The sequence below is a fragment of the Acomys russatus genome, chromosome 13 (genome assembly GCF_903995435.1).
Source record: "Acomys russatus chromosome 13, mAcoRus1.1, whole genome shotgun sequence".
NCBI lineage: Eukaryota > Metazoa > Chordata > Mammalia > Rodentia > Muridae > Acomys > Acomys russatus.
The window spans coordinates 56,255,825-56,327,913 of NC_067149.1; the positions used below are offsets into that span (position 1 = coordinate 56,255,825).

The 72,089-nt window shown below is 36.9% G+C and overlaps 4 protein-coding genes across 4 annotated transcripts; 1 reads left to right on the top strand and 3 right to left on the bottom strand.

Moving 5' to 3' along the window:
* Positions 1-8,791: 8,791 nt before the first annotated feature.
* On the bottom strand, positions 8,792-9,785 carry LOC127196907 (taste receptor type 2 member 136-like). The gene is given in 2 exon segments (XM_051154639.1): positions 8,792-9,727; positions 9,729-9,785. Coding segments are annotated over 2 exon segments (993 nt in total).
* A 12,141-nt stretch (positions 9,786-21,926) lies between these two features.
* LOC127196882 (taste receptor type 2 member 109-like) lies at positions 21,927-22,886 on the top strand. The gene has a single exon (XM_051154621.1). The coding sequence runs from the start codon at positions 21,927-21,929 to the stop codon at positions 22,884-22,886; it is 960 nt and encodes a 319-aa protein (XP_051010578.1).
* Positions 22,887-28,648: 5,762 nt separating this feature from the next.
* Positions 28,649-29,581, bottom strand: LOC127196883 (taste receptor type 2 member 125-like). The gene has a single exon (XM_051154622.1). The coding sequence runs from the start codon at positions 29,579-29,581 to the stop codon at positions 28,649-28,651; it is 933 nt and encodes a 310-aa protein (XP_051010579.1).
* A 35,491-nt stretch (positions 29,582-65,072) lies between these two features.
* LOC127197717 (taste receptor type 2 member 116-like) lies at positions 65,073-66,041 on the bottom strand. The gene has a single exon (XM_051155680.1). It carries the CDS (start codon positions 66,039-66,041, stop codon positions 65,073-65,075), a length of 969 nt encoding a protein of 322 aa, XP_051011637.1.
* Positions 66,042-72,089: the final 6,048 nt, after the last annotated feature.

The following is a 72,089-nucleotide window of genomic DNA, read 5'->3' on the forward strand; positions in this document are numbered from 1 at the left end:
ATATTCCCTATAATTTTGCTAATTATATACAGTGAATAATTGGCTTGCAATATATAGATATATATATAGATACAGATACAGATATAGATATAGATGTGACATTTCATTGACTTCTTACTGAAAGCCAATAATTATATATGTATGTGTGTATGTGTTTGTAAAAATAACAAATAAAGATTATGATGTGAAGTGGAACAATGGGGGTTTGAGAGATGTAGAATGGAGAAAAGAGAATGGAGAAGCAATTACATTTTGATTTTAAATATTAAAAAACATGTCACTAGTATCATTTCTATACTATTTCTCCAATAGACAATGGATTAAACATTACCTCTCATTAATAATGATATTCCTCATAGCAAAATAAGATATTTTGTAAATATTATTAACAGACCCTTTTATGAAATAAAGGTCTCCTTATTATCATTCTTACATTTTTTGATACACTCCTAGTTGTTTCAAATCTTAATAATATTCATTCACTAAATAGAATTTTTAGTGTTGAGATAAATCCATCTTGACTATGATATATAACCCTTTATTGCATTTCTGGTTTCACTATGCTTATATTGAATCTTGGTTATATAAGTTTGTTTATAAGGAATATAGACAGTTAAATTTTTTGAGACAAGGTTTGCTATGTATCTCACACAGCATATATCTCACTATGTTGTCCAGATGTTTCTTTAAATCTGTTTGTCTTGGGTTTTCAAATGCTGACTTTTATAATTTATAGGAGTGTAACAACAGGCCTAGTTCCTTTTAATAATCTCTTCTTGTTCATCAGGAATTGATATTAAGAGTCTATTAACCTTTTTGTAAGATCACTGATGTAAATTCTTGATCCACTGAATGGAATTTGATGCTTGGTATTGTAATCTTAGTAAAAAATATTCTGTATTTGAAAGGTTATATTTCTAAGGTAGAACCAACTATTTTGAAAGACGGTCATACTGTCAAATTGTCTTCAGAGTGTTTAAATTTATATCTATATACCTGGGGTACTCTCATCCTTACTCAGAGAAGTGTCTTTTTACAATGGGCAGCATTTAATGAGGGGAAGTATAAATGATTGAAGTGCTAATAGGAGATTTATCTGAACTGAACGGAACTTTCCAGATCAATGCTTAAGGTACAGCCTGGAAGAAAAAGTACAAAGAATGTAAGAGCTGGAGGATATGGAAAAGTGCTCTGTAGTACTGTCTTTTGGGGATGACATGGCTGTTGTACTCCTTTATATGTATATACAGGTATATTCCTAAGTATAAACTACAAAGTTCATACAATGTTACCTGAGTGTATGTTTACAGGATGGCCCTTTGTCATAGGACAACCATTTGGTGGGCTGTTCTCTGGGAAGGACTATCTATTCTGCTCCCAGGTTTCCTGGAGTTACTTGGATAGGATTGAAGCCTCATGGGAATTTGCTCATTTGCCTGGTGCATTGTGTTGTTCTTACTAAGCTTATGTTTGAAAAATCATATAAGTAATGATGGCCACAGGTTCTGACATTACCAGGCAACACAGTCTCACAACCAACTCTCTGAGATTCTGGCTCTTACAATCTTTCTTTCCCCTCTTCTGAAATGTCTCCTGTGCCATAGATGTTGTAGTCTTCTGTAAATATATCCATTAGGACAGCAGACATAACAACAGCTTCTATACCTAAGATGTGATACAAACAAGAAGCTACCCACCTAAAGTGGACTTGCACACCAGCCTCAAGCTAAGAAGCTTCTTTTAGAGACCTCAATTCTATGATTCACAAAACTGAGCTTCCTAAAATGGAATGAAATCTGTAATAAAGGTCTTTCTAGAATTCCAGCTCCTCAGTGTGAGAAAAGCTGCTTACAGAAGGATGACTAGGAGGAGATGATTATGTAATTCCAGTTGAAGACTTAAGCAGATACTGGCAGCCTAGTGCTGGGGTCCAGCATACTCCTCAAGAGCCTGGTATAGAGAAGCTGCCATGAAGCCTATCTAAACACTAAAACTTTTTGATCTATCTGATCTATTTTCAGTTGAAAATAAGTGCTTACATAATTTTTATTTTTAGCATAGATTATGAAAACAAGTGCTTATGTATTATTATTTTTTAGCATAGATTGTATATTTATAATATTTACTATGTCGTTTTCTTGGTTTTTGATTTTCACATAGAATCCCTTGATATTTTTTAACTTTACCCACATCAATCTCTCTCTCTCTCTCTCTCTTTCTCTCTCTCTCTCTCTCTCTCTCTCTCTCTCTCTCTCTCTCTCTCTCTCTCTCCCTCTCTCTCCCCATGTGGGGTGTGTGTGTGTGTGTGTGTGTGTGTGTGTGTGTGTGTGTGTGTCAGAAGTCTATGTCATTAATTCCTTCTTTTGTAATCATAGTGAGTTGGCTCTGAGTATCTATGGCCTCCATGCCTGCTGATTCAAGCAACAGAAGACTGAAGTTAATAGGTAAAAATTGAATTATTACTACAAAAAATTACAACTCTGCCCATTTTTCAGCAGAATTCTGACTGTGGCAGAAATGGGGGCATTTTGTCTAGTGGCTAGTTTGACACATTTAAAGCCATCTCCACAAGGAGGCTCTTTGATGCTCATCTTCTTCTTTGAGGTAGGTAGGGTGTTGCCAGGAGTTAACTTGTCTTATTGTCAAAGAATCTTTAAAATAATAAAAATACTCTTTAAATGCCATATTCTGTAGGTCTCTCAGGATTTTGAAGATCTAATCTATTTTACATTATCTATCTATACAATCATATCTATCTGTTAAACCTAGGATGTATATTCTTTTGATTAAAAATAAACTAGAAATTGACATAACCGTGATTTTGATTAACAATTAACTTGTATTACTTAATTATCTTAAGCAGCCTAAAATAGCACTTTGAAGGTATTGGAAGTAAGCCTTGTATTATAGTTGAGTTATATGGGTACAATACTTCATATTAGAGTAGAAATATATGTAATGTGTATGAAGAATAATCTTAAATTTGAATTCTGTACCAATTTATCAAAATTAAACTTATTTTGCAAGCTTGGATGCAGGCAGTGTTGAAGGACAAACTCTGCCAACACAGGAACTGTTCCTCAATAGTTCCTGTCTTACAAATATGTCTGTGAGATATAATAGGCCAGAAGGCTGGAGAAGATGCTCCAACATTACAGAGAATTATGGGTAACTGCTGAGGTAGCAAACTGTCTCTGCCATCTTCACATTTCAGATTCTGCTAACCTGAACCCCCTATATACTCATGCAATTAATTTTATTTCTTCTCAAGTCTCTGATGGGGTCAAAGACCAGATAGTTTGGCTTTACAGTTAAGCTTAGTTGTTTTGGGGTTAAGATGTTTTTAGTTCTAGATAGATGTTTTAAGTTGATAGAGATGAAATATGATACATATTGATTTATATTCAGAATTTTAGATGCTTCTACCATTTTCATAACATCAGACTTAAGATCATTTCCGTGTATTTCAGATGTGTTAGGATATCTAAGTCACACTGAATAGGATAGTTGAGTAATGGAGGTACCATATGACCCTAGTTTTTGTTGCTTGTGTTTTTACTCTGACTTTAACCATCTGCTTGACCTTTAGTGTTAGTAAGTCTGTTGGGTTCTGATGGTAGTAAGCCTCTAGGATTCTAAGCAGAGCTGGTGGTCCCCAATGGTAACAGACCCCTGTTTTTCCTGGGTAGTAGTAGGCCTCCAGAGATACAGGGAGGACTGCTAATCTCTTATGGCCACTGGTTTCTGAGATTGCAGGTGGAGATAGCATCTAGGAAACAGACTGTCCAATCGAGCTGTTGGCCTCTGATGGTTGTCTGTCTCTGCTGCCCCCTGACGTTGGTGTTGTTGCCTTATGGCTACTGGTCTCTGGGACTGTCACTCACTGATGGCTGCCTGCCTTTGGGACTTTTAACTGACTTAAACAATGATAAGCTAGGAAACATGAAGATCTTCTAATGCTGAATTCATAGAATTCTTCATAAGTTTCTTTGACTTTCTCAGACAGTTAGCTACTTTTCATGGTTAAGGGATGCTCTGCCCAAAGCAGTCTGAAATCTCACAGATGACTAATGCTGGAGGAAACACTGAGTTTTCATGTGGCAACATGCATGAAGCCAATTTTCATGGCTTAGGTTGTTTTTCTTTTATATTCTGATCAGAGCCTCCCCTGCCCCATCTTTTTCTTTTTTTTTTTCCTTTTTTTTTTATTAATTTATTATTGTTACATCTCAATGTTTATCCCATCCAAGGCCCATCTTTTTCTCATGTCTTTCTTTTGTCTTAAATACACATGTCATTCTGACAAAATAAGGTCTGGGCAGCTAAATACAATAAAATTCTAATGCACCTACAAAAAAACAATAGCAAAAATCTTCCTAATCAACAAAGAGGGTTTCATAAAACTATTCCAAAGTAGATATGCAGGTGCTATCAAACCTTCTCAATAAGGTCAAAGTTGTCATATAGAAATGTCTCTTGGATATCTCAATTCAAATCACATCTTTCAGTTCAGAAAGCATCAAATTTAATTCTGAGCCAAAGATTAGTAGGCATGGCCCAGGAATGCAGATTTCCATGGCATCAGATAGCAATTTAACATGGAAGTGGTTTCATGAACTTTTTCTAGTTACAAAAAAACCAAACACCCGTAACTCAAGGCTCATCTACATGTACTACAGTGGAATGGACAGCATCTGAGTGCATTACAACAACTTTTTGGGTATGATCTGATTATATGCTTAGCTTTGGAGTTTGGAAGCATCTGGTCTGTTACTACATTACAAAAAGTTTTACTCATAACTTAAAGGAAATGCTATCAGATGCACAGTGGTCAGTAGATTGCTACTAAGAAGACTAAAAATTGACAAAGATAATTTGTTCCTGGGTTTATAACATTCCAACTCCCTACAATCACAAAGTTCTAGTCAATAAATCAGTCTTATAGGGTCTTCAAGACAGACATTAATAGCATCAATACTTCTACAAATGGACACTGAATTTAATATTTACTTATCATTTTACTTTGTGCTGAGATATGTTTATATGCATACAGAGGCCTATACATAAACTTATTAAACCCATTCTATTTTTTCATTTCTTTGGTAAGCCAGGATTTCCCTTTTGTAAACACTTATTGAGGCCATTCTTAGAGACTGTCTTAGGGTGCTTCTTAACTAGTAATCATTGGCATAAAGCACTTGCCAGGTATGGTTATCATGATTGCTGTGATGAATTACAGGGTGTTTGGTGTCATCGTCACACAATACATTCATCAAAATAATAAAATAATGCTAGGTACACAATACTTGTAACAGGCTTCTTTACTATTCTCAGCATAAGAAGATGAGGATAAAATTACGAGATTCTCATTTGTGAGTCAATCCATTATTCCCTTCTGCCTCTCAGCTCCTTATGTTCCTGGATAAGATATGGGAACATGCAAGGGATGGAACGTAACTGAAGACTTATATAACACATATCTCAGACACAATCACCCAGTACAGAGTAAGATGTTTTTATATGCAAATACCTTTAATTGAAACACAGTTACATTATTTCCCCCTTTCATATTCTTCCTTCAGCACTTCCCAGGTACTCTCTATTCAAACCCTTCCACGACTTTCAATTCTAAAGCCTCTTCTTCTTTGATTGTTATTGCTACATATACACATGTACATATACATGTATCTGTATGCACAGATATATAAACACAGCGTGCTGTGTCTATTTCTTGTGGAATGGGTGTATATACTTCAGAGATGACCTCTCTGCGTTAGAGAATCAAGAGAGTTCAGACCTAGAAGAAGCTACTTCTCCCGCAGTGTTTAGCTCCTTATCTAGGTATGGCATATCACACACAACTTTCCTGTTTCTGCATTACTCATCATGGCCCTGGAGAGGTCAGAGAGGAAAGGAAGGAAAGACAAGGGGTTTCCTAGGACAGAGTCTCAACAATTTATAAAGATGATGGCAGATCTTCAAAAATGTTTATGTTTAGGTTAATCATTAGTATGCAATGTCAACTTGCTCAAACGTTTCTCACCATGGGCCTTATTTGGAGAAACATCTCAAGTACTGAGGGACATGCAAGACTCTCTTGATAGTATATGCTACATGAAAACAGAAAATCTCTGTTGAAGGAGATGAGTGATAAATATAATCAGCTGTGTATCTTTTTGTGAGCTTCTCGATAGCAGTGCTAAATTTCTTCAATGTCAAATTTAGTAGAGTTACATATAATTTAGCTGTTGTATAGGTTTGTGTATTTACTTCTTGCAACTGAAGTTTCTTCAATGATTATATCAATATAATCTCACTCAGTTCCACATTCAAATAAGAGACTACAAGGTCCGTGCAAAAATCTCTGATTATTGCCTATGTACCATGTATAACTTAATTCATTTTCACAGCTGCAGAGAGATCCATGTATTTAAAAAACTAAGTATGTATTTATCTTTGTCATAGTGTGAATGTATTTTATGTTTTATATAATAAATTTCAAATGATTTTTTTAAAATAATGAACCTGAAGAAGCAACTGTCAGTTTAGAAACCAGGTGTAGATTGGTAAAATCCTGAAATATTTTAAAATTTCATTTCAACTTCAATACTGATATTTACAGTTCCCAAAAGTACAATAAATGGTTTCCTTGTTGCATGTGGAAAAATTCATCAGCACTGACATCAAGCCATAGTCACTAGTTCAGTATTTCTAAACTCACTACACTGGGTGCTCTATCTGAAACACATCTGCACTTCTTATAGTAATAATATGCTAAATTTGTTATAAGTCAGTGTGTGCATCAATACATTGTGTGCATGTTTCTAATATCAATTCTGTTTATTCTTAGAATAAACAGGAATATTCAGGAAAATGAATTCCTGAACAATTAGAATCTACCTTAAACAAATATTCGATAAATTTAACTTTGAATTTATTTGATATCATCCAAAAGAGGTGGTGATTCATTGCTGAAAAAAAAATATAAATATGCTGAATTTTCCTTACACATTTCTCTTAGCCCTCTGCTTCTCCATCCACTCATCTTCTATACGCCTAGATTTTTCTCCTCCCGTATTCCCACTCTCTACTTTCATATTCAGTATGGTATACTAGATAGAAAAGAGCCAAGAATAAGAGGGAGTATAATATATCTTATGAATACTAATGATGTTTTTTGTAACTTCTTCAGAGTGTTAAGGCAGTTTCAGTGAAAAACTGTCATAAAATTGCATTACAGAGCCAGGCACGATGGCTCACACCTTTAATCCCAGTACTCCATGAGGCAGAGGCAAACATATCTCTGTAAGTTCAAGACCAGCCTTGTCTACAAAGTGAGTCCAGGACAGCCAAGGCTACACAGAGAAACCTTGTTTTGAAAAACCAAAAAAGCACACACACAAAAAAAAAACAAAAAACAAAACAAAACAACCACAAAAAAACCCCAACTGCAATAACAAATATATTTACAATACTTAATAACTTTTAATTTTTCATTGATAAAATACTATTAGGTGTTTTCCTAATAAAATGAACTTAAATTTGCCACATTTACATCAAGTGTCCCTGGATAATAAATATGGTTTCTACATCTAAAGTTTTCATTGTTTTTAATAATTTTATGCATGTGTACAGTATTTATATCAATTTCATCCTCCTTCTTCTTCGCTAACTCCTCCTACCACTCCCTCATGAATTCAAGACCTTTTTTGTAACTTTAGTCTCACACACACACACACACACACACACACCAAAAAAAAAAATACTGAGTCCATTTATTTTTGCTTGTACATATACATATTTAGGATTGACCAGCATTGAATAACATGAGAAAACATACATTTGATACAAAAAAAACAAAAACAAACAAACAAAAAAACCCAAAACAATGGAAACAACGATTTCTTGAAACAAGCTAACATCTTAACATAATACATAAAAATAAATCTTAAACTTATTATTATGTAGGGGATAAATAACTGTCCCCGTCCCGCGGGTTTAGTTATTCGGGTTCTCGAAGGGGGTCGCGGCCTGTAAATGAAGAATAGGCGGGAGAGAGACACGACTCTAGAAAGGTTGTCTTATCAAGAGTCATTTACTGAAAGCAGGTGTATGATTTTTAAAGTGTGCTTCAGGAAGGGCAGGGGAAGGAGGGAGAGCAGTGGGAAAGTACAGAATCTTCCGGGGTAGGAACCCCTGGGACAATGTGTGGGGCGGGGGGAGGAGACAGGTGGCCCCGCGGTCCTCTCCCAGAGACCACAGCACGTCAGATGTTCATGTACCGTGACTCCTGTGAAAGGCTACAAAGCCACGGTACACTGAGTGTTCCTTTTCTCAGGGCCAAGTTCCCTCTCCTGGGGCCAAGCACGATGTTTGCGGTTTGTCCGTTGCCAGGCAAAATGTTTGGTAAGTTCTTTCTGTATAGGCTGGCTGGAAAGGGTCAGCTGGAGTTCAACGCAACCAGGGTCTCTCAGCTCAGCCAGGGTCTCTCGGCTCCCAACAAATAACCATTTATGTTAATTGTGCCTGGCATCCTAATTATGAAAAATGTTATTATTTTTTAAATTATTGCATTGGTTTTGCAACAATAATATTAAGTGAACGGTATTGTATATTTTGTACATGTCTACAAACAAAAGTAATCTCCAATTCAATAATCTTAGATAAAACTTTTTACAAATTTCTGTAGAAACAATTAACACATAGTCCATTTTCAAAAGCAATAGGAAACATAAAATGCTACCGACTCTGCTACTAGTCAAATCACAACTCAGATATTGGTTGAAGGACTTTAAGGTCTCTGTGCCACTGGCCAAAGCCTCTCCCTCACCTGTCTCATTGCCATCACAATGGCCTCTTTGATCCTCCTGTTTCCCCATATCAGGATGTAGGAATGGCTTGAGGGATACAAGGTTCCAATAACCTGGCAAACCACATGGACTATATCATCCGGAGACTTTGCAAAATTGTAAACTGATATGAAAAGAGACAGAACGAACATGGAAAATAACAACAGGAAGGAGATCACAGCACGCAAAGCCTTAATGTGTGCCAAACCACTGAGATCTTCGGATCCTTTTCCGTAAAGCTTCATTGTCCTAAGGTGTCTGCACAGAGAGTAGATTAGCAAGAGAAAACAGATCATGGATGTGCTGAAGGGAAGGACATTGTCTAGAGTGAATATCATCATAGCTGTAAGGTTGTTGACATAAGTCAGTTTGGTCATTGCAGTCAAGTTGTCTTTGTGCCCATTCATTTGAATTTCCTCACATATGGGGACTATCTTAAGATTAGGAAAGAAAAGCACCAAACTCCCCAAAAACACAACTAAAACAACACTGTTAATTTTTCTCTTCAGGCGAAGAAAAATAAGATTAGAGAAATTACCTATCTTCAACAAATAAAATATGCTGAGTATAGTTGCCAGCCAGGTATTAAAATGGCTGGTTAGTGCCCAGACAACACAAACACTAAAATTTACTTGTAAAGATAAAGCTGAGTTAAACATAATTAAGCACAAATGACTTAGTATTACCCAAAGGAAGCCAACCCTAAAGATGGCAAGAGCAGTGAGAATTCGATCAGCTAAGCAGATTTTTCTTCCCTTGATGCAGTCAGTACAGTTCACCAGAACAATGAAAACATTGGCAAAGCTTCCAAGAGCAATTTCTGCCAGTAGTATGATGGCTGCAATGCTTAGAAAAAAACTCATCATGTCTGAACAAATAATTTTTTAAAAGAATAAAAACAGAATGTAATTCTTCTGTCACTGGTTGTGATTTCATGAACACACATATCTGTGTCTTCATCTATGTTCAGTGAAGAGCATGCTTTGTTTAAATTCCATGGCCGTTGCTCGGGTGGATGAGATGGATGTTGTTTTTATAGAAACAAGAAAGTTCACAAACCAGTTAAAGTGGATTTTTATTCATACACCCTACTAAGAACTGGTGTATTCCAGAGCTGATGTTAGAACAAAACATATGACCTTATTTGCAAGCATGCAAATAAACAAATATACAGGTTTATAGTTCAAAAGATTTTCTTCCTGCTCATGACCCTCATAATTTTTATTTTTACATGTGACTGATTTGCTATTAAAAACTTAAAACTCAGTACACAGAATATGCAATGAGTTTGTAAGTAATTTGCTCTGTGTTGGTTATATATAGAATTATTATCAATATGGATTTATTGTTAATTGCCAGATTTGTGTGTAAAAGAATCCCAAAACTTCCTAATTCAATTGTTAAGACTTTTGCATGGGACATGAGGAAGCGTAACACCTCAAAAAAGTATGATAACTGATGAAAACACCTATGCATACTATTTTCTTTAAAAGTTGAAAGGACAAAAAGTACACCATGAATGCATATGCTTACACATGTGCCCATTTCTCAAATATCTCTCATAGAGAGAATAATCATTGTCCTGTAGTCTCCTAAACTGATGACTATTTTCAAGTCTATTAAGTAGGTTTAAATAGCCATTAGTTGTACTTTAATCCATTTGGCCCATTATAACTTTTTTCAAATATATATATATATATATATCATAGTTGGAGATTAATATAGTTATATCTTGGGTATAATTAATATTTAAATATAATTGCATTCAAATATTTAATAGTTTTAAAAATATTTCTTCTAAAACATTAAAATATTATTTTATGTGTGTTAGTGGTTTTAATGCATAATTTACTATTTACCCTATGTATATCTGGTACCTAAGGAGGTGGGATCCTCCATGTGAGTGCTAACAATCAAGATTGGGATTTATAACATATAAAAATAAGAACTATAAATAGACTTATAGCACAATTAACTAATATTGACCATTATATTTTAACAATGCATTTTACTTTGATATGTAACAAGTGCTCTTAACCACTAAACCAACTCTCCAGTTCCAGTGCTAACAGTTTTCCAAATATTTCTCAAAAGAATATGTGTTTGTTACTGTGGAGTTAAGGCTTCATATACAAATATTCAGTTTTTATGTAATATTTATGACTTTACTTTAAGAGTAATAAGAATCAATATTATAAATTCATCCAATAATTATTTTCCCAATAGATTAAGAAGATTTAATGTATTTGCTTTAAAGATACAGTTTCTTTTTGGATGGCATGTTTTCATTTATAAGAATTGTTAGAGCTAACTTAAATTTCAAAGGCTTCTTATACTGACTTACCATTAATAGGCCAAGAGTAAAATATACATAAAACATACAAATGTAAATGTATTTGCTCAAATGTGTTTCCACATAAAATATACAATGTAAGCGTATTTGCTCAAGTAAACCAAATAAGAATTTTGAAATGTCTTCAATTCCTGTTGGATGTGATAGCACATGCCTGTATCCGAATACAAACAGAGATGAGGGGTAACTACAAGTTCAAGTCCAAGTTAGCTAGTCAATGACTCCTATACCAATCAAGGTTACTTAGACAGACCCTGCCTTAACACAAACCAAAAAAATCATATATAGAGTCATAATTTCCGTGGGATATTATCTTAAATTAATTTATACACCCTCACTTAAGACCTTACACTAATGCTAAAGAGCAAATAAACCATGCTTGACAATATCAGGTAAAATGAAATGTTAAAATATAGTTGCCAAGATTAGTTAATTGAGCTATGAGGCTATAAGGCTATATAGTTCTTACTTTTATATGTTATGCAATGGCTATTTGCTGACACCTGCAAACTTACTGGCCTGAAGGAACTGAGAAGAGGATCAAAGACTCTATTACCTGTTCTTCTCTGCTTTGCTTTCTAAAAAGCACTGGATACCCTCTACTTATATTCCCTATCAACTATAGCAAGCTTTTATGTAAAGCATTTTCACATTTGATCTAGAACTTATAGACAATATCTCTGGCAGAGATAGGTTCTCTTTGAGCCATATGAAAGTTAGTATAAATTAAATAAATTGCACATCTTTCTTCTGTTTTGTAGTTTCTTCTTTATAGCAGTTGCTTTTTCATGTAGCATTGATTTGTGGTGATTATTTTTATACTCTTGTCTATGGTGTGAATATGATGAAGGAATAATGATATAATTAAGAGAAGAATTATGATTGGTAAAGAATAATGGATTTAGGCACCTGTGCTCACATGAACGTACCACACCAATTATTAAAGATAAAATCAGTATCTTAGAAATGGAATAGGAATTTGTAAAATAGTAATTTCTTTTTGTCCCCAAACTAATTTTTCATTTCTGAAATTGATAGCTTGACATTTTACATAAGTGGGCGGAGTGTAATCCACCTGTCTTGAACATTTACTTTCATAATTAGTATAGTATCAGTAAGTAACATTTATAAAAGGATCTTATGTGACATCCCAGGAGACACAGTCAGCCTAATAAAACACTGAAGACAGACCAAAGAAATGATTTTACCCACACACATGGCTTAGTGAAGCAATGAGTTTATTTTGGCTAATTAAGAGAGGACTGGTAAGGAATTATTTACAGGGACATGGGTTTTTCAAGATAGCTCCATCCATGAGGAGCCTATCCCAGCTCTGGTCAAGACTTGAGAAAGAAAGATGCATGACTTGCAGGTAGCTTAGAAGTAAAGACGTCTCCGTTTCCAGTGGCTGTCCGGTGCCCCATATTTGGTGGGGAGGCCTGGTGGCACTTAGAGCAGGGATAAGCAGACTTGATGACCTGTGACTGTATGGTGGGAGAGGAGGTCCCCTTTGGTCACAGACCTATGGGAGGGAAATAGAGTGAAAGCTGGAGGGAGGAAGGAAGAAATAGAAAGATACATGTGAGAGGAAAACAACTGAGATGTACTCTGAATAAATTAATTAAATTTAAAAAATCCTGGGAAAGAAGAATTGAGCCTCCTGCATTTCAGGGGCTTCCTTGTAAAGTCTTTCTTTTTAATAATATTCATTTCCATTTTTTACTTATATATACATATGTATAAAAAACTACATAGGGCAAGAAGAACTGTGAAACAATCAGAGTTATATTAATGTTACATTCATAGTGTTTTGGCTTTTTATATTTGGCAACCTTGAAGAAAACATTTTCCTATCTTGGTGAGTCTAAAATTTGAATGTAAATCAATATGTATCATATCTCATCTATGTCAACTTAAAATATCTATTTAGACCTAGAAAAATCTTAATCTCTAAACAACTAAGATTAATTATGAAATTAACCTATTTGGTCTTCAACCCCATCAGAGACTTGAGAAGGAATAAAATTAATTACCTAAGTAAACAGTAAGTGCACGTTAGCAGCTTCCAATTTGAAAAAAAAAAAAAAAAGACAGAGACAGTTTGCTACCTGAACAGTCACCCAAAACTCTATAACACTGAGCATCATCTTCAGTCTTCTGGTCCAACATATATCTGACAGACATATTTGTGAGGCAGGAGCTATTGAGAACTTGCTCACTCTGTCTTGGCAGAGATTGACGGTTGACTCTGCCTGCATCCAAGCTTGTCTGTTTTTAGGCAGAATTCTGTCAGTGGTCGAAATGAGGACATTTGAAGCCTTCTCCATAAGGAGGTTCTTTGATATTCATCATCTTCTAGGTAGGCTGGGTGTTGTCAGGTGTTTACCTGTCTTATTATCAAATAATCCTTAAAACAATAAAACATCTTGAAATGCCATATTCTATAGGACTCAGGTTTTTGAAGACCATATCTATTTTACATTATTTGCCTATAGAGTCATATCTATCTGTTTCCTGGGACCATGAGCTTTTATTATCCCTTCAAGAGGGGCTAATTTGCACGATGTTTAAACTGAATTCTTACACTAGTCTCAACAAAGCAAAAAGGAGTTACACATGCTGTAATTCCATCCATGACACCCAAAAAGAGCTGTTAAAAAGAGTCTGAAAGCAGATAGAAGATGCAGGAGCAAGGAAATGGCAGACTGAGAGAGAGAGAGAGAGGAGAGAGAGAGAGAGAGAGAGAGAGAGAGAGAGAGAGAGAGAGAGAGAGAGAGAATGAATCAGAAATCCACCCAACTAGCCAGTTTTCATAAATATGATTTTAAAAGAAAAAGTCTCTCAACTTTTACTTTTGAAAATAATTATTTGAAATGATCAATTTTTGTTCTCCTTAGTTTCTCATTTCTATTTATGAACTCTTCTTTTCCTTAACTATATTCTGTCTCTAAAGGTAACAGCAATTCCCATAGCATCAGAATCATGTATCATTTGCCAGAATGAAGAATCTGTAAAAATTTGCAAGTAAGAACAAATAAAATCCTTTAATTTGTCATAATATTATCTCCATGTCATGGAACTTAGATGAGGTAGAATCAGTGTTAGGTTGGGGAACTTGAATTCTTTTTTATTTTATTTTATTTATTTATTTATTTATATTATTAATTCATTCATTTTACATCTCAACAGTTTTCCCATCCCTTGTATCCTCCCATTCCTCCCTCCCTCATGCTTTTCCCCTACTCCCCTCCCCTGTGACTGTGACTAAGGGGGACCTCCTCCCCTTGTATATGCTCATAGGGTATCAAGTCTCTTCTTGGTAGCCTGCTCTCCTTCCTCTGAGTGCCACTAGGCCTCCCAATCCAGGGGACGTGGTTAAACATGGGGCACCAGGGTTTCTGTGAAATTCAGTCTCCACTCTCAGCTCACCTGTGGAGAATGTCCTGACCTTGGCTAGATCTGGGTTGGAGTTCGATGTTTACTGCATGTATATTCCTTGGCTGGTATCATAGTTTGAGCAGGACCCCTGGGACCACATCCACCTGTCATAATGTTCTTCTTGTAGGTTTCTAGAAGCCTCTGGATCCTTCTATTTCCCCATTCTCCCACACTTCTCTCACCTAAAGTCCCAATAGAATGTCCTCCCCTCTGTCTCACTTTCCTGGTAAGTGAAGACTTTCATGGGACATGCCTCTTGGGCTAGTGTCCAGATATAAGTGAGTATATACCATTTGACTCTTTCTGCTTCTGGATTAATTCACTCATTATGATCATTTCTAGTTCAATCCATTTGTTCAGAAATTCCTTGTTTTTAATAGCTGAGTAGCATTCCATAGTGTAAATGTACCACAATTTCTTTATCCATTCTTCTTTTGAGGGACACTTAGACTGTTTCCATGTTCTGGCTATTAAGAATAAGGCCACTATGAACATGGTAGAGCATATGTCCCTGTTGTGTACTGGAGCTTCTTCTGGGTATATTCCAAGGAGTGGAATAGCTGGGTCTTGAGGGAGCCCTATTCCCATTTTTCTGAGATACCACTAGATGATTTCCAAAGTGGTTGTTCTAGTTTGCATTCCCACCAGCAATGAAGGAGTGTTCCTGCCAGCATGTGGTGTCCCTTGAGTTTCTTATCTTAGCCATTCTGATGTAAGATGGAATCTCAGAGTCGTTTTGATTTGCTTTTCTCTGATGACTAAAGACGTTGAGCATTTCTTTTAGGTACTTGAATTCTTATCACATCTGTTTCTAGGTCTCTGAGTCACAGTCTTGGGGAGAAATATAGAATATAGATAAACAGAGCTGATTCAAGGACCCTTTACTTTGCCAGCTCTCGCTGCTCTCAGAGGAAGAAAACCTTACACACAGAAACTGCAAAAGGTGATTGTATTTCTGGCTATTAGTGAAAACCCATTATGATTTCAATGCAAAAATATGCCTAACAGAACAGGGATAATTTCTTTGTTATATGAAAGGTTTTTGTTTTTGTGGGTTTTTTGTTTGTTTTTGGTTTTGGTTTTGGTTTTAATTTTGGTTTTTCGAGACAAGGTTTCTCTCTGTAGCCTTGGCTGTCCTAGAACTCACTCTGTAGACCAGGCTGTCCTTGAACTCAGAGATCCACCTATCTTTACCTTTGTTTCTGCCTCCCAAGTGCTGTGTATAAAGACATGTGCCACCACTGCCCAGTGCTTTTTCTGTTTCTTATTTTAACTAGAAGGTAAAAATAAATTTCTGAGAACTGAATAAATCAGCCAAGTCACACAATTTCAAGTACTAGTAATTGAACTATGATTTCAGAAGCTAAGTGGATATTGAAGGAGGTTGCTCCAATGCTATGTTTTTATTCTAATTACTATCTTCCAAGACCTTGTTGCTGCCCTGAACCTTGCCACCCTGAATGACTGAAAGAAAGGGCTACACTTGGACAAAGAGAAGGAAGGGGCAGAATAAAAGTTCATGCGCTTTGGGCAGAGAGAATCTTGGGAGAGAGAAGCAGATGGTCAGAGGATGAAGGAAGGGGAGAACCACCATACGATAGAAAAGAGCCATGTGGACCCGAAGGAGGAACGCTGAAGGCACACATGAAAGAAATGGCCCAAATAAACAACCTTAGTGTGTGTTTTGAGATTGTGGATGGAAGATAAGTCAAATAAAAATTATTAGAAGCAGATGATGTGGGATAGAAGCTGGGATATAAATGAAAATATCTTGGGAGGTAATATCTGCCTTGCTTCAGGTGAAAATAGGCTATTCTAAAATAAATCAAGTGTCTGTGTCTTTATTGGTTATAAATTTGGGTTGGGTAATATCACCGTTATAATTACCATTAAATTAACAGCAACAGGAGGTACTTTCCCTACCTGTCCTGAGGTTATGGAAATTACTGAGGTAGCTTTCTTCTAAGTCAGCTACCGAAATTTTGTCCTCACTTGTTTAAGACAAAATAAGTATACAAGTTTTCCCTTAAGACTGTGGGATCCAGCTAACAGCATTGGATTGGTTTGCCTATATTATTTTTTCATATTAATCATGCTGCTCACATTTAAATACATTAGAGAGTCTTGTAAAAGTTGCTGAGACCATAACCAAATTACTTACATAAATTTCCTACAAGGAAAATGATTGGTTTTGTGTCTATAATTTTTTGTATCTATTATTGGAGATTTACTGATAAGCACACATTAGAGGTTTCCCTTCTAATGTATTTATTATTTATAGCTTTAAAACAAAACACTCCCACAACTTGGTTACTTTTTGGGACAAGACTGAGGTACATCTTAACTAAATACAACTGCCTCTAATCTTTCACAAGGTCATAATCTCATTGGGATTACTGAGGGCACGGAATGGAGACTAACCCACTTTCAAGCTCACTTTGGTATTAGCAGGCTTCGGAGCGTCACTGTGCGTTGGTCAGAAAAGCTATGTTTTGACATATATCCCATTTTTCTTCACAGTGGCTGAATAGAAATATGACAATATTGAAAGAATCTGAAATTTATATAAATTTGATGAGTGCACACCGTTCAGCCTACAAGAAGCACCTAAAACAAGCACAGTCTGGAGTGAAATCCCTATATATTTGCCCTATTATCTTTTTAGAAGTGAAAGATAAGGTGAGATAGACAATGTCTTCAAAAACCTCAAAGACATACAGAATATGGCATTTAAAATTTTTTTATTTAAAAAATTCTTTGACGATCAGACAGGTTAACTCTTGGTAGCATCCAGCCTACCTCAAAGAGGATGATGAACATCAAAGACTTCCTTATGGAGATGGCTTCAAATGTGACAAACAAGCCACAGGGCAAAACATCCTTATTTCTACCACAAACAGAATTATGCCTAAAGAAAGGTAAGCTTGGATGTAGGCAGAGTCAACAGCCAAACTCTGCCAAGACATGGTAAGCAAGTCCTCAATAGTTCCTGCCTCACAAATATGTCTGTCAGATATATTGGGCCAGAAGGCGGAAAATCATGCTCCAATACTATAGAGTTTTGGGTGACTGGTCAGTAGCAAACTGTCTCTGTCATCTTCTCATTTGGAAAGCTACTAACTAACTTGCACTCCCAGCATACTCAGGTAAATCAATTTTATTCCTTCTCAAGTCTCTGACGGGGTTGAAGACCAGATAGTTTAGTTTTATAATTAAGCTTAGTTGTTTAGGCCTTAAGATATTTTTGGGTCTAGAAAGATGTTTTAAGCTGATAATGATGAAATATGGTAGATATTGATTTACTTCAGAATTTTAGACTCACCAAGATAGGAAAGATATTTTCTTCAAGACTGCCAAATACAAATAGCCAAAACACTAAGAATGTAACATTTATATAATTCCTGATTATTTCATGGTTTTTCTTGCTGTAGGTAGTTTATTGTATATATGTATAACAATATAAATATATATGTAAAAAGTAAAAAATTAATTAAAAAAGCATTAACAAGCAAACAAAAAAGTGAACTAAGTAAAGCTAATACTCAGGGAGGTGACTTACGCAAAGCCAAGAGGCACGTTCATTGCATATCCTCTACTACACTCACTGAGAGCAAAAAAAATCCACATCTTTCAGAGGTTGATTTTCAGGTCTTTTTCACCATTGTGTATGGAGCTATGTCTCTGGTTTCTGTCAAACAGAAGTTAAGAAACAGTGAGATAGAATGTATGCAGATTCTTGTTTGGCGAAGTATTGCCAGTCACCCTGGTGACACCAGGATCTTCCTTCTCACCTCATAATTCTGTCATTTGTTTACTAAACTTATGTTAAACTTATTTTCCTTAATTCTTTGACTAGCATCGAACAGAAACAGACAACACTGTAAAAAAGCATGATTTCAATGGTTGTTTATTATGCCTAAAAGAGACCAAATAAACATGTATTCATGAAGTTCCGGCTTCACTGTCTGTGTTTTTAACAGTTGATGTTTCAGTGGAAGCTGAAAGAAGCGTACTGCTTGCGTTGTGCTGCTGCGTTTTTGCCCACAAAAGTATAATTTTTTAGATTAATCATGACAGCTGGCAAAAATTTGAATTTCAATACATAGGCCACAAGAGAAAAATTTAACTTTTCAGGAGGATCATGGTAATCTGAGCATTGCCTGAAGGACTCATTATAACTGAGAATCCATGTTTTAAAACTATTCTATAATTTTTTTGAGAATTTCATAAAATAATTTGATCTTATTTATCCCTTTCTACTAAGTCCTCTCAGATGCACTCCTTTTGAAACCTATTTAACTTGGTGCCATCATTTTTCCTTAAGCCTATCAAACCCATAGTGTGTTGCCCATATATGCTTGTGTGTAACCAACTACTTTTAGATTGGATTTAAATCCTTTTATGTGACTTTATTACTGAGAGGATGTGAACAAACATATACTCACCCATATATAGTGGGTTACTATTTCTTTAAAAAAGGGTCACATAAGCACGTATTCATGAATTTCCTGTTTCGTTCTCCTCAGCTTTCAAGGATGATGTTTCAGTGAAAGCTAAAGTCTCATTTACTAGGATGCAAAAGGAGCGCACTGGCGTGCATTGTCCTGATGCGCTTTGCAAATATATGCATAGTTTTGGGGTGTATCATGTCACCTAGTAAAATTTTGGTGACAAAGTATTAAATTCCAACTTGGTAAACCAAGGAGTTTTATTGGGATTACTAATGGGAATATAGATGAGAAATTATTTATAAGAACTTAAGTGACTCAAAAAAGAGCAACCTCACCAAAAGCTCAGCCCAGCATTGGTGACAGTTCGTGAGAGGCAGAACCCTGAAATGCATTGTATAACCTGCAGGAAATTCCAACTTGGTAAACCAAGGAGTTTTATTGGGATTACTAATGGGAATATAGATGAGAAATTATTTATAAGAACTTAAGTGACTCAAAAAAGAGCAACCTCACCAAAAGCTCAGCCCAGCATTGGTGACAGTTCGTGAGAGGCAGAACCCTGAAATGCATTGTATAACCTGCAGGAAACTCAACAAGTCGGTGGGTATTCTTTCCAGGTGGCTCAGTTGGCCTAAGCCCACTGTCAACAGCTCATGTTGTCAGCGAGTCTTCTAATGTCTTTAACTAAATATTGATAGAAATATATACCTGAAACTATCACTGTAGGCAGACTTACTTTAGCGTAGATGAAGAAATAAGATTGTTGTTGATTAAACCTCTTTGTGAAAACTTGAATTTGGTATAATCTATGTATAGAGAACTCTATAAATGAAAATTAAAATAAAATGTAATATATTTGAGATGAAAGAGGCACATAACATTGACTTTGTAATGGCTAAGGGCACCTCTAATTTCTAAGGCACTTATTTTTAAAGAACGTACTGGTTTGTTGATGGATGGTTGACAAACAGTAAAATGTGTCCTTTCCAACACACAGTTTTCTAGGTTTAGAATTTTCTTTTGCAGATGAAATGTGAGACCATTGCTACATGTGATTCTCTCCTTGTCTAGAAAGAGTCTACCCAGAAACTGTCCGTCAGGCTGAATTTATAATGATTCCAATTCAGAATGAAAGTTATCCAGAAGATCTGCTTGCAGGTGAGTTTACTCCTTGCTTGGGACTCCAGTTCTGACTCTTTTCTACAGGCCCATGAAAGCCTCACGATCAGCACACACTGCACACAGCCCTGCCCCCAGAGCCTGGTTCTATTTGCTTCTCTGCATGCTTGAGCTCATTTATTTACCTGGAAGGAGACAGGGCACAGGGAACTTCCTGCTTCTATACTGGAGGTATGTGTATTTTTCCATGCTTAGATGTTTCCCTCGTCTGTCGCGCACTGGCCTGTTTCTGCCTTCTCCCATGTACCTTATGACCAAATGATGAATAATTATGAGTCTTAAAATGAATGTTTCCTTTCTTTGCTCAGTATTCCTTCAGGGTTTAAAAATGCTCTAAGTCTTTGACAGCAAACCACAACATGCTGCTCTCTACCATCTGTACTGTATTTGGCAACCATTCCTGCATTTCTTTATGTCCTGTACTGCTCTCTATCTACTGAATCATGGCTGTATAATAATTCTCACCATTCATTTCTCCCAGATATTCTTCTTCTACTTTGGTGACTGTCAATCATGCTTATAAAGTAGGTACTGGAGGCAGTTTGACGGGAGGTTGATACAGTCTGATTGTGGCTTTTGCTAATGGAACAATCAGCTCTCCCAGTCAAAGCAGAGGCTGGGAATGAGGAAATGTCTTGCTGTGTGCATGATCTGACACTCCCCATTTCCTGGTCATAGCACGAGAAGAGTCTCCCACCTTATGTGCATGGATAGAGTGAACCTAATGCATCAGTAAAAATGAAAAGTGTATCATAAGCATGGCATGACCAACTTGTACAATACTAAGCATGATCTAGATACACAATATAATATTGACCTATGTGGATCTATCATTAAAAAGTTAAAAGCTACTTAAATCTCAATAAACATGTACTTAGGGGTGAGCATTTGTACAGATGTACCTATGCATTTGGGAAAATAAGGAAATATTATTTTATTACTTAATATTTGAAAATTAAAGATCATCATGACACTATTACACAGATCAGAATGTGATAAATATGGACATCATATGGCCAAACTTGGCCCAAATGGACAGTTTTGAAGTGTCTAAAAATTGAGCTAGGAGATTACAGTAGGGATGTAATGTGAATTAATAATAATAATAATAATAATAATAATAATAATAATAATAATAGAAGAAGAAAAAATAAAATATCTAGAAAGAGAGAAACAGGTTTTTTTTAAAGTCTTATAGCTGAGAAAGATTCATATAGGTTTACATTTTGTCAGCTTTTTTATCCTTGGGAATTTCTTAAAGTACCTTGCACAGAACACAAATAATCATATAAAATATATAGATTGAGGTAAAGATTTAGATATGAGAATAATGTGTTTATTTTCACATGAACATCTGTGTTTCCAACCTTCCCTTTATCGTTGACTAGAAAATACTACAGGAGCTGTGTGTGAGCAAAGCCATTCTGATCTGACCTGCTTGAACTCTGTGAGGAGACACATTTTCATGGAAGGAACTTCAGACCCCATCATTAGCAAGCCTCCATGTTTGTACCTCTGTTAATGTGTGTAGCAGAATTAATAGTAAGTATGTTATGAGAGTCAATCTGAAATTCTCAAAAATTTTCAAAACAACATTTTAAAAGTTAGCGTTTCAAATTAAGGTATTAGCAAATCTTCATAACTGATGTAAAAAAAATGGAACAGTTTTTGAAGACAATATATGTTATCTTTGAGAATATACTTTTAATCATTTTAATCATGGAATTAATAATTGGAAATTTAGGAAATGGATTCATGGCACTGGTAAACTCCATAGACTGGGTTAAGAGAAAAAAGATCTCATTAGTTAATCAAATCCTCATGGCTTTGGCAACCTCCAGAATTTTTCTGCTCTGGTTATTGTTCACGAGTTTACTAATCTCTTCCCTGTATCCAGATTCAACAAAGTCTTCAAGTATGATAAAAGGCCTTAATAATGCATGGATTATAGCCAACCATTTCAGCATCTGGCTTGCTACATGCCTCAGTCTCTTTTATTTTCTCAAGATATCCAATTTTTCTAACTCTCTTTTCCTTTATTTAAAGTGGAGACTCAAAAAATCAATTTCAGTGACAATGGTGGGGTCTTTGGTCCTCTTGTTTTTAAATATTTTACTGTTCAACTTAGAAATTAATGTGTGTATAGATAAATATGAAAGAAACATATCCTACAGCTTTGGTTCTCATTACCATGCCAAGTGCAAGAGATATGTGTTAGGCCTTCACGCTATCTTCCTGTCTGTCCCTTTTGCTGTGACCCTGTCAGCTTTTCACCTACTCATTTTCTCCCTGTGGACACATCACAAGAAAATGCAGCAGCATGTCCAAGGATGCAGAGATACTGGCACCACAGCCCACATCAAAGCCTTGCAATCCGTGACCGCCTTTATCCTGCTATTCACAATTTTTATCCTGTGTCTGTTAGTCCAACTTTGGAATTATGAGTTACTGGAAAAAAGTCTTTTCATTTTATTTTTTGAGGTTGTATATGTCGCTTTTCCTTCATTTCATTCATGTATCCTGATTCTGGGAGATATGAAACTGAGACAGGCGTCTCTTTCTCTGCTATTGTGGCTGAAATGCAGGTGTAATTATATGGCAACTTTATATTTCTAAAACAGTAGAGATTGTGTTGTATATTTTAGATAAAATTACACTTAATTTTTTTCTGTATTAGCCCTTTTCATATTTTAAATATTCTTTGACATTGACTGCATGAATTTTACGGTTTGTTTAAAATAAGCACTACATAAAACTATTAATAATTTAGCAAGTTGTTTAGAAGGTTATTTCTTAATATGCATATACTAAAAAGGACATGACTATAATCTACAAAAACATATCAAAATTATATAATTTTTTAACCACTGATAGTCTGAGTTATTATATTATATATTTTTGTATCCATAAGAAACTGTAACAAAAATATGTTACAGAAACCATATAAATATAATATAGAATATATAGATAAAACTTTAGAAAAGAAATGTAGAGTATCCACTTATAACTAGACACTAGCCCAAGGGACATGTCCCATGAAAGTCTTCACATACCAGGAAAGTGGGATAGATGTGAGGATATCCTTTTGGGACTCTAGGTGAGAGAAGTATGGGAGAATGGGGAAATAGAAGGATCCAGATGGTCCTAGAAACCTATAAGTAGAATATTATGATGGGCAGATCTGGTCCCAGGGGTCTTGCACAAACTATGGCACCAATCAAGGACAATACGTGCAGTAAACATTGAATCCCTACCCAGATCTAGCCAATGGACAGGACATTCTCTACAGATGAGTGAAGAGTGGGGTCTGACTTTCACATGAACTCTGGTGCCCCATATTTGACCACATCCCCTTGATGGGGAGGCTTGTGGTACTCAGTGGAAGATAACAGGCTACCAAGTAGAGACTTTATACCCTTTGATCGTATACAGGGGGAGGAGGTCCCCCTCAGTCACAGTCATAGGGGAGGGGAATAGGGTGAAAGTGAGAAGGAGGGAAGAATAGGAGGATAGAAGGGATGGGATAACAATTGAGATGTAATATGAATAAACAAATAAATAAATTTTTAAAAATGTAGAGTATCATATAGACTTATAAAACAGCAGTAATAAGTGATAGATGCTTATTTTCAATGGGAGTTGGTTATAAATTATTATTGGTCCTATTTAGAAAGAAAACAAGGTTGGTCTCAGAGATTTCTCTCCTTTCTTTTATCTTCCATTCTCAGATTTGAGATAGGTAGGAGTTGAAAATAAAGAATAGGGAATATAGAAAACTTAAGGGATGATAGGACAAAAAGTAGATGAATGAATCTACTCCACAACTTAATGCCTTAATTGTTACTCACAAGGTTATTTTTAATTCACTGGTGTAGAATTTTGTACATAGATGCAAGACAAGTTTGATTTTAGATAAAGTGGTATAGAACTCAAATTTAAGATTATTCTTATACAAATTATATATATTTCTACTCTAATATGTGGTATTGTACCCATACAACTCAATTATAATGCAAGTTTTACTTCCAATACTTTGAAAGTGGTATTGCAGAATGTCTAGGATAAGTAAGTTATACAAGTTAACTGTTAGTTCATCAAGGCATGTTCATATCAATTACTAGTTTATTTTTATCACAAGAATATACATCCTAGGTGTAACAGATAGATATTGTTTGTAGAAATATAAGGTAAAACAGTTAGATAAGGTCTTCAAAAACCTCAGAGACACACAAAATGTTTTTATTATTTCAAAGATAGATTTACAATGAGACAGGTTAACTCCTAGTAGCACTCAGTCTGCCTCATAGAAGTTAATGAGCATCAAAGAACCTCTTTATGGAGATGGCTTCAAATGTGGTAAACAGGCCACTGGGCAAAATGTCCTCATTTCTCCAACAAACAGAATTCTGATTAAAAATGGGCAAGCTTGGATGCAGGCAGAGTTGATGGCTGAACTCTCCCAAGACAGGGTAAGCAAGTCCTCAATATTTCCCGCCTCACAAATATATCTGACAGATATATTGGGCCAGAAGGTTGAAAATAATGCTTCAATGTTGTAGAGAGTTTTAGGTGACTTTTTAGGCAGCAAACTGTCTCTGTCATCTTCTCACTTGGGAAGCTGCTAACCTACAGTCCCTGTATACTCAGGTAATCAATTTTATTTCTTCTCAAGTCTCTGATGAAGTTGAAGACCAGATAGTTTAGTTTTGATATTAAACTTAGTTGTTTAGGGGTTAAGATATTTTTGGGTCTAGAAAGATGTTTTAAGCTGATAATGATGAAATATGGTAGATATTGATTTACATTCAGAATTTTAGACTCACCAAGATAGGAAAGATGTTTTCTTTAAGGCTGCCAAATACAAATAGCCAAAATACTGTGTGTGTGTGTGTGTGTGTGTGTGTGTGTGTGTGTGTGTGTGTGTGTGTATTGCTGATTGTTTCCTGCTTTTTTGCTATAGGTAGTTTATTGTATATATGTGTAATAATATATATGCCTATGTAAAAATTATTTAATAAAAAGAATACAGATATAAAATATTTTTAAAGAACATTCTTCAACCCATAGAATTATGGAATAAGTCCCATTACCTTTTTTATTGTTATATGTGTATCTATATACATGTAATTTCTTAGTATAACTTGTTCAACCTGTATAATGTTGTGTGTATGTATGTTTTCAGTTCTAACCATTTGTTATTGGATAACGAACAGGTGTGCTCTTCCCTGGGGAGGATTATTTCTACTGCTGTTAGCATTCCTTAGCTGCCTGTAGTTCTATGTTTAGGGCTGAGACCTCCTGAGCCTCCTCTCTCAGTAAGATTTTATTTTCTTTTTCTCATTAATTAGTTAATTTATTTGCTTTATATCCTGATCTCAGACTCCTTTCCCTCCTCCCCTCCCCCAACACACACTCTTGGTCTCCCTTTCCTGCTTCCTGCCTCATTTCTCCCTCCTCTTCTCCTCAGATGGAAGCACCCCCCCTCCCACAAATACGAACATATCAGGTCACGGCAGGACCAGGACTAAATGCAGCCTCTTCTGTTGCGGCCAAATTGGATCTCACCTAGGAGAAAATTATATCAAAGTAAAAATAAAAACGATCAAATTTGTGGCTAGAAAGATGGCTCAGTGAATAGGAACAGTTGCTGCCCTAGCAGACAACCTGGCTTTGAAATCCTGCACCCATATGGTGGTCCTTGACATCTGCTTACTCCATTATCCAATTTACAAATAAAGAAGTTAGGACTCAAAAAAAAAAAAAAAAAAAAAAAAAAAAAAAAAAAAACACCCAGTGGTAATAAGGATATTTTATTAAATACTGAGCTCAGTTTAAAATTATTTTTGCCAATTCTTTGGAATCATAAGACTGCTACATTTGAATTAGTGAATATCTATTAATAGTTTCATCATCCACTATTATAAAATAATTTCATGATTATTAGAACTATATAATTTACATTTCCAGGTACCCTATATTTTTCTGTTTTATTTTAGGGAACATGGTGTAATCTAATTTTAGCTTAATGGATAATTATAAGAAATGAAAATTTATAAGAAATAAATAATATTTCTAAAATCAATACTTTGAAATTGTTGTCTTTGATATTTTGTACTATTATTTATCCATCGATGACTCAAACGCAATCAATTGCAGACCCTTTTATATGTCTATTCTTAATATTTATTATGCTGTAGAATTGAAATACCTATAAAACTAAATGAGTTCATGAAATAATTTCAAATAGTTACTTGTCCAATATGATAATTAGCCAGTGTGGCTTGGTGAGATGCTCAGTATTTTATGTAGTTAAATCTACAGTATGATATTATTCTGAATTGTATTAGAGTTGAAGAATTCTTTCTTCAAGCATATATTGAAAAACAAATGCTTTTAAATGTCTCAGTCAAATTTATATTATACTTTTCCATACTCTCACAAAATGTTGTATCATTCATTGAAAAAAAGTATGTGGTTATCATCTGTTCATTGTACCATTTCAATAAATTTTAATGAGAAGCAAAAGCTCTGAAATAGCAAGTGAACATTTCTTACAAGCAGTTCCAAAGATGAGAACCTTTATATTTCCCAGCCTTGGGGATTAAAACTGTGGCCTTATATGTGGTAGTCAAGTGCTTCCCTACTGAGGTGCATCCCCAACATTAAGCCTAAGTGTCTACGCCTTTAATCCATCTGGTTTCTCATACATGAGTAATGCTATTTTTCACATGACTGCACCAGCATACAGCAGGACATGAGGATCCACTAGAAAGTGAGAGTAACAACTTTCAATATTGGGCACACTCAAACAAATTCAGAAAACACTAAAAAGACATTCTTAGTCACAGTTGCTGACAGAAAAAGATTGCATAGACTGTAATTTTGGTGCATAGAGTAAATATTCTCTTTTTTCTCTATAATGTTTGATACCTAATTAATGTGCCTACCAAACGTAAAACATGTCCAAGACTATGAAGCCCGATATTCCTATAAATGTCAATGTGTGTGCAATGTACCTACCAATGCCATTCAATGAAGAATATGGGTATAAATTCCTCTTTAACATCTTCAGGGAAGAATAACATTTAAGAGCCTACCCTGTATTCTTAATAAAATATAGGTTATCAAGAAGAGACTCGATACCCTATGAGCATATATAGGGGGAGGAGGTCCCCCTCAGTCACAGACATAGGGGAGGGGAGTAGGGGGGAAAAGGGAGGGAGGGAGGAATGGGAGGATAAAAGGGATGGGCTAATAGTTGAGATGTAATATGAATAAATTAATAAAATTAAAATTTAAAATATGACTTGAGCTATATTCCAGAGGGAATATAAGAATCTTGTCAACTAAATTTTGTGTGTGTCCATTTGTGAACTGTAGACCTCAGAAATAGACATATCTATGATAGAGCCTTCCCTGTATTCCTAATAAAATATGACTTAGACTATACACCAGCAGGAGTATAAAAATCTTGTCACCTGAATTTTGTGTGTGTCCATTTGTGAACTGTAGATCTTAGAAATAGACACATCTATGATAAACTTCCTTCAAGGCCAAGGGACTGACAGAGGCCAATTTGACAGATGACTTCATGACAGAGGAGAGTTGGCATTATAAGCCCAGAGCTAAATTAGCTCAATCTCCTTTAGCAGCCATTCAATCCAGTCCCTTTGTTCCTGATCTGATATTATTATGATTATCAGAAAAAATCTTTTTGAACTTATTAATAAAACATAGCACCACATATGTATGTAAACATATGTATTTACGATGGTATTTAGGGCAACTTTGTATTTGTGATAATGGCCTTATTGTACAAGGGTTTGTATTATCTATATTCTTACTGTAATAAAACATTATGATCATATTATGGAAAAAGAGTAATGATGGAGGAGGCAAGATAGCTGGCAGAGGGAATAGAAAACTAAAAAAAAATAAATAAATAAAATCTGCTGCAATCATGAAGCAAAGAAAGTAAACTGGAAGAGATGTGAAGCTGTGCTTGTGATGTACCCCTTCAGTGAGCCCACGCCCCATCCCCCACATTGTATTGACCCAGGCCACCAGTTCAACTACCAGAGCCTATGGGGGAAATTTCTTATTTAAACTATCATATTCCACTCTTTGTATCTGATCCAAACATATCATAATGCAAAATTCAGTTAATCAAATTACCCCCAAACTTCTTTCACATCTAACATTTTCACTGCTGCTTAAAAGCCTAAAATACTTTCTGAGATTCAAAGTAGAGCATTGAAACTAAACATAACTAATAAACAAAGTAACATGGGATAGATAAACTTGAAAATAGACATTGTTAGTAAACAAGAATTTTTTTTAACTAAACAATCTTCTTCATTATTGGAAATATCGTTTTATCAGGGAACCAAAGTCTGCACATCTTTTAACCTACACTTCAGCCACCACAGTGTCAAAAGAGAGGCATGCCTGAGCTTACTATTTCTTAGTATCAGGACACATGAATGGATTGAAGGAAAACTGATAATAATAGTGGCAAAAAACAATTTGTTTTTCTCTTGAAAGTCAGAAGTCCCAAGTTGCATGGTAAGAGCCAGAAAGAAAGCTGTGTAGAAGAGGAGGAAAGTGACCACCATTTGCAGGGCATGTATGTGGGCCACTGTGCTGTGATCTCTGGAGCCTTTGTAATTGTGCTGCATATTCTTCATGTGTTTGCACAGGGAGAAGATGAGCAGGAGAAAAGCCACCAGGGAGACAGTGAAGGGGATGAGTGTGAACGTTGTGTTGATTAACAAAGCAAATCTATAAAATTGTGTGTAATTCTTTAATCTGTAACTGTGAGAGACGTTTCTTTTGGATTCATCACTCCAGATATCAATATGTATGTTCATCACTAAAATATTTACAAACAGGAAGACCAGAGACAGCAGTAATGTCACTGAAACCACCTTTTTAAATCTCCACTTTAGCATGAGAAAAATAGGGTTAGGAAAATTGGATATCTTGAGAAAATAAAGGATGCTGAGACATGTGGAAAGCCAGATGCTGAAATGATTTGCAACGATCCAGGTGTTAATCTGTATTCTTTCAATTCTCATGACCAGTTTTAGATCTGGATACAGTGAAGATATTAGTATAATTATGAATGTCGAGCACAGCAGATCTATCCTGGAGATGGCCAGTGCAGTGAGGATCTTATCCACTAAACAGATCTTTCTTCTCTTGACCCAGTCTATGATGTTCACCACTGCTATGAATCCATTTGCAAAATTCCCAATTATGAATTCCACAATGATAGTAACTGAATACATGATACTTATGAAAATACTCATTGTTCATAAAAGGATGTCCTGTTTTCTGTAGTCACCGAAGAATATTTATTAATGTGTTCAATTTGGATGCTCTTCTAGAAATTTATAACATCCTTCGAAAACTTCCAAAACAGCAACAAACTGAAAAACATCAAGATTTATCAATGTAGGTGATTGAGCTGTAATTTTGAAAGTATTGTTTTCTGTCACAGTTCCCCTGAGTTGCATCCAGATCCTGTGTGTCTATGGCTACTGACAGTGAAGGAAAAGCTGGAATCTCAAATGCTGTAATGTAAATAAAGGCATGTTGATTTGCACTGGTTTTCTAGTCTTTCTTTCTTTACATGTTTTAATTGACAATTTTAATTTTGGGTAATAATTATTCCAAACATTCTAAGATGTGTAGAAAGTAACATGAGTCTCAGTATAGGAGAGTTTCTAAATACATAAGATATTTTACACAGTTCAATGTAAGACTATAGAAGCATAGCACCAAAACTCTTCTACAAACTATCATAATCTAATAACTTTTTGTAGAAAATTATTCCTTGAATACATTATATATAAGAAAAATATTTCTTTACCGTAAATGGCAGAAAATATCTACACGTACTCATTTGTAATTATACACTTATATGGGGTCTAAATCTCCATTTTCTATTACTTCACTAATACAGAAATTTTTTATTCAACATTAATCATGCCTTGAGCTCAAACTTCCTTGTAACTGGTAAGAAATTGTTTCAAGAGGATCCAAGATGGCGGCGAGCAGTGTGGACCGCGTTTGGAGGCTCCAGTGAACAATTCAGGGAATTGCACAGATTTCTGAGCCAGGAACACCGAGGTCCGAACATCACGGCAGCGGGAGTGATCCACAGTTCGGAGGGACCAGGGTGCGGAGGACCTACATGCCCCTGCACACGGGAGGAGCGTGGTTTTTCTCTGATCGGAGCAGCAGCGGCAGAGGCAGCAGCACCAGCAGCACCAGCAGCGGCGGCTGAGGTTTGCAGCTCATAGCCTTCCGGTGGAGGCGATGGGTGTGGTGGCTGGTGGGAGTTGCTGCGGGAGAGGGGACTCGGGGCAGGATTTGGGTCACGTGGAGCCTTTGGACCCAGACTGGACTCGGCAGACAGTTCGGCCCCAGAGTCCCGGGTACTGGCCCGGCCCAGCAAGCAATTCTGCCTGAGGCACTAACTCAGCTCCGGCCACAGCTCCCCTGCTGTGGCACAGGCTTAGTTGAGCGCACAGCTCCACACTAGGCAGCACCTCAGCTCAGCGGCAGCTCCCCTGCGGTGACACAGTCTGGGCGGAGCACTTGGTTTCACCACAGGCGTTAACTCAGAGCAGCTGCAGTTCTCCTGCTGTGGCGCAGGCCTGGCCTAGCACTCAGTTCCACCCTAGGCGCCAACTCAGCTCAGTGGCAGCTCCCCAGCAGTGACACAGTCTGGGTAGAGCACTTGGTTCCACCATTGGCGCTAACTCAGAGCAGCCGCAGTTCTCCTGCTGTGGCGCAGGCTTGGTGACGTGCTCAGTTCCATCCTAGGCACCACCTCAGCTCAGCGGCAGCTCCCCTGCGGTGACACAGTCTGGGCGGAGCACTTGTTCCACCACTGGCTCTAACTCAGAGCAGCCGCAGTTCTCCTGCTGTGGTGCAGGCTGGACAGAGCTCTCGGTTGCACCAGCTCTAAGACTCTGCTTGGACACAGTGTGCAGTTTGAATCCAGAATTCCTGGCTGAGATTGGTGGTCAGTTCGGGCCCTGAGTCAATAACTGACCACAGCACGCACTTTGGGCCAAAAGGCCCTAGAGGAGCTTGGTGCGTAGTCCCAGCCCAAAAATTCTGGCTGGACCCTGTGTGCATTTTGGGCCCAAAATCCCTAGCTGAGCTTGGCAGATGGTTAAGGCCCTGAGAATCTAGCTGAGTTCAGCCCGTGGTTCGGTCCCAGTGCTCCTGGCTGGACTTGGCAGGGAACACAGAAGGCTGTGGATACCTTGGCCTGACCCAACGCTCATTCAGAGACCCAGATCAATTGCAGGATCCACAGCAGAGGGGGGCTGAGGATCACTGGCTGTGAGAGACCAGAACAACAGGGCTAACCTCCTAACATCTACACCAGTGAAGCTTTGAGCTCCCAGCCTAGGGAAATTGTGAGAAAACAAGTGAATCTATCGTCAGACACCCTCCATTCAACTCTGGAAGCTACCCAACAAAAACAAAGACGGCAAGATGTCTAAAGGACAACGAAAAAGCATACGCAAAAAACCCCAAAACAACATGGCGTCTCCAGTTTCCAGCTATCCCAAAGAAAACAACCCAGAGAACTCAAATACAACGGAAATACAAGAAAATGACCTCAAATCCTTAGTAATGAGGATGATAATGGAGGAAACAAATAAAATTCGTAATCAAATGCAGGAAGACGCAGACAAACAGGTGAGAGACATAAAAGAAGCACATAGACTGGAACTGGAAAAATTGCAGGAAAATGCAAACAACCAGATGAAAGAAATAACTAAAACGGTTCAAGCTCTGAAGACCTATAAAGAGGCAATGGAAGAAACTCAGGAATATACAAAAAATCAGATGAAAGAAATCAAAAAATCAGGTCAATATCTGAAAATGAAAATGGATTCAATGATAAACACACAGACAGAAGAAAAACGAGAACGTGAGACCTCAGAGAAGAAGGCGAGCAACACAGAGGTGAGCTTTTCTAACATAATCCAAGAGATGGAAGAACGAATCTCCGGGCTAGAAGATACAATCACAGATATTGAATCAACCATTAAAGAAAATGCCAAATCTGGAAAACTCCTGACACAAAACATCCAAGAAATTAAGGACACCATGAAAAGAAGAAATTTGCGGATAATAGGCATTGAAGAAAGAGAAGACATCAGACTCCAGGGCCCAGAAACTATTCTCAACAAAATCATAGAAGAAAATTTCCCCAATCTAAAGAAAGAGATGCCTATAAACATACAAGAGGCCTACAGAACACCAAATAGAATTGACCAGAAAAGAAAAACTGCCCGCCACATAATAATCAAAACACAAAACATGCAGAACAAAGAAAAAATATTAAAAGCTGCAAGGGAAAAGGGCCAAATAACATTTAATGGTAAACCTATCAAAATTACACCCGACTTCTCAGCAGAGACCATAAAAGCCAGAAGGGCCTAGACAGAGATCCTGCAAACCCTAAGAGACCACAGATGCCAGGCCAGACTACTTTACCCAGCAAAATTATCAATAACCATTGATGGAGAAAACAAAATATTCCATGACAAAAACAAATTCAAACAGTACCTATCCACAAACCCAGCTTTACAGAAGGTACTAGAAGGAAAACTCCATCCCAAAGGGTCAAGCTACAACCAAAACTACCCAGGAAATAGATAACTATCCCATGGCAAAAACACAACTACACAAACGCTCGACTGGAAACAACATCAAAATTAAGACTCTTAACAGTCACTGGTCATTAATATCTCTCAACATCAATGGCCTCAATTCTCCAATAAAAAGACACAGACTAACTGAATGGGTACATAAACAAGATCCAACATTCTTCTGCATCCAAGAAACACATCTCACCCATAATGAAAGGCATTACCTCAGGGTAAAAGGTTGGAAAAAAATATTCCAATTAAATGGTCACGAGAAGCAAGCAGGCGTAGCCATTTTAGTATCGAACAAAATAGACTTTCAACCAAAATTAATCAAAAGGGATGAGGAAGGACACTTCATACTCATCAAAGGTAAAGTCAACCAAGATGACATCACAATTCTGAACATCTATGCTCCCAATAAAAGGGCACCCACATTTGTAAAAGATCTCCTAAAAAAGCTTAAACCACACATCGATCCCCACACAATAGTAGTGGGAGACTTCAACACCCCACTCTCACTGAAGGATAAGTCATTGAAACAGAAACTAAGCCGAGAAATAACATCATTAACCAATGCCATGGGTCAAATGGATCTAACAGATATCTATAGAACCTTTCACACAAACAAGAAAGAATACACCTTCTTCTCTGCACCCCATGGAACCTTCTCCAAAATTGATCACATCGTAGGTCACAAAGCAAGCCTCAATAGATACAAGAGGATTGAAATAATACCTTGTATCCTATCAGATCACCATGCTCTTAGGCTGCAATTCAACAACAACAGAAATAACAAAAAGCCTACACGTACGTGGAAACTAAACAACTCTCTGCTAAATGACGCCTGGGTCAGGGAAGAAATAAAGAAAGAAATCAAGGAGTTTCTGAAATTCAATGAAAATGAAGAAACAACATACCCAAATTTGTGGGATACATTGAAAGCAGTGCTAAGAGGAAAATTCATAGCACTAAGTGCCTTTAAAAAGAAATTGGAAACATCGCACATAAGCATCTTAACAACGCAACTGGAAGCCCTAGAAAAAAAAAAGAAGCAGAAACACCTAAGAGGAGTAGATGCCTGGAAATAATCAAACTCAGGGCTGAAATTAACAAGTTAGAAACTAAGAAAACAGTCCAAAGAATCAACAAAACCAAAAGCTGGTTCTTTGAGAAAATCAACAAGATAGACAGTCCATTAGCCAAACTAACTAAAAGGCAGAGAGACAGTATTGAAATCAACAAAATCAGAAATGAAAAGGGAGACATAACAACAGACACTGAAGAAATTCAAAGAATCATAAGATCCTACTTTGAAGGCATATACGCCACAAAATTTGAAAATCTAAGGGAAATGGAAGATTTTCTTGAACAATTTCACTTGCCAAAGTTGAATGAAGAACAGATAAACAAGCTAAATAGTCCCATTTCCCCTACAGAAATAGAAGCAATCATCGATGGTCTCCCAACCAAAAAAAGCCCAGGGCCAGATGGTTTCAGTGCAGAATTCTACCAGACCTTTAAAGGCGAGCTAATACTGATACTCTTCAAGCTACTCCAAAAGATAGAAATGGATGGAACATTACCAAATTCATTCTATGAGGCCATAGTCTCATTGATACCTAAACCTCATAAAGACTCAACAAAGAAAGAGAATTTCAGACCAATTTCTCTTATGAACATCAATGCAAAAATACTAAATAAAATACTTGCAAAACAAATACAGGAGCACATCAAAGATATCATTCATCATGACCAAGTAGGCTTCATTCCAGGCATGCAGGGATGGTTTAATATACGGAAATCCATCAATGTAATCCACCATATAAACAAACTGAAAATAAAAAAACCACATGATCATCTCCTTGGATGCAGAGAAAGCATTTGATAAACTTCAACACCCATTCATGTTTAAAGTTTTAGAGAGATCGGGGATACAAGGCACTTTCCTCAACATAATAAAGGCTATATACAGCAAGCCAATAGCCAAAATCAAAGTAAATGGTGAGATACTCAAGGAAATTCCTCTAAAATCAGGAACAAGGCAAGGCTGCCCACTCTCTCCATATCTCTTCAATATAGTACTCGAAGTTCTAGCCAGAGCAATAAGACAACAAAAGGAGATCAAGGATATCCAAATGGGAAAGGAGGAAGTCAAATTATCCCTATTTGCAGATGATATGATAGTGTACATAAGTGACCCTCAAAACTCCACCAGAGAACTCCTAAAGCTGATAAACACCTTCAGCAAATTGGCTGGATACAAAATTAACTCAAAAAAGTCTGTAGCCTTCCTATACACAAATGACAAGCTTGCAGAGGAAGAAATTAGGAAAACCACACCCTTCACATTAGCCACAAGCAATATAAAATATCTAGGAGTTACCCTAACTAAGCAAGTGAAGGACTTGTATGAAAGAAATTTCAAAACTCTGAAGAAAGAGATTGAAGATGACCTGAGAAGATGGCATGATCTTCCTTGCTCATGGATCGGGAGAATTAACATAGTAAAAATGGCCATCCTACCAAAAGCAATCTACAGATTCAATGCAATCCCTATAAAATACCTACACAATTTTTTAAAGACATTGAAAGTTCAATTCTGAACTTCATATGGAAAAACAAAAAACCCAGAATAGCTAAAACAATCTTGTACAATAAAAGGTGCTCCGGAGGAATCTCCATACCTGATCTCAAACTGTACTATAAAGCAATAGTAATTAAAACAGCATGGTACTGGCACAGCCACAGGTGGTTGATCAGTGGAATCGAATCGAAGACCCAGATATGAATCCACACACATATGGTCACTTGATTTTTGACAAAGAAGCCAAATCCATTCAATGGAAAAAGGATAGCATCTTCAACAAATGGTGCTGGTCTAACTGGAGGTCTATGTGTAAAAAAATGAAACTGGACCCATATTTGTCGCCTTGCACAAAACTCAAATCCAAGTGGATTAAAGACCTCAACATAAAACCAGAGACACTAAGCCACTTAGAAGAAAAAGTTGGAAAGAGCCTGGAACATATTGGCACAGGAGACAACTTCCTGAACAGAACACCAACGGCCCAGGCCTTAATGTCAACCATTAATAAATGGGACCTCATGAGGCTGAGAAGCTTCTGTAAGGCAGGAAACACTGTCAAGAGAACAAAGTGACAGCCTACAGACTGGGAAAAAATCTTCACCAACCCTACATCTGACAAAGGTCTAATATCCAAAATATATAAAGAACTCAAGAAATTAAACACCACCAAACTGAATAACCCAATTGAGAAATGGGGCTTGGAACTAAACAGAGAATTCTCAACAGAGGAGTATCAAATGGCTGAGAAACACTTAAAGAAATGCTCAACCTCCTTAGTCATCAGGGAAATGCAAATCAAAACAACTCTGAGATTCCATCTTACACCCATCAGAATGGCTAAGATCAAAAATTCAAGCGACACCACATGCTGGTGAGGATGTGGGAAGAGAGGAACACTCCTTCATTGCTGGTGGGAATGCAAACTAGTACAGCCACTTTGGAAATCTATCTGGTGCTATCTCAGAAAAATGGGAATAGGGCTTCCTCAAGACCCAGCTATTCCACTCCTTGGAATATACCCAGAAGATGCTCCAGCACACAACAAGAAACTTTGTTCAACCATGTTCATAGCAGCCTTATTCATAATAGCCAGAACATGGAAATAGCCTAAGTGTCCCTCAGTAGAAGAGTGGATAAAGAAACTGTGGTACATATACACTATGGAATACTATTCAGCTATTAAAAACAAGGAATTCCCGAAATTTGTGGATAAATGGATTGAGCTAGAAATGATCATAATGAGTGAGTTAACCCAGAAGCAGAAAGAATCAAATGGTATATACACACTTATATCTGCATACTAGCCCAAGGGGCATGTCCCACGAAAGCCTTCACTTACCAGGAAACTGGGACAGAGGGGAAGGCATCCTAATGGGACTCTAAATGAGAGACGCATGGGAGAATAGCAAAATAAAAGGATACAGATGGTCCGAGAAATCTACAAGTAGAACAATATGATAGGCAGATTTGGGCCCAGGGGTCCCGCTTAAACAAAGGCACCAGCCAAGGACAATACAGAAGGTAAACTTTAAACCCCTTCCCAGATCTAGCCAATGGTCAAAATATTCTCCACAGTTGAGTGGAGAGTGTGATAGGACTTTCTCACGTACTCGGGTGCCTTACATTTGACCATGCCCCCTGGAGGGGGAGACCTGGTGGCACTCAGAGGAACGACAACAAGTAGCCAAGAAGAGACTTGATACCCTATGAGAATATATAGGGGGACGTAATCCCCCTCAGGAACAGTCATAGGGGAGGGGAATAATGGGAAAGGGGGGGGGGAGGAATGGGAGGATACAAGGGATGGGATAAACATTGAGATGTAACAAGAATAAATTAATAAAAAAAAAAAAAGAAATTGTTTCAAAGTGCTTCCACACTGAGCTATGTAGTAGTAAATGTGAATATTTGTTAAGCTTTGGATAATGGATTCTTTGTACATGGAAACTAGTAGAAATGTCTTGTTGTTTCCTAAGACAGTCACTGAGGTGAAGCCAATCATTCACCAGATCACATAAAAGGATGAGATACTGAGACTGAGGCACAGCAGCATCCAAGATTGGAGAATCAGCCATTTCCTTTTGTTCTTTGTATAACTTTCAACCTCTATCTCCTCCCTTAGAATAAAAAGACAATATAGCCTTGACAGGAAATCAAGATGAGTGCTGTTACCCTTGTAAGACAACATTAAATTGTTTGAATTTAACTGTGGAACCAATGTCAACTAAAAGACATTTGCCCAATCAGTATCCACAGTTTCCATTCTGCTTAGTTAAGATATTTAGCTTTAGAGCACCTATTTATCTGTGTTTACCACACAGAAAATGTATGTGGTCGCCAGCAAGATTACATTAACTGATTAGCCTCTAAAGCTGAAATCTGATCCTCCTAATGTTTTTTATTTAGAGAGGAGTGAAAATTTATCAGAGACTGAAAAGAAGATTAAGTGCACAAGGAAACATGAAACCTTAATCCATGATATTGAGAGGTAACACGACCCTGAGTTGGCAGCAGAGAGTCATTGATGCTCCTTTAAGAAGTCAGATTTAGCCTGCTATCCTTCCTTTGAGTGCCACCAGCTAAATCTGATAGCAGACTACCAAGAAAAGACTTGATACCCTATGAGCATATCCAGGAGGAGGAGGTCCCCTTCAGTCACAGTCACAGGGGAAGGGAGTAAGGGAAAAATGGGAGGGAGGGAGGAATGGGAGGATACAAGGGATGGGATAACAATTGAGATGTAATATGAAAAAATTATTAAAATATATTTAAAAATGAAAAAAAAGAAGTCAGATTTATTGGAGAAAAGAAGCCAGTTTTATGGTCTTGGTTTATAAGGCAATGTTCAAAGAGGTTTTATTCTGAAAACAAAGCAACCGGGAAAGTTTATGGAACGGAAAAGTTGATTTCTGGTGCTAGCCATTAAGAGAAAAGTCAAAATAATGAGTCTTAATCAAGAACCCTGTTCATGCTTTCTCCTGTTATCAGCAACTTTCCTGGCCTGCTTCCTCTCCCATCAATGGACCAGCTATTAGATCTGTATCCCACATCTCTAATAGGGAATTTACTATTCTTATTTATTTTGTTAAGTAGCACTTACTTGCTACTGTATCTAACAATCCTCTTACTAATTACATCTAAATTGCATTCCTGTCTCTGTTCAACCATAGCACAAGCCTTGATGTGTTTTATATCATTATGAAGCATTTATATCCCAGAGGTGCTGTGCAAATGTTTTAATTTTATTAACAACATTGTCTTTATGTATTTGACATTTATTCACCCTTTTACATTTCTGTCTTCATACTAGTGTGCTGGGAAACTATAAAAACCCACCAATGGGTTTAAACAGTGAACATTTATTTCCTCACAGCTCTGAAGGTTGGAAACCCAAGGTCTTACAGGCTGGTTTTCTGTTGAGGCATCTCTTACTGGCTTGTTGGTAGGTCACCTAATCAGATGGCATTTTCTCTGAGCATGTGCGGTCGTCTGCAGAACACATGCCATTCTGATTTAATTCCTATTCTCTTTATGTCCCTTTTGGACAAGGGGCCTCCTCCTGACAGTTTGTAAACTATGTGTGCTTCTGTCTGTCTCAATCAGAATGTGAGAGAGAATCCATTTCATGTTTTGTTTGTTGGGCTTTGTTGTGTGTGTGTGTGTGTGTGTGTGTGTGTGTGTGTGTGTGTGTGTGTGTTGAGTTCAAACGATGCAGTCCATGACAGATGATTTGAAGCACAATGATTAGAGCATTTACAATGAATTAGTGGTACTGGAAAGTAGTTCCAGCATTTTTTTTTGCAAGTATATTAATTGATTCAATTTTTAATTATATATGTAGCCAAGAATTTAAAATTGTAATTATACTCCCTATTCCATTAGAAGCATGATTCCACTGTCATATAAAATATAATAGAGAATATAGCTTTATTATATTTACCCAATGCTTTACATAATCGATTCAGACATAAAAAAAATCTTTCATTAATTTCTACAGGTTTTAAATTTCACTTTTCTTGTGATGGCTGCAATGTGAAGTATGCAAAGGAAATGTGTGAGAGTGTAGAAACCATAATAGGGGATTATTTTTATTGCTCTTGTTAATTATTTGTTTTATCTTAGCTTCTTTCCCATTGCTGTGATAAAATGCCCCGATAAAAGCAAGTTTAAAGGGCTATAGATAGAGAAGATTTACTTTGGCATACAGTTTAATTGCAGAGAAATAAGGGCAGTGGAAACTTGGAGACTTCACATCAAATCCCTGCCCTCCCCAGGGAGGAAACAGAGTGCAGGGAATGCCCATTGCTTCTCAGCTTCCTTCCTCCATGTATGTTTGGGTGTGGGTAACACAGGGTCCCACCCAGGCTTCCAGAGGGAACCTACTTCCTACTTCAATTAGCATATCCAAGATGATGATCTAGGGGGCTCATTCTATGTGTCTCCTGATGACCCTGCATTTTGTTAAGTTGCTAATTAACACTAAATGTCACAGTGTATGTTGCTTTTTGTTACATTTTTGTTAATAGGTTCTTCTATGCAAGAAACAAACAAGGCAAAGGAATGGACAGTGCGAAATGTGCCATGTTAGCTTGTATAATTATCTTAACTTACATGTAGAGAATCAATGTAAAACCTTCTCAGAAATAAGAGTACATAATAAGTACTTTCAGTGCATTTTATTAGAAAAGGCAAGAAAGATTTTCTGTGGAGATAATTTTATAAACGGTATCCCAAAGCCAGAATTAATATTATGTTTTCTGATGAGACACTAGCGTGCTCTCAATTTACAAATGGCATGCAAGTTTAAACCACAATTACTTAGCATTTTGACTATTCTAAACATTCTTTGTATAAATCAACACACACACACACACACACACACACACACACACATTATTTGGCAGGAAAATGTTGCACTCATTACACTTAGATGCAGATGTTATTATGTTTCATCTTCAAAAGACAAGAAAATGAGTTTAAAACACAAATCCCATGGAAGAGTTACAAAAATCAGCTTACTTCTAATTCACCGAACTAACAAAACAATAGCTGTCTTATGTACAAAAATTAAACTTTAAATATCAGAAAGAAACAGCAGCTAAAAATATACTCAAAAATGCCCATTTTTTTTGCATTTTTACTAGGGATTTCATACATGCCTCCGTGCATAATTTTCCTATTAATATTTCATGGAAACCTTATGTAAAAAACTCTCTGCCAGTGGATAATTGCTGTACTGGTTCATTTCATCTTCACACCCTGCTAAGTAATCCTATTAGAACATTAGGACTTCAGATTCTTCAACACACAAATACCACAGGCACATACACCTGTGAGCACCAGTTACTCTGTATACAAATTAACTTGCCACGGACATTTTACAGTTTTTTTTTTCTCTCTCAGTGTCTATTTCACATATCCACATTCTATTTTAGAGCCCCCACATAGATTTTTAATGTTTCCAAAAGTGATGAAGAGCTATGAAGGGAAGAGAGAAAGAATCCACTGGCACAAAGGATTCTACATAATACAACAGGAAAGCATCAATCAAGAGTGGGAATAAGGCAGTAAAGGGAACACAGAGAGGGTTAACTAACAGTAAATGTGTTTTGGGAAGCAGTCTAATGGAAACCTACTAGTGCGGAAGTTTCCTTAAATATACAGATGCACAAATAAAATAAGAGTCTCTGACCCTCAACCTGTGGGTCAGAGGTCACCTAAGACTATTGGAAAACACAAATATTTACATTAAAATTCATACAGTAGTAAAATTGCAGTTTTGAGTAGCAATAAAAATAATTTTATGGTTGAGGGGTGGGTCACCACAACATGAGGAACTTTATTGTATTAAAGAGCCGAAGCATAGGAAGATTGAGAACTGCAGGTCTAAAGTTGTCCTACAATGAGGCAAGGATGCCTGTACGGGACACAGATAATAAATAAAAATGACAGTGCCAAGATTGGGATAGAACTTTGGAGTTATGGGCAAGGGAGGACTCATAAAAACCCCTCACTCAGGATTACAGGCTCATGCCACTGCTCTTGCTTAACTTCCGGACCTTGGCGGTAAGTGCCTACTTTTAAAAGCACCTCACACTTGAGTTGTAGAAAGTGAAGATACGAAGCTGATATTCGTCTATAAAATGCTTTCGCAATGGCTAGCTTTCATGGTGCTAGCAGGCGCTATGTATACTACAGGAGAAAAGGCAGTGGCCAATCCTGTCCAGCTGTAAACATTGTTCATTATATTCACGTGTAATAATATAAATGTATGTGTTAAAATTAATTTCAAATTTTTTAAAATTAAAAAAAGAAAGTACAGCTATGCCCTCAGATGGAATGAGTGGTAGTTTATTAAGCCAAATATGACTACAGTACAGGAACATGGACTCAGAATGCCTAAGGATGTGTTCTAACACTGAGATTGTGCAAAAGCTCTTTAATTATCACAAAACAAAGGAAAGTCATATGTTTTGTTATTTGACAAATACACTGGTAGTGAACATAGGTAGCTCAGTTAGACTAAACTAGGAAAGAGTCTATGGAGATTTAAAATGATACCTGATGACACTTTTTTAGCTTTTGTTTTGGGAAATGCACCTATTCTGCTAAGAGACTTTAACTGCTACTCTAAAGGATGTTACGTCAGACACAGAGTAATGGCTGCTAAGTGAAGGGAGCATATCACCACACAACTCAAATCTGGTTCAGTAAGACTCCAATCAATTATTATAACATAATAAACAAATACACTTTTAGTACAATCTTGGACATAGGTGAAGTTTTTTTCCCATAGGAACCTCAACTCACATTATTATTATGCTGACAAAATTAATAATATATTTTATAAAGTTTTAATTTTGAAGTAGGCTGTATTCATGTCATTTTCTGTGTGTTTATATATACCTATATGTATAAATGCACTACTAAGACTGTAACATGTTTGGGCAATGCTGATTCCAATTGTGATGCATACACATACATATGTACACATGTATGCATTTATATATGTGTGTGTGTGTATATATATATATATCATTGTAGACAACAGTAGATTGTGAGGGGAAGCAAATTTAAACATGGAAGAATTTCTTAGAAATTGGCTTTCCTTTAGAACATGCATGATCCAAAATCTAGTTAGGGACCAAAGGATCTTGTATCTTTTGGCCTGCACCTCAGCCACCACAGCACAGAAAGAGAAGCCTGTCTCAACTTAGTGTTTCCAAGAATCAGCATACAGGAATGGCATGAAGAAAAAGCCATTCCAGTAAACAGGCTAAATAAAAATATTATATAATTCTCCTTCAATTCAATGTTGCAGACATTTATGACAAGTGAAAGTAAAAAAATGGCATTAAGAGAGATGAAGCCTATCCCAATTTTTAAGGCTTTAATGTGGGCCATGGTGTTGGAGTCTCTGAAAAGCCTGGAACTCTGATGCATCCTCTTCTCATGTCTCCACAAAGAAACAATTAACAGGAGAAAAGCCACCAGCGACACAGCAAAGGGGATGCCGGTAAATACAGAGTTGGTGAATAAAAGATGTTTTAACAATGAAATGGAGTTCCTCGAACTGAAGTTATAAGCCAATTTTCTTGTTTTCACATCAATCCAGACATCAATATGGGTGTTGATAACTATGATGTTTAAAAACAAAAGGGCCAGAGACACCATCAGGGTCATTGAAACTACCTGCCTAACTCTCCTTTTTAGGTAAAGACAGACTGAGTTAGAAAAAATTGCTATCTTCAGAAGGTAAAAAATGCTGAGTTTGGTAGAAAGCCAAAGATTAAAATGATTGGTCACAGCCCAGGCCATGTTAGTCCATCTTACTATGATTTCTGTCATTTTTACTTCATTAATAAGAAAAAGCAATATATTTATTTCTACAAGCCAGAGCTGCACAACTCTGGAGACTGTCAGAGCAGTGATGATTTGATCCACTGGAGAAATCCTTCTTCTCTGAACCCAGTCCAGACAATTCACCAGTGCTATGAATCCATTTAACAGGTTCCCAATGACGAATTCCAAAATAAAAATGGTTGTAACCATGTTCTTTATCATAAGATACATTGCCTGGAAGAGAATCCCACAATGTCTGTTACTCATTCCTAGTCGTCTAAGGTACTATTTCTATTTGATAAATAAAAAATCAGAAAGTCTCTCTTTGAAATATCTGATAGCCAATGTAAAATCAGGAAAATGTTAAGATATTTTAATGGCTAGCTTCATAGTTTTCCTCTGAAAGATCTTGCATTTTCCCACACATCCTAGCTAAGCTTTGTCTAGATAATAGATACCTTATATAAAATAGCCTGGAGTTTTTTTGTTGTTGTTGTTTTGTTTTTGTTTTTCTTTTGCAGATGATGATAAAGTGCTGGATTTTCATGTGCTACTGTGCAAATAAAATATATTGTTTATACTCCTTTACTTTTCCCCCGTGTGTGTGTGTGTGTGTGTGTGTGTGTGTGTGTGTGTGTATTTGGATTTGGTCATTTGCTTTTAGGGACAGCTAACATTACACAATTTAAACAAGCCTAACAAGAACCGTGTTAACAAATGGGATCCCATACAATGTTGCACAACTTAATTTCAGCTCTCAAGAGGTAGTGGCCGATGAGAGTCTGAAGCCACCCTGGTCTACAGCCAGGTCTACATGTTGAGGCACTGCCTCAGAAATGTTATTTTGCACATATAACTTTTCAAACATTTAGGTTTTATGATATCTATGGTCTATACAGAAATATTACCCACATCTCATAAGAAAAAGTACCATCACTGTGCTATAGTCTCCTGGGGATTTCACTCTGATAATAATATGTATGAAGTACTTTGCTTTTTATAAGTACATGCATACATGCACACACACATACACAATGCATTGAGATCCACTTATATTTGTTTTTCTTTCTAATAATTTCTTTCTTTACTAGTTCAGGATTGAGTATTAATTCACCTCATGCTTTGGACCATGACAGGTAAGACAGTGTTTTAAAGATCCTTCAGTTAGTATTACACTGTGAAATGTAAATATTTAATAAACAGTAAAGTATTTCCTGTGCACACAAAAAATATTAGAAATCTGTTTATAGTAACATTAAACAAGACTCACCCTCAGTAGCTGACTCTCCTTTGCCCAGTAGAAATGATAGCTCTATAGGTACCAAAGCTTTTAAAACAAAGCCCTGTGGCTAGAAGCAGAGCTAATTTGGTAAATCAGAGATTCCACGGTTCTGTTTTGCATGAAAGGTAAACAGAATAACCCAACAGCTCTTCTTTAAGAGTCAAGGTCTTGACCAATAATCAAAGAAAGTAAGCTGTCAAATTCAGAGAATTTTTTCTATCAAGTTCACAAATGACAGAGAAAGACATGAATGTCCTAGCTACCAATTCCATTGTCCTAAGCAATCCTGATCAAAGACAGACCATCCCATATATAAACATGCACATAATGCTGTAAGATGGAGAACAATATTTTGATAAAAAATACAGACTATCATGTGCAATATTAATGTACAACTTCTTAAAACTGACAAAAAGTGTAACAATAGGAAGGCAACTCTCTCTAGCTTAGCTCAGTTTAGGTGCCAAAGAACAGTACTGAAGAGAAGACAAATCCAATATACATTGTTACAGGATACGTTCAAGTGGATTGAGTCAGGGGATTAAAACTTCAGTCAGTTCAGAAAGGAGTCAGACAAGGCTCTCTAGAGTAGGGCTACTCTCACTGTGAGATTTACTTTTCTTTGGTACAGTGCTTTTCACTCTAGGTAGGGAACATCTTAGGTTTGAATTCTATTTTTAAAGGATGATTTCTTTTTTCTTTCTTTTTTTATTAATTTAGTTATTCACTTTAGATCCCTGTTGTAGCCCCTCCTCCTCTCCTCTCAGTCCAACCCTTCCTCCCTCATCCTCCTCCCCTATCCCACAGAAAAGGGCAGATCCCTACAATCCACCCCAGTTCATCCAGTCTCCTAAGGACTGAATTTATTCTCTTCCCCTTTAGCCTGGCAAGGCAGCCCCATTAGGGAGAAGTGATCAAAACAGGCAAAAATTTGCATGTAAGAGGCAACTCCTGCTCCCCTTACTAGTGGACCCACAGGAAGCCTGAGCTGACCATTGGATGCGCCTATGTAGAGGACCTAGGTCCAGTCCATTTATGGTCCTTGGCTGGTCTTTCAGACTCTTCAGGCCCACCTTGGCCCTGATCAGTTGGTTCTGTTGGTCTTCTTGTGGAGCTCTTGTCATCTCTATGTCTTTTTATACTTCCTCCAATGTTTTGCTGCTGTGGTTAATTTATAAGTATTGCCTAATATTGTGTATTGTTAACCCTATAATTATTATTAAGATGGAATTCTTTATAACTTGTTAACAATCAATGAAACACAAATGTCTGTTATATTTTAAAATAGCCTTAGTTAACCTGAGTAATATTAATGCCCTAGGGCTGGAGAGATGGCTCAAGGGTTAAGAGCATGGATTGCTCTTCCAGAGATCCTGAGTTCAATCCCCAGGAATCACATGGTGACTTACAACCATCTATAATGTGATCTGGTGCTCTCTTCCGGTGTGCAGGTGTATATACAGACAGAACACTGTATACATAATAAATAAATAAGTATTTTTCAAAAATTAATGCCCTACACTACCTCCCATAATGGGGCAGGTATCCTATACCATGCCCCAATCCTATGCCATCTGCTTCTACTAATTTCTGTCTATCTTCCTCCCATCCATAATCCCAAATACTTGCTAATTATCATCATCTGGGCCAAATATCCATTCTTATGGCCATGTGCTTCTTCCTCCATCTAACTCATGGCACCAGCCTTCTTTCTTTTCCCTTCCTTCTCTGATCTCTCCTCCTATCTCTTCTGGTCTTTCTCCCCAAAGCCCATGAAATTTAACCACACCAATCCCATTTGACCTGTCCAAGGGTGTTGGCTTGTCATTGGTCAAATAGGAAGAACGTTTTAGGCAACATTACAGACATTTTTGGGTACAGGAATCTGCTCATTTGGACAGACCAAATGAAACTCCCACATATATATGACTGTGAGTCTCAGCATCTGTTTTGAACCTCTTTTGGGTGGAGCCTATTAGTGGCAGGGGTCAGATATTCTATAAGGTAGGTTCCTACGAACTAGTTCTGGGCACAAGTAAAATAGAGGAAGTTTTGGTGGTTCTGCAGTAGGGAGACTTAAGAAGGCAGTGAACAGCTGGTTAAGAAAAACCCAGTGTTGGATGAACAACTAGCTAAGGAAGTAGATGTTGAGGAGAGGTAGAGGAAAGGAGTAGAAAAGAAACATTAGCCCAGAAATAAGTTGCAGTAAAAACAGAAAACCCAGGAAAACATAGTTTGTCTTCTACTTTCCTTCCTTATCTGTTACTTGCTTAATTTTCTGTCTCTGTTAGTCCTTGGGCCAACCCCAGTACTTTATTTAAAGTGAAATTCAGGGTTTTTTTCTTTCCATTACAGATTACATTATGATTTTGTCATCTTTTATAATCAAGAGAGCCTTTAAAAATCAACAGAGGCCAAATAATATTGGGGCAATGGTTAAGCAATCTGGGAATAGACTTTGTGGTCCAGTTTCTAAATGTTGATAAAATTCCATACTTAGTAGAAGTCCTTTGTGTAACAGTCTAAAATGCTGGACCAGAAGAAACATAGCTGGACCCCTAGCAGACACTATCCTCACACTGAAGAGTTTCCAAGAGCCCATGCGCTGCACCATTTATTGTGGATTAGGAATATGCTAGGCTTCACTTGAAAGGCAGCTACTAAAAACATACAATCTTTTCCACACACTCGAGACCAGGTCATTCCACAATATTTCATTTTAAAGGAAAACAAAATAATCTCCTGAGAGAATAAATAAGTGAACATTACTTTAACATCTTATTTCTTTAAAAATGTATTTATCCAGCTATTCCACTCCTTGTAATATACCCAGAAGAAGCTCCAGCACACAACAGGGACATATGCTCAACCATGTTCATAGAGGCCTTATTTATAATAGCCAGAACAGGGAAACAGCCTAAGTGTCCCTCAGTAGGAGATTGGATAAAGCAACTCTGGTACATTTACACTATGTAATACTACTCAGCTATTAAAAACAAGGAATTCCCAAAATTTGTGGACAAATGGATTGAACTAGAAATGGTCATAATGGGTGAGTTAACGCAGAAGCAGAAAGACTCACATGGTATATACTCATTTATATCTGGACACTAGCCCAAGGGACATGTCCCATGAAAGTCTTCACTTACCAGAAAAGTGGGTCAGAGGGGAGAACATCCTATTGGGACTTTAGGTGAGAGAAGCATGGGAGAATAGGGAAATAGAAGGATCCAGAGTGTCCTAGAAACCTACAGGAAGAACATTATTATGGGCAGATCTGGGCCCAGGGGTTCTGCTCAAACTATGGCACCCGCCAAGGACAATGCATGCAGTAGACATCGAACCCCGACCCAGATCTAGCCAATGGACAGGACATTCTCCACAGTTGAATCGAGAGTGGGGACTGACTTTCACACAAACTCTGGAGCCTCATATTTGACCACCTCCCCTGGATGGGGAGGCCTGGTGGCACTCAGAGGAAGGATAGCAGGCTACCAAGAAGAGACTTGATACCCTATGAGCATATACAGGGGGAGGAGGTCCACCTCAGTCAGTCATAGGGGAGGGGAATAGGGGGAAAGCATGAGGGAGGGAGGAATGGGAGGATATAAGTGATGGGATAACTATTGAGATGTAATATGAATGAACTAATAAAAAAGGAAAAAATGTATTTAACCCTGCCAGGGGGAAATGATCAAAGTTGGGGGGCCAGAGTCCATGTCTGTCATCTTCTCATTTGGAAAGCAGCTAACCTGCACTTCCTGTTTACTCAGGTAAATGATTTTATTCCTTCTCAAGCCTCCAATGTGGTTCAACACCAGATAGTTTAGCTTTACAATTAAGCCTAGTTGTTTAGGAGATGAGATGTTTTTATACCTAGATAGATGTTTTAAGTTGATAATGATGAGATATAATAGATATTGATTTACATTCAGAAATTTAGAAGCACCAAGATAGGAAACATGTTTTCTTCAAGACTGCCAAATACAAACAGCCAAAACACTAAGAATGTAAGTAGTTTAGTGTATGTATCTGTAATAATATAAATGTATATGTAAAACAATAAAAAAGAAAAAGAAAAAAATGTATTAACATGAGAATTTCATATGTAGTTCTTACATATCACCGGCATACACATATATACATACTTTTATTTTTATCATTATCACGCTTTTTCATCCTATCACAGTGTATTCCCTGTCTTTGAGTACTCATTCCCACAAATTTCCTCCTTCCTAATTTCAAGGATACTTTTTATGACTGATTGTGTTTTATTAGGAATGCCTATCTAAGTGTAGGTGTCCAATTATTTAATGAAGTGTGCATTAATTACCCACTGTTATGCCATAAACATCTTAATCAAGAGCCCCTTCCTTATCCATGACTGTAATGCTGATTGTCACAACATTTTTTTGAGCCTTACTCAGTCTAACTCAGCTGCTGTGAGTACATGAGTGCAGTGACCACGTCATGCCCAGAGGCAACATTTCATAAATAGGCTTCTCTTTCTCCAGTTAAATGACTTCTTCTTTGTTTCAGTGATCCCTTGGCTTTGGAAGAACTGAGACAGATGTCTGGTTTACGAGTGAATATCCAACTGATGCTTATAATCAGTACTTTGACTAGTTATAAGCCTTTTCATTAACTTTTACCTATTGCAAAAAAAACAAAAACAAAAACAAAAACAAAATAAAAAAAAAAAAAACCCACTTTCTCTGACCAAAGTTGAGAACAACTGTAATCTATGAGTATAAACATGTAGATTTAGAAGACATTGGGGCAAGATGTCAATTTAATAAAATAACAATATTCCACCTAGGTCCTATGGCTTCTCTTCAGGGGTTTTGATCAACTTTACAGAAATAGGCCTGTAGAAAGAGCTTACAGTATAATAACAGCAGTCAGTTGGCCTCCTAACAGTCACACTCCTATGGCACAGTTAGGCACATCTTGTCTGGTACATTGGTATAATAGCATAAAGGACCAACTTCTCTGCGATTATTGATGCGTTTTCTCCCCCCGACAGCCTACAAAGCACCTTTTGGGTGCTATGAAAGATTTCCAGAGGGAATAAGCTTCCAGGTCAGTTTCACATAGACTGTTCTCTGCCCAGCAATCAACTCTGTAATGCCTTCAACAATGGGGTCCTATTATATAGTTTTGGTGGGGTTTTGCTTTTAAATCCTGTGGTTTCAGAGAGAAACGTTATTTATAACTCTAGGTAGTGCTTTTGACAATTTTTCTATACCGACTGTACCAATGCCAGCAAATCAAAATAGACTTATTAAACACTGTGCATATACATATATATATATATATATATAATTTGAAATAATGTCCCTCTGATGATTAATTTTATCATTTATATCCTGTTACCTTAAACAGAACTAAGTGAAATCCCTGCTACCAGAAATTAGATTCATCATAGATTCAAGCATCTAAGCAAAAATACATTCTGAAGATGTTTGCTTTTGCCTTGGTTTTTGCTGCTGTTATTTCTAATTGTATCTTTCACATTTGACAACTTTAATTTTAAGTGTGAGACAGATGATCAGTAGGTGGATGCGGTACATAGACAGATACATCCATAGATGGACGGTTCTGCTCTGATTAGCGTGCTTTATTCAGCTCTGTGGGAATTCTTATCTAAGCCCTCAGGAATAAGACACTATGAGACCAATAAATGACCAAATATGTATTTATAAAGTAATTCTTCCTCATGCCACTACAGAAAACAGATCTGTTTGGTTTCCTTTCCAAGAACAAAGCAAACTCTGAGATCCCCAGGGTAGAGATCTATGGCGTCTGGCTTATTAAAGCAATAAACCAGGACCATAAAGAACATGTAGAAATTTCAAAATACAAGTTTAGCTATCAACAAGATAGAAACAACCTTAGTAGTTAGTCTTTAATTTTTAAAATGAAATATAAGGGGGCTGGAGAGATGGTTCAGAGGTTAAGAGCATTGTCTGTTGTTCCAAAGGTCCTGAGTTCAATTCCCAGCCACCACATGGTAGTTCACAACCTTCTGTTATGAAATCTGGTGCCCTCTTCTGGTATGCAGGCACACATTCAGACAGAAGACTGTATAATACATAAATAAATATTTTTAAAAAGAAATATAAGCCTATTGCCATTGTTTGCATTTTTGTGATCTTCACATCAATGTTGTACCACCACTGGGCCTTGGAGATGCAGCGAGGTTTTTACTCTATTTGACACCCTATACCAACATAATCAGAAAAGCATCATACTGTGCTGCAAAATGCCAGTTTTGTAAAATGTATCCATATCCCAACAAATGAAAACAAGCTCAGTCTAAGTGCTTTTAGTCTGCAGGCCTAAATATTCCCAAACCAAATGTTGGAGTGAGTTGAAATTTAATTTGTGAGCATACAAATGAAGTCATATTTTCTTTCACTGTTTATAATCTTTTGCTTTTTTGATCTGTGCATAACTTTGCATCTTCAAATATAGAGGAGAGCCAGTAAAATTTCAAACTTTATATGTGGCATATATGGAAATTTCTTAGTTGGGACAGGTCGTTTGCATATGATCTCATGGTTTGCTGCTAGTGAGGATTATATTAACAAAGCCATTAACATTAACTATCCATATAACAAGATATAAAGAAATCAAGCCCAATGATTTTCATGGTTTTTACTTCAAAATATCTCAATTTGCCTTGACATGATGACGAAAACTAACCCAGTCTAGAATTGAGTGCACAAGTCATAAACATAGAATAATGCATGGAAACACTTCACCCACACATTTTATCTGGTTTCTGAAAACATATGGGCATGCCATACAATTATCTAGTAATCCTCTGAAGATTTATTGAGATATAATTCCTCTTTTTTCGCATTCAGGATTCTTCACTGACATTCATAAATTATGTGTCTTATGCTTAGATTCTTGCAAAGACTCTCTGCCTGGCTTTATTTAAAATATGTCTGTTCATTGTTGAGTTAAAAGACACTAGAATTTTATAGATATTTATTAAGCTCATTATGATTTTAATTGTGATTCTACTAGGCACAGACAAGTTTGGATAGAATAACTATGTTGGGAGATTCATGATATGCACTCAAAAAGAGAGGATGTGGTTGAGGTTTTCTTGTCCAAATAGAGTTCAGCACAACACTGTGGTAGTAGGAACAAGATGTGATAGAGTGAAAAGGAGGAAGTAGAAAGGAAGACAGAAAAAGTGGGAAGTTCAGAGACAAGGGACCCCCCCCCCCCCGCCCCCAGATCTATTGCAGTGACCTACTTTCTCCATTGAGGTCACATCCTTAGTGGAGAATGTGTGTCTAGAATCTACTACAGTAGCAACACAAGTTTGGGACTAATCCACGACAAATTACCTTAGTGAGATATTTTATACTCAAATCATAAAACTGTGTGATAGAGAGGATTTAGATTGTTACCGTATACCTGACAAGATGTGACTTATGAGAGAAAGTATTATCTGGCTTATGTTTTAATGATCAATCCATCATTTGAAGAAGGGCCTGAGCGTAGGAGACGTTCTCAGCTTTGGCTGAAGAAGTGTAAGGTGCTTCTTCACATCTGGATGGATAAGTAAGGGAGCAGAAAAGCAAGATGCATGCCAAGTGTTCAACAGCGTTTCTCTTCTCCTTCATTTTACTCAGTCCCCACTCTACTGTAGATTACGTTACACATTCATTGGGGATCTTCTCTCCTAATGCAATACTCACTGGCAAATATCTCAAGAATATTCACACAAGTGTGTGTTAAGTTCCTTCATTTTTCTCAATGAAACCATATTGATTAATAAAATTCAACTCCATCCCCTGGATGGGGAGACCTGGTGGCACTCAGAGAAAGGATAGCAGGCTACCAAGAAGAGATTGATACCCTATGAGCATATACAGGGGGAGGAAGTCCCCCTCAGGAACAGTCATAGGGGAGGAGAGTAAGGGGAAAATGGGAGGGAGGGAGGAATGAGAGGATAGAAGGGATGGGATAACCATTGAGATGTAATATGAATAAATTAATAAAATATAAAAATATTTAAAAATAAAATAAAATTCAACTTCCCATGTACAACCTTTGAGAAGTTTACATTCAAACACATATTTTTTGGCCAAAACATTCTACTCCTGACCAAGCCTAATCTCCATCTCATGATGCAAAGTTTATTCGTTTACTCAATCTATCTCTAAGAGTCCTCAGTGTCTGAAAGGTCTAAACATGATTCAAATGTTCAAAGTACCGTCTGAAGCAGTCTTCTCACCATAAGCCTGTATAAAATAAAATTAAAAAAAAAAAAAACAAGTTGACTATCTCTAATACACAGTGGCACAAAGGAGAGGTTCCCATTGAGAAAGAGGGAAAAGAGAAAATAGGAAATATCAACTAAAAGAAAGACCAAGCTGCAGCAGATCAAACATCAAGCACTGAAGTTAAAGTGTGGTATCTGGAAATAGAATGGCTTCTTTTTTCTCCCATAGGCGTGTGTGTCCCTGCCCCGCATCTTCTGTAACACATGTGGCCAATTCTTTGAGTAATTCTACTTAGTATCTACAAAATCCCATCACAGAAATTTTCATTTCTGGCATCTCCAATAGCCTAGTATCTCCACTGAAACTTGAGCTATACTTTCCCACCATGAAGGGCAGTCTGATAAAAATTTAACGAATTTCAACCTATCTGCACATTGCCTATTCTCAGAAGGTTCCTGAAAACTTGATGAATATCTCTAGAATGTACTCAATTTTGCATTTGCTTCTCTGCAAAAACTGTACCATGAGGGTGATGCCAAGTTCTATCATGAGCTTCATGTATAACCTAAAACCTCAGACCACAACTACAATGGTCTCTATGCATAAAACAGAGGAAAACATAGGTGATTATTTTCCAGAATGGCACTCTGAACTATGTATCTTTTTAGGTACTCTTGTTTCAATGGACTTTTGTTATTATTCTTGGGCATGTCCATGGGTAGGCTCTTGACTTCAAGGGACAATTAGTGTCGCCTCAGTACAAAGTTTGAAGATTCACTTTAATGATGTTAATTTTTTTTTGACATTGTAGTTTTTTTCACTCGCTTGTAAGAAACTTTTGTATGTATTTCCTTACCTACAGTCCTGCATACTGCTTATATCTTTTGCTGTATTTGTTCACCATATATATAGTTAGCAAGCATGAGCAGTAACCATACCATAGTGTAAATGTCATGCTGTCTTGAGATTCCCTGCAGCAAATAACTTACCCATTCAAGTTTTCAGGATGAAAAAAAAAAAAAAACACACCTACAATCTTTACCAGAATATAATATGAATGGCCACTCACTCAGTTTACTGCAGAATCTGTGTTCCCCTCTGGAGTATTGTCTCTATGTCAAGATTTCTATCAGCTTGCTAGTCTAGGAACCTCACCTTCATGACCTATAAAACCGATACCCCATAACTGCAAGTAGCATTTCTTCTGCAAACCATCACAAAGGCCTGCAAATCACATGCTCAAGTTTCTCACAGCAACAATCCATTCCTTGGTACTAATTTTCTACACTAGTTACCTTTCTCGTTTCTATGACGAAATACCTGACAGAAGTCTTCTGAAAAAGGAAGTCTTCGATTTGGATACCAGTTGAGGGTACACACCATCAGTTCAGGGAAAATATAGGTACATAGTGCCTTTATATCTTCAGTTCTTTGAGAGTTTCATAATATGCATTTTGACCTTATTCTATCTTCCATTTCCCAGCAGAAAGTTGGCTTTGCTTATTAATGCCAGGGAAGATCAGAAAACAGAGAAAGAAGCAAAAGTGCTTAGATGGGGTTCCATTTTATCCTCTTTATTCTGTCTAGAATTCCAGCCACGCATAGCAATGCCTAGATTCATGCTGAGTCCTCCTCAGTTTACTCTCTTGAAAGCCCTTTACAGGCTCATCCAAAGGTGTGCTTTCCTAAGGCTATAGATGCTTACTTCTTTAGTTAAATTGACAGTTGATTTTACCCATCATAATGTGTGTGCAGTATGTTATTTAAATAAGCATTTGTATATTCATATATTTTGGTGTTCATGAAGGATAATGATACCAATACCATCAGATACCAAGGGGTAGGTAACTTTTTTCTTCAGATTATAATTTAGTTTAGAATATGAGATTTGGGGTGAGACTACATATACTTATTAATAATATTTTATTTTGCCATTTTGTGCCTGTGGGGTCTAATATGAAATACTTTTAACCTGTTTCCCTTTCATTTTACATTGCAGAGCAGAAGAACTGACATTTGGACTATTCGCCGGGGTAATAGGAGGAAAGATTTTAAGTGCCAGAGGGAAGGGATAATATCAAGAAAACAGTGTTTTCCAGACACAACAAGTTTGATGGCAATTAGAATTCACAAAGACTGGGGCAACATTCATAGGGCCTGAACAGACCCATCCAGACTTGGTCTCAACTCTGAGATGAGGAAGTAGATGCTGGCCCCACAACAATGACCAGTATGGTACGAAGTCACAAAGGGTACAACAATGGCACTCAAATGTTAAAGAAAACTAACAGCTGACTAGTTGGACTTCAGCTTGCTCAATACACACACACACACACACACACACACACACACACACACACACACACCAACACCAACACCAACACCAACACCAAAAGAGTCCCAGGTACTGAAAACATAGCCAACTACCACAGGCTATTGAAATCATGGATTATGGAAGAAACTCTAACTACTACAACTTTAATAAACCAGCCTAATCTATATCTCCATTTTAAAATGTATCCTTGTGGAAACATATATAATATGTGTGAAGAATAATCTTACATTTGATTTCTATACCACTGTATCTAAAATTAAACTTATTTTGCATCTATATATAAAATTCTATACCATGAATTAAAAATAATCTTGTGAGTGACAATTAAGGAATCAAGTTGAGGAGTAGATTAACTAATCTACTTTTTGTTCTATCTTTTTTCTTTCTATAACCCCCCTTCTTTCATTTCAACCCCTATATCCAAACTTAAGAATAGAAGATAATAGCTGAGCAGTATTCCATAGTGTAAATATACCACAGTTTCTTTATCCATTCTTCTACTGAGGGACACGTAGGCTGTTTCCATGTTCTGGCTATTATGAATAAGGCAGCTATGAACATGGTTGAGCATATGTCCCTGTTGTGTGGTAGTGCATCTTCTGGGTATATTCCAAGGAGTGGAATAGCTGGGTCTTGAGGAATCCCTATTCCCATTTTTCTGAGAAAGCGCCAGATAGATTTCCAAAGTGGTTGTTTTCCACCGTAAAGTGGAGAAGGAGCTCTGACTTTCACACAAACTCTGGTGCCCCATATTTGACCACGTCCCTTGGATGGGGACGCCTGGTGGCACTCAGAGGAAGGATAATAGGTCACCAAGAAGAGACTCGATACCCTATGAGCATATACAGGGGGAGGAGATCCCCCTCAGTCACAGACATAGGGGGAGGGGAATACGGGGCGGGGAAACGGGAGGGAGGGAGGGAGGGAGGATACAAGGGATGGGCTAACAACTGAGATGTAATATGAATAAATTAATAATAAAAAGAGAAAAAAGAATAGAAGATAAAGGAAGAGAGAGACATTGCTGAGTCTAACCTTGTTTTCTCTCTAAATAAGATCAATAATAACTTGTAACCAACTCCCACTGAAAATAACCCTCTTTGGCCCAAGAAAGCAACCAAAAGCCTACCCGACCCCCCTTAAAGAAAATGGGGCATCGTTCTCTTAATGTTTCTTCTGGCTCATTTGGGATGAGTAATGCTTTTGTAGGGAACCAAATAAAATTGGGAAAATGGTTAAACAAACTAGGAATAGCATTTGTGATCTAGTTTCTAACTGTTGAGAAATTCCTGATTTAATTAGAGTACTGTGTGGGACAGTCTGAAATGCTGGACTAATCGGGATTGGAAGCTTTCTTTGAAGGTGTCCTGGGAACTGTCTTGTTCTGATGAGGACCAGCAACTGAAGCACTTGGTGCTAGAACATGAACGATGCAGGATGTCAGTGTTCAACATGCTGAGAAGAATGAATCCTGTCAGGTCTGATCCAATGTCAGTGTCAGTTCTTTTGTTCTGAAAACAATTTCTCACAAGCATTATACAGTTCTAAAATTATAAATGTATAAGGCATTCATGGTGCACAGAAAAAATTAAGGCTGGTTTTCTGCTCTGTGTATAAGCATAAAAAGAGACATCAGTAAATCTTCATTCATGATATACAAAGAATAGCACCTAATAACAATTTATGTGGATTCTGTAGCCAACAAGAAGCCTTGTCTATGTCTAGACAGTCTCAGAGCTATTCCTATATAGTGGGATTAGTAATGTGTTACCTGCTTGTTCTACAGTTTAAATTTTTCACATCCTGATTATATCCTCTTCCCTCATCCCCTCAATTATAATACAAGATTTACTTCCAATAATTGAAATCGCTATCACAGGCTGTTTTGGATAAATAAGTTATACAAGTTAATTGTTAGGTGATCAAATCATGGTCATATCAATTACTAGTCGGTTTTTATGACAAGAATATTCATCTTAGGTGCAACAGGAAGATATTATTATAGAAATATAAGGTAAAACAGTTAGATAAGGTCTTTCCAAAACCTCAGAGACATACAGAATATGGTATTTTAAAATGTTTTTATTATTTTAAAGATTCACAGACAGTGAGACAGATTAATTCCTGGAAACATCCAACCTACATCAAAGAGGATGATGAGTATCAAAGAACCTCCTTATGGAGATGGCTTTAAATGTGGCAAACAAGCTAATGGGGAAAATGTCCTTGTTTCTAGCACAGACAACATTCTGCCTAATAAACGGGCAAGCTTGGATACAGGCAGAGTCAATGGCCAAACTCTGCCAAGACAGAGTAAGCAAGTATGTCTGTCAGATATATTGGGCCAGAAGGTTGAAGATGATGCTCCAATGTAATAAAGAGATTTGGGTGACTATTCATGTAGCAAACTGTTTCTGTCATCTTCTACTTTGGAAAGCTACTAACCTGCACTCTAGGTATACTCAGGTAACCAATTTCAACCCCACTCAAGTCTCTGATGGGGTTGAAGACCAGATAGTTTAGTTTTACAATTAAGCTTAGTTGTTTAGGGGTTAATATGTCTTTAGGTCTAGATGGATATTTTGAGTTGACAAAGATGAGATATGATACATATTTATTGACATTCAGATATTTATATTCACCAAGATAGAAAAGATATTTTCTTCAAGGCTGCCAAACACAATTAGTCAAAACACTAGGAATGTAACATTTATATAATTCCTGATTGTGTCATGGTTCTTCTTGATAAAGGTAGTTTATTGTCTATATGTGTAATAATATGAATGTATATGTAAAAATAAAAATATTAAAAGGAAAAATAAAAAGAGATAACAACAATAAGAATGAAAATCAAGAATAACACTGCCATCAGGAAAATGTAATTCAAAACCCCTATTATATATACATGCCAAGCCAATTAAAATAGTCACTACAAAAATCTTCATGAAGTTGTAGAAAAACCAGAACTCTCATGTGCTGTGCATAATAATAAACACGATCATAGTCATTATAGAGAACAGTATGAAGCTTCATTAAAAATCTAGGTAAAATATCACAATATAATATAATCTATCAAATTATCCTACTTCTGGTTATAGTCTACAATGTACTGAATATAATATATTAAATAAAAATCTATGTGTATGTGTTGGAAAAAAGATAAGTAATGGATACAGTAGAATAACTAGAGACAAAAAATAATTTCTAGTGCTTTGCAGCATAGTTGGATAACTACTGTTGCCACAACCAATTGACTATATTAGGGGATTTGGATTGTTCAGAGGACCATGAAATAATATGTCTTAGGTAATAGATAAGCCAATGACTATGATCTGATTATTACACATTGCATAATGCACTAAATTAACATACTTTCCTCTAATAAATATGTATAGTTGCCATATATCAAAAAACTAAACATTAAAAAAAACTTATCCTTATGTCCACTGATATGTGTGTTCTCACCTTTCCTCTGAGAAGTTTTTCTTTGCATCAGAGATCACTACAGAAAACAACTGATCATAATTCAAAAATCAACAAATCATGGGTGCTCAGCTATAGAGAAGACATCAAACAATATCTATACCTAAAGCTCAGAGAACATTATTGAACATGAAACAGAAAAATCATAAGAGTTAGAGGACAAGAAAATGTGCTGTGAAATTATATCTTCTAGAAATGTCTGGGAAGTTTCATCTATAACACCTCAACAGTATGGTTACTTACATACGACCTGAACAAATACAACATCAGTAGACACAACAACACAAAGGGGTGAAATATCACAGGATCTCACTCCCGAACAGAGAACTATAGACAACTAAGTAATCCTGAGAGCGGAAAAATTAGTCTTCCTTAGGGTTGAGCCCCATATTTGATAATTCCTTTCCAAATGGTCAGTCCTGAAATCATATGCATACAAGCAACAATAAACAGACTTAATACACTCCACACACAAACACATATGTGAAATTACTATTTATATTTATATTTGTATTAAATATATATTTATATTTATATGTATATTTGCATTGAGGAAAAAGAGGCCATGAGTTTGAGAAGGAGCAAGATGAGGAACATGGAAGGGGCAGAGGGAAGACGGTAAATGATGTAATTATATTTTAATTAAAAAATAAAGTTAATGTCTAAAATACATTAAATGTATATTAAATGATAGTTTTGTTTTATGGAATATGTATATATTTATATATTTATTTTAGATGTCACACCTTTCATTTTTAAAATTCAAATGACATAAAGTTAATGTTATTTGTTACTATTAGATTGTCTTATTTTCAAGGAATTTGCACTGATACAAATTTTAGTACTTGTGTATTAATATACAGCCTTTTTGTACCACAAAGACTGTCATAGGTTTGGATAGTTTTCATTAAGAACATGTTCTTATACATTGCAAAAGTTACAGGAACTAGAAAAATACTAATAAACACAAAATGAATAAATGCAGGCATTTTTATGAACTGAGTTTTCTCTGGAATATACAGGGTGACACAAAAATGAGCTCCAGACCTGTATCTTGGGATCTATATCTTTGGTCCTACATCTCAGCCACAGCATCAGAGAGAGAGAGAAGCTTTTTTCAGCTTTGCATTTTTAAGAATCAAGACACAGGAGTATACCAAAGAAAAAATTCTTGCAGCCTGTGTGGGAAAAAAAACAGCTTTCTCTTCCAAATCAGAGGACTTCAAACTTCAGCAAGAGACAGAAAGAAAACGGCATACGGGAGGAGAAAGGTGACCACTGTCTACAAGGCTCTGATGTGCCTAGTGGTCACTTGGACAATATCCTGCTTCTTTTTCAGTTTCCAAGGCAGAAAATGATCAGGTGAAAAGTGACCAGTAACTCGCCAAAGGGTATTAACATCAATAGAGTGTTGACAAATAAATGATATAGAGTTGTGTGCTCATCAATTTTAAGCTGTGGGATGTGTTCATCATTCATTGAGTTATCAAAATATCCAATTGTATGTTTATAGCTATAATGATTTAACACAATAGAATCAATGACACCAATAGAGACACTGTAACCACTGTTTTAATTCTATCCTTAAAGTAAATAAAAATAGTTTGAGAAAATTTTGCTCTCTTGAGAAAATAAAAGATGCAGAGACTTGTTGCAAACCAGATGCTAAAATGACTGGCAATTGTCCAGGTACTACAAAATATTCTAACCATTTTTTTCAGTAATCCATGTTCCAAGATAGATAATATAGAGCCTTCAATCTTGTAATACTAATTAAAGTACAGTGATCCTGGAGATAGCTAGAGCACTGAGGGTCCACTGATGAGATCTTCCTTCTCTTGGCCCAGTCCATGTTCACCAGTGCTATATATCCATTTTTAATGCTTCCAAATACAAATTACACATTCAAATAGACTTTAAATGTTCTCTGCAGGCTTCTACTCATCTTCAAGTGAAATGCTCAGTCTCTTATGTCACTGCTTGCTAATACATACTTCTAAAATGTTGTGCAGGTCCTGTTTTTAAGACCTTGTAGCCTGCTCCTTTAAACAATTTACATGTATAATAACAACACAATAAGTCTCATTAATGACATCATACATTGCAATAAACATCTTGTCTTTACCCAGACAGTTGAGCTGAGCTTTATCCTAATGTTGTGTACAACATGCAACATTCTAGAAAAATTTGCAAATTATGAAGGAAAAAGAATTCTCCTGTACTAAGAATCAAATAAGATATAAGTGGAATTTTTGCCTCATTTTGCTCATTTTATTTGCATATGTTAATCTCTTACTTGAGTACTTGGAAATTCTCATTAGATAATTCTATCATAGACACAAGGCAGTCACATGAACTTGTACATAATAGTCCCTTACCACTTTCTCTGTAATATAAGTTTCATTTGAGATGCTACGAGTACATTGTACAAAAACTTTTTAAACAAATACTCAACCATACCACATAAACAGTTGTTGAATGTTCTCATAGAAATTCCCAATCCTACTTATTTCCCATCCCCTTATGCATACCCTCCATCCTTGCAACCTTCCCAAAAACATAGAAAAAAAATCTCGCTGTGAAAGCTGTAGTGTGCCTTATAGTATATTCTTTTTTCACACTTCTTCACTTGCAAATGTTCATTGCAATGAGACATTGGCCTGGTACAAGGACTCTGCCTTGTGTTGCATGGTTGATATTGGAACCTCACTGAGATTGCTCCCAGATTGCCCTGTATCGTGGAGATCCTGTAGTTTTCGATCCAGAGTTCATCAAACTCTGGATCTGGGCCTGAAAGGTATCTAAGTTGTTCAGCCTGCCAGATTTCCTGCACCCATACCACTGGGGCAAGTTCCCCTGCCCTGTCCTAGCTAATGCCACAGATAGCAAGAGGAAAAATCCAGATCTCCTGCGTTTATGCCCTTGGTGCTATGTCATCTTTTCCCAGGCCATCAAGGCCAGCTTTCCTGTGTTGCCCATGCACAATGCAGGGCCTGCTCTACCAAGTGCTGCTGCAGGTGAGGCACTGGGTTAGGTCTCCAGCTCCCAAGTCTCAGGGTCAGTTTATGTGCCACCCGCACAACCAGTGCCAGCCTCTAGCCTGAAGCCCAGGGCTCTTTCTCTCAAGTGCTGCAGCTGCTGAGGGGCATCTCTCCTGCACTCATGACCATCAGGCCTGATCTTTTGCTTGTATAAGGTAGTGAGGAGTAAGGGGTTAGGAGGGTGTTTCTCTCTCATCTATGCCACCACATGGGATATGCGTGCCAGGGCCAGTTCCCCCATGCTCATACCCTCAGGGCCAGCTCACCCACAACAACTCCCACAGTGTTCACGACCCATTCTCCCAAATACAGTACCTGGCTATGGGCAGGGTCAACTCTCCTAATTTTATGTCGCCAAGGCCAACTCTCCCATAATGCTCAGGCAAGAAGTGTCCCCAGACTAGTGGTCATGTAGGACTTGTTCCTTGTCTAAAGCTTGTGGTCCCAGGAGTGGGCAGAAAATGGGGGGCAGAAAAATAAGAACAGGAAGTCTACTGTGAAATTGAATCAGCTAGGAATGTCAGGGAAGATACACCATAAAATCTCAACATGGCTTCTGAAACAAGACCTGAGCACGGAAAATGCCAATAGACAAGCTATCGTTGAGGAGGAAATTCTCAAAGGGCTCCAAACCCAGACGAAGAACTACAAGCAACTAGAAAATACTAACAATGGGTAAAAACATTCTTCCCTGAATACATTATCTAATACAAAGTGGTCTGTCTTGAAAGCATATACACATAAGTAATATTATACTAACAGAATATATTGTATTTATATAATTTAGGAATCTGTATATATGATATATTAATATATACACATACATGTATATAGATATGACAACAATTACAAATTTTCATGAATCTGAGAGAATGTAGCGATGGGCTATATAGGAGGGATTGCAGAGAAGAAAGGGAAAGGTAAAAATGCTAACAACTTAAAGTCCTGCTAAGCCTTTTCATTCTCAGAGTCGTAGATTGCTCACATGCTATGTGAGAATGAAAGGTATGAAATGCACAGATTACCTGGGGCATAACTATTAAAGCATTTGCTTTTATATTGAAAACACCTACTTTTTATTTTATGTCATCTGTTTCTACTTAAAATCTGTCCATATAGGTGAACAAAAAAGACATCATTTCTTTTTTTTTTTAATTTTTTTTATTAATTTATTCTTGTTCCATCTCAATGTTTATCCCATCCCTTGTATCCTCCCATTCCTCCCCCCCCCCCATTTTCCCATTATTCCCCTCCCCTATGACTGTTCCTGAGGGGGATTACCTCACCCTATATATTCTTATAGGGTATCAAGCCTCTTCTTGGCAACCTGCTGTCCTTCCTCTGAGTGCCACCAGGTCTCCCCCTCCAGGGGACATGGTCAAATGTGAGGCACCAGAGTATGTGAGAAAGTCATATCCCATTCTCCACTCAACTGTGGATAATGTTCTGACCATTGGCTAGATCTGGGAAGGGGTTTAAAGTTTACCTCCTGTATTGTCCTTGGCTGGTGCCTTAGTTTGAGCGGGACCCCTGGGCCCAAATCTGCCTATCATATTGTTCTACTTGTAGATTTCTAGGACCCTCTGGATCCTTTTGGCTGGAGAGATGGCTCAGCCATTAAAGGCTAGGCTCACAACCATAAAGACATCATTTCTTGAACATTTGTTTAAGATCAAGGGCAGGAAAATAGTTATAGTTTTTGAATATATAAATAAATGAAAGTATTATACAAAGAGAAGAAAGAACCACACTGAAAAAAAATCAGCAACATGAAAAAACCTCATTATTAAATTAAGTCTTAAGTAAGGATTCATTTCTAAGATATACAATGCCTATATTCCTGAAAATATATATAACACTGTACACTGAGCATATGCAAAGCTTCCTTCTTTATATCCCTTTTGCAGTTAAATTATTTAAAAACTTCTTACTTTCTTTATAAATTCACTTATTTTCTCCCTCTCATTTGTGTTATTCAACCAATACCGACAACACATAATCATATACAATAATCCCCACTTATTTCATCTAGGTCACTTAAAATTTTTGTCCTATAACAAACTGGTTGTCATCCAACCTAATAAAATGTAGGTACATGATGTCATAATGTGTTTGAAATTTTTAAGTTGAATCTTATGTTTTAAATGATTGACAGCAAATTTATTTCCAGTAACCCATATCATATACATCTTTTCTTATATAATCTTTAAACACATTTCACATGTAAATATATTGTTTAGTATATGTTCTAGCTGGCTGTCTACCAGTAGGATAAACATTACGACCAAAGCAAGTTTGGGAGGAAATGCCATATTTCAACTCATAACTTAGTCAATCTTGAAGGGAAGTCAGGGAGTCAAAACAGCAACCTAGAGTCAAAAACTGATGCAAAAACCATGGAGAAATGTGCTTACTGGCTTTCTCTCCATGAATTGCTCAGCTTGATTCCTTTTTTAAAAATTATTTAATTAATTTATTCAGATTACAACTAAATTGTTATCCCATGACTTGTATCTTCCTGCTCCTTCCTCCCTTCTGCTTTCACCCTATTCCCCTCCCCTAGGTCTAAGACCGAGGGGGACCTCCTTCCCCACTATATGGTCATAAGCTATCAAGTCTCATCTTGGTGGCCTGCTTATTCTTTCTTTGAGTCCCATTATTCACCACAGTTATGTGGAGAGTGGGGACTGACTCTGACATGAACTCTGGTGCCCCATATTTGACCACTTCCCCTTGGTGGGGAGGCCTGATGGCATTCAGCTTGATTTCTTATACAACCCAGGACCACCATCCCAGAGATGACACTACCCACAGTGAGTTGGGCCTACCCACATCAAACATCAATTAAGAAAAATTCCACAGACTTGCCAACTGCCCAATTAGATGGCAGTATTTTCTCAGTTGAAGTTTCTTCTTCCCGGATGATCCAAGCTTGTGAAAAGGTGGAAAATAAAAACAGCAAGAATGGTATATAAAATTATAATGTTCTACTTTAAGGAACATGTGTAAATTTATATCTTATATCTAGATTTCTCATTCAGAGATATTTAAAATGAATCAACTATTATAAAATTAGTTAGCTATAATTATTTTTGCCCCCAACTGATCTGCATTTATACCATCTTTATATCTAAAGATTAACAAACCTGTATTATATGTTCTCCAAATACTGTAAAATGCTTAGATAGCACCTAGTCAAACCACTATCTTGTAACTTGAAAAGATAACATACATTCTTTTTTATAAAAATCAGAACTGATCATTTATAAATACAAGAATTTTTGGTAACCCAACTTTCCTCTAAGATATGCAAGATGATACACATAAGCGAACCCCAGTTCTCTGCACCCTGGGGTTTCTGTCTTTGTGCCTGCACTTGAACCACAGTAGCACAGAGAGGGAAGCCTTTCTCAGTTTAGGATTCCCCAGAATAAGAACACAGGAGTGCACCGAGGGAAAAGCAGTTCTTGAAGCCTGTGTGGCCAGAAGCATCAGCTTTCTCTCCAGAAAAAGATGACCCCAAACTTTAACAACAAGAGATAGAAAGAAAACGGCATACAGGAGGAGGGAAGCAATCAATGTCTGCAAGGCTCTGATGTGGGCCTTGGTGCTGGTGTCTCTGAATCCTTGGGCACTGTGTTGCATCTTCCTCAGATGTTTCCACAGGGAGAAGATGAGCAAGAGAAAAGTGACCAGTGACACAGAAAAGGGTATGAACACAAATATGGTGTTGGCAAATGAAAGCAGCATGGAAAACTGTGTGTCATTCAAGCTGTAAGACATGTTTACTTTATATTCAGTGATCAAAGTGTTCTCAGGAACATTAACAACTATAATATTTAAGCCCAAGAGAACCAAAGACGCTAGCAATGTCCCTGCTATCACTTTTTTAACTCTGAACTTAAAATAAAGAAAAACAGTGTTGGAAAAATTTGTTATCCTGAGAAAACAAGAGATGCTGAGACTTGTAGCAAACCAGAGACTAAACTGGTTGAATGCTGTCCAGATACTGTGTATTAGCCCATACCTTCTTTCAGTTACCAATTTCCCTGGGTACAGCATAGTGAGCCACCAATTCACCAGTACTAACCAGAGCAGCGCAATTCTGGAGATGGCAAGAGCAGTGAGGAGCTGATCCACTAAAGAGATCTTTCTTTTCTTGATCAAATCCATGATGTTCACCACTGCTATGAATACATTCCCAAAGTTGCCAATTATGAATTCCACACTCAGAATGACTGTAAATGTGTTCTTCATTATGTCACTCATCTTCAAATGAATGCTTCAATTCCTGTTGTCACCACTTAAGATCTGTTAAAACATGCTACTAAAATGTTGTGGGTATTCAATACTCAAAACCCCATAGCATGTTCCTTTAAATAATTTACAAATCTAAAGCCAAACAAAATATAAGCCTTGCTAATGACTTCGTATTTTCTGTCATATAAATCTTACATTTTCCTAGACAGCTGAAATAACCCCCATCTAGATGTGGTATGCCTTACACATAACAGCCTGAAGACATTGCAAATTTTGACGAAGGAAATGCTGACCTCTTTTGATGTGATGCAAATGAAGATTTATTTATTTGCATTGTTTTGCTCATTTTCTCTTATCTATGTATGTTAATCTGGTAACTTGAGTATTGGGTAAATCCATAAAATTTTCTATTCTGTATATAAGGCAGAAAGAATCTGAACTTGTGCCTAGTAGTTCCTTAGTACCACATGTCTTTAAACACTTTTGAATCAATTATGTTCCAACCCTATGGATAGTGTACAGCTCATATCTAGCAAATTATCCACAATAAAATAATCCCATGAAAATCATTACTTGTTAAAAGCTCATAATGAGAAAATACATGTTCATTATTTATTTTATACAAAGGCATGCCCATGCCAATATTCATACAAATTTTATTTGTATACAAAGTCCATTTTTGTCAATGTCATTTTTTAATACTATTTAACATTTATGATTCATGGCACTATGATTTGTTCATCATCTATGTAATTTTTAAATTAATTTATTTATTTACTTATAACCCAATTACAGCTTCTCCTCCTTTTCACCCTCCCATCCTCCATTTCCCCTCCATCTTCTCCTGTTGAGCATAGACAAGGCATCACATTTAGGGGAATGGGATCCAAACATAGGCTAGAGACAGGAACAGCCCCTGCTCCAGGTGTTAAGAGTTCCCACATGAAGACGAAGATGCACATCTGTTACATATATGGAGGGGGAAAAACTTCATCCAATGTATGCTCTTTTGTTGGTGGCTCAATCTCTGTGAACCCATATGGGCCCAGGTTAGTTGATGCTGTGGGATTTTGGTGTTGTCCTTGCCCTTTCTGGATTCTTCAATACCTCCTCCCCCTAAATCCACAAAATTCCCCAAGCTCCACCTAATGATTGGTTGTGAGTCTCTACATCTGTTTCCATCAGCAGCTGAGTAAAGCCTCTCAGATGGGCAATTATGGAAATTTCCAATCTGCAAGTATAGTAGAATATCATTAACAGAGTCATGGATGGGTTCACTCTCATGGCATAGGTCTCAAGTTGGGCCAGTCATTGGTTGGCCATTCCCTCAATTTCTGCTCCATATGTGTCCCTGTGCATCTTGTAGGCAGGACAAGTTGTGGCTGGGTTGGTATTCACATCCCCCCCATTGGAATTCTTGCCTTGCTAAAGGAGGTGGCAGTTTCAGGTTCGATATCCCTATTGCTAGAAGCCATAGCTAAAGTCACTTTCGTAGGTTCCTTGGTATTTATCTTGTCCTAGGTTTCTAGTTCCCAGAGATAACCCCCACCAGTCTCAGTTCTTTCTTCCACTTCTCTCTCCTCCTGTTCTACTCACACTTGATGATATCTATCTGTCTGCCTGTCTGTTTGTCTGTCTATCTATTTACAGCAATTCTTAATAGGCAAATGTTGCTTTTTCTAGCTACTTACTAGCTGTTCTACCTAGGATGCCTATTTCTGTACTAGACTAGTATCTGACAAGACCATGAATCTGATTACATTAATGTGTATTTTAATGCAACTTAAAACATTCACTTTTATTTTTTAACTATCCTCGACAATTTGTAATAGCAGCTTTAAAAGGACTGGGTGTAAACCTTGTATTTATAAATGAGTTATATGGATCAGATTTAATGTATTTAGTGGATATATCCAATTTTATGTTGATGTCATTGATATGCTTGGACTCGAGTTTTGTGCAGGGAATCTATAGATAGATAGATACATACATACATACATACATACATACATACATACATACATACATAGAGATAGATTTGCATTCTTCTACATGTAGACATCCAATTAGACTAGCACCATTTATTGAATATGCTTTCTTTTTTTTTTTTTTTACAATGTATATTTTGTCTATTCTGCCAAAAATCAGGTATGTGTAGGTGTGTGGATTTATTTTGGGGTCTTCAATTTGATTTCTTCAATTTGATTTTATTGACCAACCTGTACGTTTTTATGGCAATAACTACAGAAGTTCTTTTAATTTACATGATTGCTTTTGCTATCTTGGTTTGTTGTTGTTGTTGTTGTTGTGTTCTTGTTGTTCTTTGTCCATATGAAGTTGAATATCATTCTTGCAAAGTCTGTAAAGTATTATGTTGCACTTTTGATGGGAATTGTATTGAGTTTGTAGATTACTTCTGGTAAGATGGCCATTTTTATGATACCAGTCTTACTGATCCATAAGCTTGGGAGATCGTTCCGTCTTTTCATATGTTCTTCTCATATGAACTTCAGCAACTTGAAGTTCTCGATGCACAGGTTTCCCACATGAAAAGTTACACCAAGAAAAATCTACTCTCAGACACTTACAAACCTTTTATGCATAAAAGTATTTACAAAGTACATGCATTTCTTGTGAAGTTATTCATTCACATGAAATTTCATATATTTACTAATCCTAAGGTTAGTAATCAAAAGGATTAAGCCAACCATAACTCATTTGAAATAGCTCTCCTTTTAGATCTACATATCTATAATAAATAACCCCTCCCCTGTATGATACATAATGAACATACTGACATTCTATGTAGCAGTGTTAGTATTTGTCTTCCCAACAGAATGCTCACACCCCTCATGGCCTGAGCTTTTATTTATATGTGTCTGACCTTTCTTTCCTCCCTAGTCAGCATTAGAGGACCTGGTCTGTGAGTCACGGCAAATGTCTCATTGAAGAGCTTGTGTTTTTATCAGACCACTGTAAGACTAATGATGTATTGCTTACCAAGAAGCTACCAATTAGTAATTTGTAAGTCAAGTAAAAATAAATTAAGCCATAATATTTATTTAGGTTCCTTTACATGAAAAAAAAAACTACTTTAAAATTTTGTGAAAAATATATATTACAGCTACACACATATATCTTATCATTTTAACATATTACATGCTCCCATTTAGTTCACAGATTCCAAATTCTATGAAAATATCTCAAAAATACATGTAAAAGGTGATTCATTTCCAGCCCATACATCTGCCTTACTTCTCACAGGCCTGCTGGCATAAGGGCCAACCAGAGAGGAACCTCTTTGCTTCACTAAGAAATTGATGAAAGCAGAGGTAGAAACCCAAAATCAAATATTAAGCGGAGAGGGGGGAGGAAGGGTGAAAAGCTCTAGAGGTGTCAAGTACACAACAAGAAAACTTACAGACTCAACTAACCTGGGATCATATGAGCTCGTAGAGACTGAACTGCTAACCACAGAGTATGCACCTAGGCCCTCTGCACACATGCAACAAAAGTGCAGTTGCGTGTTCTTGCTGGATTACTAAAGTGGGAGCAGGGCATGTCTGTTACTACATTGCCTACTTTTGTATCCTTGTGCCCTAACTGGGCTGCTAGTCTAGTCTCAATAGATGTGTCTAGTCTTACTGCACCTGCCAAGGCCAGTTAATATTGATGCGACAACTCCCTCTTCTGAGGTGTAAAGGAAGAAGGGGGCATGTGGGGAGGATATGAAGAAACTGGGAAGAGAAATAGGAGAGAAATCTGTGATGGAAACGTAAAGTAAATAGAAAGGTTAATAAATAAAGATAAACAGAAGATGTTCAATGTGTATTTACAGTTATAATTGAATATTTAACATTGCATATAGAATTTATGAACATGATCACCTTTCTGTGTCTCAACATCTGAATCTAATTATGAGAAAAATTTTCCAATTTCATAAAATTATTCTTTATTTCTGACGTATAGCCAGTTAAGACCTCGCCCTGCATTAAAGAAAATTATCTTTGCAATTGACAGATTCCATTACAGAAAACCATAACCAATCAAAATGCAGAGTTGTGGAGCCCACACATCTACAATTCACTCCAGCACCTGAAGTGTAGGAACTGTTATAGGCAGAGGGTATGGAAAGATTGCAAGAGCGAGAGGAACAGGGTGTTGGATATGAGATTGTGCCTCTTAGGACTATGAGGAGCTACACCAATAAAGTCTTAACAACATGGCTGCCTAAGCATGGGTTGAACAATGAAAATACCAATAATGACGATAACGTGCATGGGTGAAAGCTTACAAGGCCTCATCCCAGACAAAGAACTACAGACAACTAAGGATGCTTTAAGTGTGATAATCTGCTCCTGAAGATAACATGTCAATTGCCTATCCAATACCAAATAGTCAGCCCTAAAAACATATATACAAGTTATACAAGTGAAATCATACAAACTGAGCAGATTGTAAATGTGCGCGGGCGCGCGTGTGCGCACGCGTGCACACACCCACACACCCTCCACCACTAGCAATAACAACAACTAATGAAAAAAGGAGGCCTTAATATGAAAGAGAGCAAGGAGGAGTATATTTAAGAGTTTAAAAGTGAGGAAAGAAGGAAGAACTATGTAATTATAATCACAAAAAAATAAATATTTTTCAAATTATATATAAACAACAAATCACATTTACCTAATAATGATAAATATGTTCTGAAAATTCTCAACAGGAAAATAGTAACATAGATAAATTATTCAAATAACAGTTACAACCAGGGCTACACAGGGAGACTCTTAACACTAATACTAAATAATAAATAAACAAAAAGCATAGTCTCATGATTATAATACTTTTCTAAAAATTATTTTCATATTAATTTAGATTATTTGAATTTCAACAATCTTAGTTTATTCCTCACTTCTAATCTAACACATTTTGTCATAGCTTTTATATTACAATTTTAATGTGGTGCTGCTATATTGTTGTGTATGCGTGTGTGCATGCATGCATGCATGTATGTGTGTGTGTGTGTGTGTGTGTGTGTGTGTGAATGTGTGTGTGCTTTCTTCAAGCATAACATAAGTATCCCATGTCCACCTTGGAATAAAGTTAAACCTTGTCCTGTTTCTACTGCAGTGAAAGAAGCAGAAAAATATTATCATAGCTAGGTCTATAGTAATGAAAATGAGGTTGTTAATATATCCTAACAGAAAGACAACTCTTATCTGGTATATCAGTAGTTAGTTTTTGTAGTTCCTCAACCCTTCCAACATGCTCCTCCACCATAAGTGATCCTGGGAGACACTAGAGTCTAGCAGATTCACTGAGGTCATCTTCCATGACTGTGTAGAACTATATGGTGACACAGTTGTTTGAGGTCAACCACACACTTCTAAGTAACCCCTAACCAAGGCTCTGAGAGCTAGGACCAATGTTGTGGGAGAAGTTTTCTCAAGAGACAACACAGACACACTTACATTCATCCCAGGTAGGGAATTCATGACAAATCAAAGTTAAATGATAGATACCAAAGTCTAACTTGATAAATTAATTAGTTGTTTTGAGTTACCTACATGTGTAGAGATGAGGGGTAAAATATAAGGTAGGAAGGACTCAAAATCATCTGTACCACTGAAAAGCCCACTCTAGCATGGATGACAGCTGATGCTCCTCAATAGCTATCTGCACTACTCGAAGGCGGCTTGAAAAGTCAGCTCAGCAAAGTTTCCTCGTGACAACTCAGCTGGTATTACAAACCTGTTTCCCAAAGACACAGCTTCCATCATTGATTTTTTTTTGACACTGTTATAAACAGACTTCCAAGGTACTATCACTTGGTATTAAGTACAAATAGTCAGCAATCTTTGGGACTATTCCTCCATGTGGAGGAATGAGGTGCTTTTACATGGTGTTCCTGGTGCTGTCTTTAAGATAAATGAGTTCATCTGCACATGAAAAATCTGGCTCAGTCTTGCCTCTTCCTCTTGATAGTTCAATATGTTTAGAAACCTTTACTAGCACCAAAGACCTGAAGCTTCCTTACCTACTACTAGCACCTGCTCTGTG

Coding starts and splice junctions, on each gene's coding strand:
- LOC127196883 (XM_051154622.1), bottom strand. CDS start 29,581: ATGAGTATTTTCATAAGTATCATGTATTCAGTTACTATCATTGTGGAA.
- LOC127197717 (XM_051155680.1), bottom strand. CDS start 66,041: ATGAGTGACATAATGAAGAACACATTTACAGTCATTCTGAGTGTGGAA.
- LOC127196882 (XM_051154621.1), top strand. CDS start 21,927: ATGGAACAGTTTTTGAAGACAATATATGTTATCTTTGAGAATATACTT.